Below are 60,948 nucleotides of genomic sequence, written 5' to 3' on the forward strand. Positions count from 1 at the left end.
GGAAGAGTTATCGTTCTAACCTGGGACCATAATGCTATAATCCTAGGGAACCCCAGTTTTCTAAGAGGGAGAGCTAATTAAATAGATGTGGAATACACACTACATCAAAACGCTTCTGAAATAACTGGAGGGATTTTCTGAGACTATTCCCAGAGGTTGATCTGTGCTTAACTGTGTTTGTGGTTCATTGTAGTTTATAGATAAGCGTCCCTTTGCATCAGCAAATGCTAGACATACTAGATTCCTGATCCCTTCTGCCGTAAAATGACTTGTGGTTTTCCAGGTCACTCCTGAGGATGATAGTTTCTATGGTGAATATCGATGTTTGGCTGAGAATAAGCACGGAAAGGCTGAACATTTGATTACATTGAAACAGGCCCATGTACCTCAGCCCCCTACTCAAGCTACCTTCCAAACTGTAACAGGTAAGAGCAACCCCTTAGGCATAATGCCTTAAAATTTCTTTTGAAATTCAAACTTCTCCGCATTTTTCCTCTTTAAAGATAATTTATGTTATTTTGCTGCTACGGATTGTGGGTGAATTCCACGTCAAAATATGTCTTACAGATCAGGCAGTTATATCATGTTTTTCCCCTTTTTATTTGTTATTTTTATCAAACCAAAGTGGTTCTAATTTTTTTGGGTGTAATTTATTATTATTATTATTATTTCATTTCGTATTATGTCATCTATCGCCATTTTACATTTAAAAAATATATTTAAAAGGGGGCATGAGTCCAAGCATTATTCTTGGTTGGATTTATTTCGGCGTGGCTGCTGTTTTATCGTGTCAAAATACAGATTAATGAGCTTGTATTGTAACGTCTATATTACATATATTACACAGAAGATGGAATGGATACTAAGCCAAAGCTTGCAAAAATTCTTTTTGAAACATTTTAAGTATGTCCAAAAGTTGTGTTTTCAAGTCTTTTTATTCTATAAGAATTTGTCTTTGATTGAGCCAAGTGATCAATTTGATAAATAAGATGACTTTATCGGGCTTTATTTGATGTGATAATTGTTTTTTTTTTTTTCTACTTTTGAATAGTGAATTTTGTTTGGATGACAGTTGTAATTTTAGAACATGAAAACCTTTTTTAGAGGACGGCTCAAAGAATATAGGTAACTTATAAGAGTGGGAACTGGGAACTGGGAACTTGGATGTGGGAACTGGAATGGGAACTAAGCCAAAGCTTGGAAAAATTATTTTAGAAATATTTTAATTATGTCCAAAAGATGTGTTTTTCAAAAGTATTTTTATTCTATAGCAATTTTTCTTTGATTGAGCCAAGTGATCAATTTGATAAATAAAATGAAGTAATCGGGTTTTATTTGATGAGATAATTGTGTTTTTTTTTCCTACTTTTGAACTGTGAATTTTGTTTGGATGACAGTTGTAATTTTAGAACACGAAAATTGTATTTAGAGGACTATCTAAAGAATATGGGTAACTTATAAGAGTAGGAACTGGCGCAGGTGTCCACAAAATTTTTTTTTGTAAATCCCATCTAGCGCTTGTTAGCATTTTTTTTAGTGTAATAATAGGATTAAACAATTTAATTCGTGTAATAAATAAGATAAAGGTAGTAATAGGTGTCTTATCTCAGTTCCTGACAGAGAAACGATTACAAAACTTCCAAAAATTTCAGTTATCGCCAAACCCTAGATGACGTTGAGGGTTTCTTTTTGCCGATACTTCTGTCATTTTCTACTCTGGTAAGCTACCCATTCTCTTTCGGACTAGATAATTCTAGTTTTGCAGCATGACGTCCGTCCTGCAACTCTTTATTAGGTATATTATAAGGTATTTTTTGTTTGAAAGTACTTGAAATTTCTTTTCTTTTCTCAGTATGATAGAGCCTCTATTTCTAGCGACGACGATAACTTTCAAGATTTTTGGTCCCCAAAACACTGGTGGCAGAGAGCTGACCTCCTACGCTGTCCAGTACAGAAAGCAGAATGAAGAATGGACCGATGAAAACCCATCCAAAGAATGGCCGATCGGTAAATCCCTGTTCTTATTTAAATATATGACTTATTTAATCTTTTTAAGTGAAAATCAAATCAATACATAGAATATGGAGCTTTTGTAAACAGTACACAGTAAACAGTACAGAATGATACTAACAATTTAGAGCCACAAATGCTTTTCTCTTTCTTTTTTTTCTTTTTTCTTTTTTTTTTTACAAACAATCAAGGCCGTACAATGACACTAATCTAGACAATTACCTCAGATTAATTGAAATATTAATTGAAATGCGTTCTTCAAAGTTTTGTGTTTTTCATTTACTTATTATTTTATCTTATTTACTGTGTATTTCATTATCATTCCTCTTAATCTACAGCTGTTGGTAAATAATTGGAGCCTCCAGGGGAAAACGTTCAAAGTCATACTTACCATAATATTTTCACAATTTGTGCTCACTGAAATCTAGATTACTTATACATTTGGCAAGTTTTTACCGAGCTTTTTGACTTAAAAGACTAAAATCCTGGAAATATTTTAGTGAGTGTCCTAAAAGTCCCAAGAGAAAGTAGAATCATTTTTGCTTAGTTTGTGTATACACTATTTTTTTTTTCTTCTTCAATCTTGAAAGTTAGTTTTTTGAGTTAAAAAAATACTTTTTCTTCTGATTCTGAAATTGTTGTCCCAGTTTCTAGAAAACAATGCAGAATAATTATTTTAGTTTTTCTTTTAAAAATATTTGATAACTTAAAAATCTCTTTGAGAATCGGGTCTTAGCCATTCTGTTAAAATGAATCGCAGTTAAATTCAACTTAGTAATGGGCTTTCTTGAAAGAAAATAAACAGGCTTGTTACTTTTAGTAATATATGAGGCAGCCTCAATATGAGGCTAACTACCATCATGACTGCGTTATAGAAGGACTGAATCAGGATAAAAAGGCCAAGTTAAATGGTTGCTTTTATGGTACATCGCAGAAAATTCAGAAAACAATGGTTTGAAGAGGTAAATCCCACGCCCCCCTCCCGTATCTACCCAGCGAATAAGGAAGTACTAAATAGAGTTTTCTAGTTTGATTTATCTATAAAACTATGGATCAGCGTGTCTATTTAAGGTTGTACCTATAAAATTACGATATCCTTAATAGTGTTTTTTTTTTCTAGAATCTCCGTACATCCTGGAAAATCTGGAACCACAGACCGCATATGTATTCCGCTTCTTCGCAAGGAATCCGGTTGGATTCTCTACATACGGAGCACAAACCCAATATATGATGCCAAAGAGAGCAGCTCCAGAGAAACCGAAAATCCTCGCGACTCCAACCGGAGGTATAGTCCATTCTGCATACTCTCAGAAGTACGATTTGGCCTGGAGAATCATGCCAGATAATGGACTGCCAATTGACAACTTCCAGATTGTATATTTTCCCGTGAGTAATCATATTTATGTGTGTTTCGATTTCTTTTGTAGTTGCAATATTTTTCTTATTTTAACATCTTATTAGAAACTAGTCAAAATAAAAATTCAGAAGACTAAAAATTATTATCTTGAGTTATCCATGTTATTATTATTATGGTTAATCGGTTTTCGACTGGCCGTCTTTACCATCCCCCTTTTTGGTTTATTTATGGTTATCTTTCTTCTTTTTTTGGTGTGGCGTGGGGTAAGTAGTAGCTGGATAGATAGATGAGTGGTGAATCTACTGTCTTCTGTTAGAGCTTTGTCTACACTCACTTTTGAAGAGTTATCAAAGGGGCACTGTTTAGCCCTAACCTTGCCCTTCTTTAGTCTCTCTATTTCTTTCTCTTAATTTTGTCTACTTAAAAAAAAAAAAAAAAAAAAAAAAAAAAAAAAAAAAAAAAAAAAAAAAAAAAAAAAAAAAAAAAAAACTCAGGTAAAAACCTAACTTGCTGGTGCAACAGACCACACAGATAAACAAAAAATACGTGTGTTCGCCTGCGAGTCCAAGCAAATGCAGTCCCAGCTTTTGCATACAAGTCCAGTGGACATTAGCCGTCACGCATTAATCCAAAATCAATTCAATCTTTCATCCCTTAGTTCTATGACTATTTAACTTAGTTCTGCCCTAGGAATGACGCATGGATGGATGGTATATAGACTTATCTATCAACAAATGAACTGACATTATTTTTATACAATCCTAATAAGGGCTTATGCTAGATTTGCCTCTCACTCACTCGGACTATCTGTCTTGGCTTATTCTAATATTAGCCATGGCTTGGTGCCCACAACTTCTTGATTTTAATTCAGTTTTTTTGAGAAGATTGATGTTTATTTGAGATTACCCTTATCAACAGGTACAAGGAAAGACAATCTATTTCTTTTCCAAAGGACCTCTTACCACCATATAGTACACTACTACTACTACTACCACTTACCATACACCATACTACTTACCACCTCTTACACCAGGTGTATCAAAAAGCTCCACTGTGTCCCTAGTCCTTTTTCTAAGCTGGATACGTTTGTTGAATCTTTTTTGAAGAAGTAAGAATGGTTTTGGTAGCCCCATGAAGATGACTGAATTGAACGAGTTTTAGGGTAATTTACCTTCTGGGGTATACGAATGATGGCTAGAGATGGCAATTTGTTTGTAGACGTTTCGAAATAAAGTTTCAAGGGGTAAATTTACACTATCAATTTAGTCATAGAATGTTGAGATGGTGCAAAATTTTATGTTTCTGCCTCGCTATCTGAAAAATCTCCGTGACATCCTTACTGTGAAGAGAATGGAAGTGCCAGTATAGATTGCTAGAAATGTTATAATGCTAGAAAAGATTTTTTGCGCTCCGCTACAAGAGCGGAGCGCAAAAAAAGGTATTAGACAAAACTACAAAAATATTAAAAAAATGTTTCATAAAACGCTGAACAAAGTTCATCATAATATCACGAGAAAAGCGCACATTCAATACCATTAAATGTTGGTAGTTGGAAACAATAATGTCTGATAATTTTCTGCTTGTCAGAGCAACTTTTGCTGAAACAAGACCTGCTCAAAATGCTACACCGAATTAGGATGTATCTAATACACATGCTCCACTGTGTCTGATGAGCTATATTGCGCAATATCAGTTAAATCGACTAGGCTGATGTTTGCTCCTCCAATTGCACTTTTAATCACATATATATTCCGAAGGGTCGCCGGCGATGTAGTCAATCTTGCCAGGTGAGAAATTTGGATAGGATTTACTAATAAGAGTCTTGAATGAGTAAGATTCACCATGACAAAATCAGAGAGAACATTGAATATCAAAACTAAGCTATGTCAAAACCATGCATATTTATAATGCATTTATAATGCATTATTTATAGAACATAAATACGTTGCTGGAATCTCACAGTTAAGAAAAATTACAGCTTTAACTCACACACATGGTAGGGAACTCATTTCTGAGTAAGAAGGCAACTTATAAACGGATCCCTGACAATAAAAATAAAGTAATAAAATATTCAGGTTTTCATAAATTTTTTTAGGGGCATCGGTCCGAATGCCTAACTATTTGAACTCTATGAAGTTAAACGGCCCCTAAAAAAAACCCTGACCAGCAAAAAGTGCGTCACAGAAACTTTTATGATGTTGTGCGATTACATAAGCAATTGGAAGAATGGCACAGTAGATGACCTAAAAGTGTTAGTAAACACAAACGTTTGAGTTGAAATTACTAAAAAATGCCAAATAGAGATTGTGCTGAAGCTTTTCTCAGATAGGGCTGCGCTCATCATTTTGAATATAATCGTTTTACTTATTGAAAAGTACTACAGAGAATGCCCACAACCAGATCTGTTCTGTGTAGAAATGTTCTGATATAATATTAAGAAAACTTATACAAGCAAATGGTAGAGGAAAGAAGGAGAGAGGTATTTAGGGAGTAAACACTGGGGCGGGAATCCAAAAAGTTATGGGGGAAACAAAGAATGACGTTTAAAATACTAGGCCTGAAACGATTAAAAGGAACAAAATGACAATTTTAAAAACAAAGAGACCGTTTCTGTATTTTATTAAATATTAATTATAGGGCTTATGAGGAATCGTCCCTTTCTTGTAGGGGATAAGCTTCCTCAGCCGTCCTTGTAGGATGGTTTTTATCACCAACCTTTGCCCTTCTGAACTTGGTATGTATTCATTCGCAAAAAGATTAATCATGGCCTTTTGGAAGTCTTTTTAATTGATAAGAAAAATAATCATTGGTATTCGTTTTAATTTGTTTCTTTCTTAGGCTAGAAACAGCACTGTTGGTTCTTATTGGACGGAAGCTGGACCCAGCATTCGAAAAGAAGTCGGACCGGGAGTCGTGAGCTTCGAAATAAAGAACTTGAAACCGGACACGTTTTATAAAGTCGAAATCAGAGCTCACAATGCCATTGGATTCAGTGAACCAACAGACATTATCGTTAAAACTGCCAAGGGTGAGTTTTTTTTTTTTTTTTTTTTTTTTTTTTTTTTTTTTTTTTTTTTTTTTTTTTTTTTTTTTTTTTTTTTTTTTTTTTTTTTTTTTTTTTTTAGAATAGTCTTTAAGGATTGTGGTATAGAAATAAATAAGAATAATTACTATGAAGCATGACACGAAATTTGGCAGGCTGTCTATCTAGTAATTTCCAAATTTTATGGCTACTGTTTTAATATATATATATATATATATAAATACAAGAAACAATACAATTTTCTTTCGTTACTCGCTTCATTATACCTTCAAGTTCTTTTGAATTATTTCTTATGATCTTTTCCCACTTCTTTTGGAAACGACCAGATAGATATCCCTTTGATCTCAGATTGATGGCTAGAAAGTAGATATTTCACAATCCTTCATCTTTCATCCCTAAAATTTGGCCTAGCCAGGTTAACGTGTTTTATAGAGCCTATACTTTGACTTAAGGTCTGTCAAGCGAGCTCCTATGGCAATTTGTAGACGATTCTTTTTCAAAATAACTAGTACGTCTTCCTCAACCTTTCAAAGTGCCCGCGTTTCTGAGCCCTGCTTAACTGTTATTAATATATTGGCTTTATTTTAATTATTATTGTGGTTGGAAAAGCTACTTTCCTACTCTTTCGAACCTTTTCGATATTTAGGGAATAAGGGAAGCTTATTAATGGCGATTAGAGGAATTGAGGAATCGATGTGTGGGGATCCTAACAATTGCCTGAAGATACATTATTTTATCAATCAAAAACTAGACATTACTCTTAAAATTATAACAATTATTAAATTTAATTACAATTATTGGATGCAAAATTCGACTCTCATGGACTTCCTTTTATAATAAGGTCTTAAAATGAAGAAAAAAGTTGGGATCATTGTTGAAACTTTCAAACAATCGTTGTGAATAACCAAGTTTGGACTTGACTGGATCAGACTTGTCTTAAAATTTTAACGTAGTGCGAAAATTTTCTATTTTTTCATAAGTTAAACTGTTTAAAATTTGTTTCTTTCATTTGCCATGTTACCATAAAGCTTTTTGTGATTTTGCTTGCATCGATAAATGGGAAAAAATAGCCCGGGAGAAAAAAAAACATTGCCAGGGAGAAAAAAAACTTGCTTGGGAGAAAAAAACATAGCCTGGGAGAAAAAAAAATAGCCAGGGAGAAAAAAAAAATGGCCAAGGAGAAAAAAATATAGCCAGGGAGAAAAAAACAAACAAAAAACATAGCCAACGTCTGCTGAGTCTAATAAGATTTTGAAATTTAAATTAAAAAAAATCTACAAATAATGTTGAAAGTCCGTATATTTCGGTTTTATATACGGAAGCTTTTGTAAAAAGGGAGAGGAGATAGGAAATAACTAGCTTAAATAAATTAATATGTATTATAAAAATGATTAAACTAAACACTACAATAAAAAAACGAAAGATATTCAAACAACTATAGTTGTTGTCATCTAAAACCAGTCCAATAGGATAAGAGCAAAAGATAATGCAGAGTGACTGCTATATACTGTTGCGTATGTCCATGTTTATCTTCCGATATTCTTAAGGTGTGCTTGATCACATGAAGTCCATACGCAAGGTGTTTTTTGCACATTTTCAACAAATATCTTAAAACGATTTTGTAAATTTTGGCTGTTCATTGAGCTATGTATTTACTATCTACTGGTATATAGTCAATGAAAGCTATTTTTTCTCCATTTATCGATGCATCCAGGGTTGAAGAAAACAATATAGTTACTCGGCAAATCCATGGAAAGACTGTGTAAAATGAGCATAAGTCATGGTACCTAATATGGTACCTAGTTGTACCATGGTACCTAATTATGTAGCCACTGGCTACGTAATTTTTACCTTGTTCGAGTAGTTGAATACCATGAGTAGGTGAAACGTAATAAAAATAAACACGTAAGCTCTACTTTAATTTGTTCTGGGTGGGAGAGATAAGGGGTATAAGTTGAAAGACGCAATAAATAGACGAAATAAGAGTAAAATGAAAGAAACTATAAGAAACATCAAGCAAAGTATTGTGGCAGTGGAGGGAGGAGGTATCAAATCTGGTTTATTCAGTTTTAAGGATCATAATAAATATATTCGCACTTTTAGTTTTTATTAAATATCGTTTATTCATCAACAAATTCTATTCACAGACAATTTGTTTATTGTTTAAAATCATTATTTACCGTTTAGCTTAAAAATAGAAATTATTCTTGAAAAAGAAATTAATGGGATAATTTGGATTTTTGGATTCCAAACTGAAATAAAAAACAAACATCTACCATCCATCACTGTTGAAAGAAGCTGAATTTGTAGTTGCAAATAAAGAACAAGAAAGCTAACATAATCAAGAGTTATTGAATCCAAAAAGAGAAAATAATAAAATTTGTGTTAGTTACGTTTCTGAGATCGTCACGTCCGCGCTGGTTTTGTGTTACCTTTCGAAAGTGATTTGATTGCTTATTGTAAGTTCTGGGGCATAATGTGCAAAGAGTGAGTTCTTCTCCCACTGTTTTCTTTTTGCCTTTGCGCGTTATTTTTTTTTTTATCTTTATTGAGTCTTTATTTAATAGGTCAGGTTTCAAAATATATTTAAAACTACTGGTAAAAAAACAACAACATATAAATATATTTATATCTAATGTCCTTTAAATCATAACACATTTGTTATTTGTATATTCAGTGACGGCTCAAGAGGAGGGCCACAGAAGGTCTTTTGACCATGAAACTTCGATATTCCCACACAAAAATTATGCTTTTTTGTGGGTGCTGTTGTGTTTTATTTTGCTTTGTACTCTTTTTTGCGTCCCTAGCCGAGTTCCTCCCATTGCTGCCCCAAGCAGCAACATTTTGTTTCTCCTCTCGATCTATCTATTTCAATTCGTACATGAAAATCTAAGATTTATCTTTTAGTTTTTTTTTTAAATGTAAAGTTTTTAGGGTAGTAACACATCGTCACTGTTGCCACCTTGACAACGCTTTTCTTCCTTAAAAATTAAATTTACACAGTTTGTTGACTGCCAAATATAACCACTCCTTCAAAGAAAAGCTAAAGCTTCTTATGATGTTTGTTGCGATGTGTTTCTTGCTTATTATGTTCCAGATTTTAACCCGCATTTATTTTTTTTTTATTTGGCACCCCAACAATCAAAGCTGCGTTGTCGCATATGGATGTCTTTATCATTAAAAATGTATTCCGGATTTATCCTATTTTTTATGATATATACGGCTGTTCAAGTTTCTACTTCCTAACGATCTGATTTCAGTGTCCTAACGATCTGATTTCATGAATCAGTATCTGAATCAGTATCCTAACGATCTGATTTCATGAATTAGTATCTGAATCAGTATCCTAAAGATCTTTTCCCTAACGATCAGTATTCCTAACGATCAGTACCCATTTCTGAATCAGTATCCTAACGATCTGATTTCATTTTCATTGTCATTGGTGCTCCAATTTAGCAAAATATATCTCAACTTTAGCTCTCCAATGAAACAAAATTCATCCCCACCGATCTTATAAATAACCCCAAAAACTGAAAGCATCATACCTTGTCCCTCAGCGGACAGCATAAAAACAAGACTAGTTCCATGAAGAAATGTTAAAGAAAGCTACATAGACGTCAAACAGAGATGTCTCTCATATATATGAGATCACAAACAGTTCCACATTCACAACATCACAAAAACATCCAATAAGAGGGTCAGAATATCCATACGAAGCTGTTCAAGATTTCATCAACAACAAAAAAGCTTTTTATAAAGAAGTACCGTACCAATTGCAAAGTTAAAATGTGAACAGGCATCGGCTTGTTAGACTTCTATAATCTGTTGTTTAATTCAACAGTAAGCTTTTATCCGTTAAAAGCAAAATTACTTTCCCCCTAGCTGGGCGAAATCTCTACCACCTCATCATGTGAATAAATGGGTATATTGAATGCAGCCAATAAGTATACAAACCAGACAGCTTGTATATATATACATAGAAGATACTTGTACTCAATCTTGTAATCGACCAAAAAGTGATACTTTACCTAAGTTTTGACTAGATAAAAACTATATGATATGGGTATGTCTCTACACAGGGGAAGGGGGGGGGTATTCCCACCAATATATATCCAAGCGATACCACAGGCAAATGGGGGCGTAGGAGGATTTTTATGTTTGCCCCCTCCCCCTTGTAATGGCCAAACCTGTGTACTGCTATCGTTTAAAGTATTCTTAATAACTAATCATGTTTCATGTTGCCAGAATGTCAAATAGGTTCTCCTTTTTATCTTTTTTTGTGCCCTTGAAGAAGTTGTCCTTTTTATTAAGCCTGTATTCTGTTCTATCGCTTCCAAGGCCGAGTTTGGCTATAGCTTAATCAAAAGTAAATTCCAAATTCAGTTTACTTTCTGTTTGGCAAAAAGTTGCTCGCTAAAAATTTGATGCTTGGCAAGCTAGTCTTTTGAGTTGCGTCACGTTGATAAAAATCGTACACGAAATATTATTTTGATACAAATGCTTATACGGATGATTTCTTAGATCCAAGTCGCAAAACTACAAAATCATCAGCGATTTCGACGACGAGTGCCACAACAGTTGGAACAATTGGTCTGTTTTTATTCGTTTTGAGTGCTTTTAGAGCATGATTTGGGGATATAGACTAATCCATTTAGAAAGGAATTCTTTTATGATAATACATTCCGGTGTTGAGTTGTGTGAATGTGACATTATAAAGGGCATATCGCTTTGTGTTTTTTGCTTTGATTTGACAACGCTGCTGGTGCATGACATTTGGGTCGACGCTTTTTGGGTTGCCGAATTTCTATGGATCATATAAGTGTTATAAGTTTAGTGCCACGTTTAAAGTTGAATTTTATTTGATGATTTTGGATTGCTTTTGTGTCTCCAAAAATTAAAGTGCTTTTCATCTAGAGATACGATATTGTACCTTAGCTATATCTTTAATAGCCAGTGCAATGACTACGAAGTAAAAATTCTAGATCTTTTTCTACTTGATGTATCTATATTTTATGTATTGGTTCAAAAACCCTGTTTGGCTAGATTCCAAGTGCTTTTAAGATCGTATAGAGAAAAATGAGATGTATTAGATTTTCCATGGACAGAATATGTTCGATTGGTTGGCTTTACTGGCAATATAATCTATATGAATATACCAGTGCCTAAAAATAAAGTAGTTTATAGCCGATATAAAGGCTAATTAATGTTGACTAGGGAAGATGCCCTCTGCTCACATGTTTTCCAGGCATTCACTAAACAAACAAGCAAAAATATTCAAATAGAGTCAACAGTGAGGTGCGCTCGAATTGAAACCCACCTATTGACGAAAAAATTATGAACTGCCAAAAAAATACATATGATAAATCAAGGAAAAAAATGAAAGCTCAGAAAAAAACAACCCCAAAATATAGCTACTCCTAACCTAATAGGGACAAAAAGTCAATAGAGGCTACCCTGGCTAGTCGAATTCCCAATTCTACGTTACGAAAACATTAAATAATTTGAGAAGACCCTGTCATCAACGGTAAATCCTATGTTTTGTTATGTTTTCTTTAAAACAGACTGGAAACTCAAATTTTCATATTTAGTGTTTAGTTTAAGCTTATTTGCTATTAAATGAATTTAAAATCTCATTGAAGATCTGGCTCTGTTTTTACTATTGACTCTAGTGAATACACCATCGACCATTGACTGTCTATGTTCCAAAATGAACCAAAGAAGAAGCGAGTGATTAAGGGTGGGTGGGGGTTGGGCTACAACAATTAGTGAATCATAAAATAATTCGCCCGAGACTGAGTATCATAATGCAGAAGTGTTTTTTTTTTTTTTTAAACCTTAACGCCATTCGTTCGCAAACAAACTTTTTGTTTGCTTTTGTCAAGATTTTGCTTTTCATTAAATTGAAATAATCGTTTTTACGGAACAACCGGTTCTAACTCTACCAATTTTGTTCATGTCAGAGGAAAGTGTGTGTCTCGGTTTCGTTTGTTAAAAATAGTCATAGGGGCAGACAGTGGCCAAATTTTACTTCCTTGATTTTAGTTTGTTTTATTATTTTGTAACTGATTTCGTGGTTACAATCTTCGTCAGACAACCAGGTTATACCTTTTTTTCGAAGTGAGTTGAGCTTATTTTGAGATCTAACAGTAAATATAGAGAATTGCTTTTGTACAAGTTTTAAACGCCTTAAGATATGTCCTATTTTAAGTTACAGTCAGTTATTTGAATTGTATGTCGTTTTTTCTTTCTTTTTTTTTGTAAAATTGTATATAGGTTAATGATTAGGGTTAAAACGTAAAGTATGGTGTATACCTCTTTTCTAAGACCAACAAATGCTATTTTAGTTATAGGGCAAATCCTAATTTAAAAATTCCGTACGTTCTGTAGAATGACGTTAATTTTCTCTGACAAAGCAGTCAGGTTTTGGCCGGCCTTACAAAGACCCTTGTTAAATATCCGCATTGTTACGCCTATAGGGGGCATCTGACATTTTTACACTTTTGAGATAAATGTCGGAAAATGCTGCTTGGCATGTTCTTTTTAGTAGCTGAGCAATATAGATTAAAAAGATGAAATTGTGATTGAAAATAAATTGCCCCATTGATCCTCCCCATGAAAACAGCTTAGCCAACGGTTTATTGTACTTACATCAAAAGGGAAACTTTCAGATACGACCTTTAGACGTGACAATGACAATATAAGGGTGTCGCTAGATCCTGGGCTCCTACGTAGAACATTTTATTTTTTCAAGCTGAAGGTTTTGCCCTAGCCTTGTATTTACAACAGCCTTTTTTGAAAGCATTCATAATTCAAAGGTGACTTGTAATATTAAGCAAGATCTTTTTCAAAGAGGAATTAAATTTAATTTCTGATAATGAGGGTTGGGGGTATTTTCCTTGTTGAACTTTAGGGGCACTCTGATTAAGAGGTTTAATCAGCTTATTGGGGTATTGAACTTCCCAATGTTAATAACTAGAAGTTTTTCCCTGATACCAAGACTTGAAGTGGGATGTGAAGAATTCCTTAAAGCCCCGTTCTCATATGTGTCTAGCTAGACATCCATCATTGTGGACCAATAAGACTTATAAAAGAGAAACAAAATATGATTGGTTGACAATAATTATACCTAAATATTGATTTTCTAGCTAAGTACTCATGGGAATTGGACTTTAAGAAAATGTGTCCTATTTTGAAAATTTATAATTTTTTTTTAGTTTCTGTATTTGAATTGAAGCTTATATTATTTAGATTTTTACAGCTCATTTTTGTTGTACAATCTAATTAGAGTTTAATTTTTTACCATTCCAATTCTTGGATAACTGCCCCCCCCCGCCACCTCCCGCAGCATGACTGAAGGACAAGTAATCTACAGAAAAGTTTATTTTGAACAGTTGCGGTGATAATTTGACTTGGGAAGTACAATTATGGATGCTTTCTATAATTCTCAACTAGCTATATTGTGGGACAGGTGTAGAATCCGTTTTCCTTCTATGTTAATTAGTGGATCTCCTGTTTAATTTGTAGTGTGACTACTTTGATTGAATTCATGAAAATCTTATTGGAAAAATAAAAGAACTATTTGTAAAAAACAAAAAAAAACTCTTACACCTACTCTTAGGCCTTTTTAGACCAGGTTAACAGAAGATAAAAGTCAAAATGGATGAAAATGCAAGGACACACTTCCAGTGAATTGCGAGAGCTTAAAGGAGTGAAACAAGGCTCTTTTTCAGAGGCATCAAACGCGTTTTGGGGGAATACCAACTATTGGAGAAATTTCGTTGAACGGAATAAAGGTTCATTCAGTCATCCAAATCCGAAGCTTTATCAATATTTTTGGGGGGTTTGGAGTAGAGAGCGAAGTTAATTTTTATCATTCGTATTGTTTGATTCAAATGGTACTCGCTTCCCTCCTCAAATTGAGGATATTGAGCTCAACCCTATTCAATCACGTATTGATGGATGATTTATTTTCGCTTCACTTAACTGGTACCACCGAAAAAAGTCCTGCCATAAATTAGTGCCTAGTAAATTATCTTTGGGTACTGAACTCAGCAGTTCCAATATTTTACACACAGTTGGTACGAAAAAGTCCGCTTGTAGCAACTGTGCTAAGTTCTGGGAATCTTTTGTGTTCTTGAAAAAAAAAAAAAAAAAATCAGAATCCATGGAAGCTTTGTTGGGTTATGTTTAGTGTTACGCATCTTAGAATGAGCTTTAAACTCGGTAAAGAGTGTTTTCATATTATCAATAAAAAGAAAACTACGAAGAAAAAAAATACTGGGTAGTCTTGTAAGTACTCGAATTTTGTCTTGGGGGTACAAAACTTTGGGAAAAACGAATACACGATCCAAGATAAGTCATCGCTTCCCTGCGTGTGTGTCTATAGTTGATACTCTCAAAGCAAAAAGCTCGAGTAAGAACCACTGAAAGGGGTTAATTTAGTTATAGTATATGAGTCAACTGGTGAATAATAAACGCGAGTATTATTTTTTTTTAAAGGAATAAGATCTTGTTCAAAGGCTATTGCTCAACTTTTACAAAGTATTTAAATGTCTGTTCGTGCGTCATTCCTAGGATAGAACTAAGATAGTCATTGAAACTATAGTTTTCGAAGTGTTTGGTTAAATGGCACGGGTAAGCGGCGGGATTAAATATGACTCTCTTATTGGACCAATGCTTGTTTGTTAGCTGTTTAGAAAGGCACGTCCACCTAGAGTCTCTTGCAGGTTGACAAAGAATGTGCTGTGACAAAGAAGTTCTTAAATTTATTAGTTGTTCAAATTTCTTGTTGTTTTAGTTTGACTCCTTAAATGAGCTAATTATTCGTCATTTTTAGTTATACTGTTCCTCTTTGATTTTTGTTGTAGAACTTTATTTTTAATATTGTTTTACTGAAGGATCTAGTGCATGTCCTTGGGGACACGTCATGTACTTTCATAAACACACAAAGTGAACCACTGAACTACCAAATTCAAGACAAACATTGAAAATACAAATATACTCTCTTTACACTTGCACAAAGAAGGAGAGGGAATGAGATTTTCTCTCTCCCCACCCTCTCCTGACACAAATCAAAAGATAGTAATATAAAAAATGGCATGTTGCTTTTTATGGTTGACCCATCGTCCAAAGTTATTGACTGGCCGTGTAGATTGGCGGTGCATCTGAACTTTTTGTTGTTCAAAACCAAACTTGCGCCTTGATTATTCTGCATTGATCCACTAAGATAAATCTGAAAATGATATATATATATATATATATATATATATATATATATATATATATATATATATATGTATATATATATATATATATATATATATGTATACATATATATATATATATATATATATATATATATATATATATATATATATATATATATATATATATATACATATACATATATATACAAGTATATTTACAAAAAGTGGGCAGATTTGGTTTGCATTTCAAATCAAACTTTAAAAGGAAAAAATTATATTGTGGTTAAGTCTTGTGCCTCCGCAACAAATCAAAAAAGTAAATATAGCTCAATGAACTCTTTACAATCCTATTAGCCTAGCTTGATATATTGAACTATATTTGCTGGTCGGAGACTTATACAACTGAACCAGAAAGCCTAGTCGTAATCAAGAATGTTTCGTTAACACAACAACACTGATTGACTTGTTCTTAATTACTGCTTACTTTTAGATCGAAAATTTTCACAATGCTACAGTGATATCTTATATTTTACTCTACAAGCTATCCGAAGAGATGCTGTTTTTTTTTAAATGGACACGACGGTGCATTAAAAAACTGTAGTGGCAACTATTTTTGATATTATCCATTATTTTTTTTTTAAACTTTTCTATACAGTAGTATCTTACCAAACACTATCTTGATAAACTTAAAGCTATTTCCCTTTGTATGAGATATTAAAAAAGTAAAAAAAGATATCTTTTTGTTAATGAGAGTAAGCCAGACTTCTTCACATCGGATTTTAAGCTTTTGGAGAATTTTAGTTATTGACTCATTAGCACTAGTTTTTAAATCAAAAAGTATATGAGATCCAACATATGTATTGAAAAAATTTCTCAACTTCCAAACGATAGAAGAAGGTAAATTCAAATAAATTGCTCCTTTCATGAACTTCTCGTTTCCGTTGGACCTCACTTTAACTGAAACTGGACCTACTACCTATTACTGAACATAACAATTGAACCTTTGTTCCGAAGAAAGAAAAGCGATTCAACTGCAGTTACATCACAAGGTAAGGCCCTGATGCCTGTTTGTTTGTGGTCGTGGTAACCTCATTTTATAAAAACATCGCTTAATAGCTAGATAGACTTTAAATGCTTTTTTAGCCGAACGGATTCTGCCCTTCAAACCCTTGGTGTTGTGGCCTGTAACTAATGACCCCTACAACAGTGTTGCCACTTCTTTTGCTAACCTTTTTAACTTGTTGTGTTTTGTAAAGTGTTGTTATAATACAGTTGTCGTTTCATATTTTCTTTTTTCTATTGAGATAATGTAAATTTGTACCTGCTGTTATGACACCTTGCAAATGTCTCAGGAAATGCCGAAATATTGGTGACAATAGATTTCTATTTTTGTTTTTGCTGTAGTATTACTTCGTCCCTTGATTCTTATTTATGCAATAAAAAAGTAAATATAACTATATTTTTGAAAAGGCTACCCTTCAAGTTGATAAAGATAATAAAAAAGCTAAAAATAACAATTGGAAATAGCATTCAGTTAAACTGTCGTGATGCATAGAGATGTCACAATTGAAGAGGAGTTCCATGCTAATTTGGTGTTTTAGACTAACTTAACACAGCACGTACCAATGCTTTTCTCAGTGGCTCATAGGGTTTAATAAATGTACCCGAGGTTGATGAAAAATTTAGGGAAAGAATTTATTTGAAAGAGCTATCATTTGAAAAACTTAACACAGCACGTACCAATGCTTTTCTCAGTGGCTCATAGGGTTTAATAAATGTACCCGAGGTTGATGAAAAATTTAGGGAAAGAATTTATTTGAAAGGGCTATCATTTGAAAAATTCTTTTTGCTTTAGACTTCGAGAATGAAAGATTGTTGTCCTGACAAGGCTAAATATTTTAGCTGATTATATAATGTCTAGTTACAATACCTAGTTGCCATATTTCCAGCATGCATGGAGAGTTTGAAGATACGCTTCTAGCATGGTAAAGATTGTTCACTGTTTTGAGTTTTAGCTGTAGGAATTTTTGTTCGTAACTCAATAAATCCTTTGATGCAAGAAACATCATAGGCTGGTCTTCTTATAGAAAATTATAATCTCTCTCTCTCTCTCTCTCTCTCTCTCTCTCTCTCTCTCTCTCTCTCTCTCTCTCTCTCTCTCTCTCTCTCTCTCTCTCATTATCTATCCTACCTCTCTCCCGTCCGTATCTCATGTAATATTAAAGACGCTCCTCTTAATTACCTGTGAAATCCTTTGGTAATTGTTACTGTTTCTTACATAGTTATTGAAATTTCATATTTACAGAATAAAAGGATCTTTAGTAATATACTTATTTACTTCTGTTTTTATATCACATCCTAGAAATGATTAAGCTATTTTATCATTCGTCTAACAATGGAGTTTTTTATACGCTCTCGATTCGTCCCGTTTTGAAATAACTTAATGAAAAGCATTAAACGGAGAAAAACGAGTAAAACTTTCGGCCAGTGATAAAAACAGGACAAAACGCCAATATTTTGGAGCATAATTAGTTCAAAAAAAAAACTTTAAAGAAGGTAACAAAATGACCTTAACCTCCTGGTCAAAAAATGACCTGAAGAGCCAATCGTCTTAACAAAAGAAATATATATATATATATATATATATATATATATATATATATATATATATATATATATATATATATATATATATATATTCTAAAAAAAATTAATTTCAATCATTTTATAATTGAAACAAATCAAGGTGTATAAAGAAGTGAAAGAAAGATTAGCAGAAGGACGTTAAAAACCCATTGAAGATTAAATTCAGCAATTCTGTTTTTACATGTGAAATCGATTGACACCGCAGTTTTCGTGGGATTTAAGTTATCTGAATTGAAATAGTAACTGGGGCTTACGGAGTTAATTTTTTTGCTGGGCATTTAATTTCAGACCTGCAGCTGCATAGTTTGTATTGACGGCATTGAATGTACTCCGTTTGGCTGAAGGCAATAAAATCGTACATTGCCGTATAAGGTAGAATTTTGCTACAAATACAATATCATTAAAATAGAATTATTTCATTAGGTTCAATTGAGGCTACTGAGCAACAATCGATGGATTATTTGAGTGGGTCAAATATTGTAGCACTTGCTGTTGTCCTTGCAGTTCTCATCATTTCTATCATTGTTGATACTGCTTGCTGTCTCACGAAACGTGTCGGTAAGATTAATTCTTTGTTTGTTTGTTGTTTTGTGTGTTTTTGGCAGCTAGCTATTTTAAAAAAGGAAACAATAATAGTGGACTTCAGGTGTGGCGAGGAGTCAGACATTGCCAGAACGAAATTACGAAAGTGATTTTTGGTAAGATGGATAAATCTTGATGAAAAAATTGACGGAGCAAACGTATTTCAAGAATTGTTGTTTTGGTCCATGTCAAGAGGCTTTTTAGGTAACTTTATTTTTGGACATCCAAAAAACCCCAATCGTATTAAAAATGAATTGTTGGTTTCATGAACGTTTTCTATTGGCAGATGAGGGTTATAGTCATGATCCTTATGGCGCTATTATTAATGCTGTCTAGCATCAAAGCAAATGAAGATTAAAAAAAAAAAAAAATGAAAGAAAATATCTGTTTCCTGTGTAGATCGACAGTTTAATCTAATTAATCTTTGATAAATGTACACAATATCGTGTGTTCCTGTACTGGGATATTTTGGCTTCTTTTTAAAATAAAAACCCTTAAACTAAGTCACCTAAAAAAAAAACGATAAGAGCAGGAAGTAGTAATTAAATAACATAATATTAACTATAATTTGTTAAGTCTGTTAAAACTATAAAGTGAAGGAGCTGTTTCTTTCCGAATTGATTAACAGCGTAAAGTAAGCATCAAGATAAAGTTGTAAAGAAGACAGATTGTTGGCCACGACAACGTTTTTCTGTTCGAATTATAAATTAAAGTTAATAGTTTTGTTAGTGTACCGTTGATTCTGATGGCAATGTTTATTTATCATTTATTGTTTATTTATACATAGCTTGTGAAAAATAAACATTATTTAATAACCATGTATGAAATTTATAGGTATACAACTGCATCTCGACACCCCCTCCCCAAAAAAAAAATTCTGTAGAAATTTTTCTATAATTAAAATTTTTTTTCTATAGGGTATAAGAAAAAACTTGAAGATTAAATAAATTAGAGAAGACTTCTTTTTTTTATAGCAGCTTCACAAAGAAGAACGTCATAATTACGATATGTTTTTCAGAGGAAATGTATAAGATTAGTTTAAGGTATTCATTGGACTGAATGTATGTAAAAAAAAAAGGCTGTACAGAAACTGTGTTTCAGCCCTTCTTTCTAGGGCTATAATGAAAGAGAGGTTAAAGCGGTTAGGCCATGTCATGCATATGAAGGATGGCAGATCTTCTTTTTCCAGGGATAAATAAGCAGGGTTTCATAGTTTGGGAACGAACCCAATGCACGAGGATAAGCCTGGTATAGGCTACAGTTCCAGGTAACTGAGCTTTGCTGGTTAAAGCTGATTGTATCACTGAATACTTAGTCTTGTGTATCTCCCCTCGTGGAAAATCACCCCATAGAAATACAGTTCCCCCATAGTCTGATTCACACAAGACAAAATTTTCTGTGTGTTTTTTTTTTTTTTTTTTTTTTTATCTCTGTTGACATCCTTTTTTTTGCTTAGTAAGTTCATGAATTTGGTTCCCTGGAATTGTACAAAATAAGAATAAGCTAACTTAACTAAAAAATCTAGTCCAAAATAAAAAAATTTTTTGATGGATATTTTTCCAAGATCACGCTCAAAATAAAATTGATCTGTTGTGATAACCTGCAAGGTTCCATTGACTTGCAAGGTGGGTAATTAATTAAGCAATCACCACATTCATATCTAATACAAATAGGAGATCAAACAGAACGCTAAACTAACCAAGGACATAACGTTTAAGAACAGTAATGGCGTGGTCGATATTCCCTCATCCTTGTCAAACTGTCAATCTTCAGGTTGACAGTTTTTCCTGTTGTTGGATCTCTAATTTCAGGCAGCATATGATTTAAGAAAAAAATATTAAGGGCGCTGAGGGAAGCAATTGAATTTTTCCAACGATAGTCCCAAAGACTTATTTAGATGGTTTTTTCACAATGGAAAATGGGCGAAGCAATCTGCAAAGCCGATCCTGTGCATACTTGCTAAGTTCTGGATTGAGTTGTAGCCTTTTTATATGATACTGCCGACACTCAGCCTAAATGAGTACTAATTCGAAAATGCTACGCCTAGTATTGTTGTAGGGGAGGCAGTGGGGAATACCACTCTGGGATCATCATACCCTGCTTGAGTGGATTCAATAGTAAAACATCTGATTTCTGCTCCTTCACTTACAGGCTATTTGAATGACACTGGATAATGATGTATGCTCGAAAGTCCTAACTCGACTCGTAACATGGAAACTTACAGGCTTTCGAGGTTGACATCTCTGTCGCTTACTTGTCTCACAGCTACAGAAATTAGAAACTCATTTGCTATAATTTAACCATTAAATAATTCTAGAACCATACTGATTTATACGATATGTTCTCAATGTTTGAAGAAATCCACTTATATCCTCAATTTCTTTCAAATCAGATAGCAGTTTACTCGTGGTTTTGTATACTGAGCAGAGTGCAAAGCCTTGGGTTTACTGGGGTTTGGATCTAAATAAAATTAGCATCGTGTGTAGCAACTTTGTGAGGAATCAATCCAGTAATTATAAAAATAAGCTAGCGATTAACCTTCAAAACGCTTAGACATAGACAGACCAACGGAAGTTCAACCAACCCGAAAAGCGGCAAACATCTATTATAAACGTTGTCAATCGGCTCCTAAAGATATATTTAGTTTTCAGTGGTCTTAAATTAAAAATGGCTTTAGGCATAAAATCAATGATAAGTTTGTAAATAAAAAAACTTTCTTCCAGGTGCTATCGCATGGATATATACTCGTACTTGTGGCAAGTCAAATCATGAGAAAATATCTGAAGAAAATAATGGTACTGACAAATCACCTCTTCAAAATGAATTGGAAGAGAGAGAGACTGCCCCAATGATAAACGGGTAAGTCTTTAACCTGTACCTCCATTTTTTAGTAGGTATCCTAAACTGTGGGTCATCTGACCTCCAAAGACCACTTCAGCATCCCTAATTTGTCTGTTTTCATATTTCCCCTTTTATCATACGAGGGGTTACAATTGAAGAAAGAATAAACTGTTGCCAGTGCTAGAATCAAATTCGACATCGCAATAAGTTTTGTGATAGATATGTTGATCCTTTTGCCTTAGTTTTTTTTTGCGAATTAAATAAATTCAGAAGAAATAATTGTGACTATGTTGCAGCATTAGGCTTAGTCAAAGCCAAAAGAGTGTCAAGAATTACAAATGCTTAGGGTCGGGCTACGGTATATTTATTTGTTTAATCTGGATTTCAAGGCGTGTTGTATTTACGTAATTGGCAATTCAATATTTTTATCTAGAGCTGTCTTCAATGTACACTTGAAACTAATATATAGTTTTCATTTTACCGATAAGAGTATAGTGGCGAGCAATGAAAGTGTAAGGCTGCGTGTGTAAGGGCGAAAGGGCCTAGTTATCGGCTGGAGCAGGCAGACAGAGTCGAGTATGCATGTAACCTTTTCATAACTATAGAAGAATTTGGTAATTCTAATTCCACCTCATAACCTCCTTCTTAGCCTAAATTTCATTTTTGCTTTATTCTTTTCTGTATTTTTTTTTTTATTTTTCTTGTCAGCAACTCATAATGTCATAAAGTTTAAATCGAAGAGCATAAATACCTACAGACGACACGATATCATGAAAAGCTCTGTAAAACGAAAACAACCCTATTCACTTACAGGATTGCCAACCCCTATTGATTTATCAGATTTCATAATAATTTTCTTTATTGTGTAGTGTTTTTTTTTCAAAACTGGTGATGTTTTCCTAAATCTAGTGTTTTTTTTAGGATATATATTCAAATGAAAAATCCCTATAAGAAGTCAATTATTTAAAACGAAAGGGATGTTTTGATAAAAACTTGTTCTGATAGCCTAGGTTAACAAAACTACTCTTTTCCTTCTCTTTCAGAAACCATAAAAAAAGGATAAAGATTCTCCTTAGCCATTGTTGACGCATAGGGGGTCGAATTGACGTTTCTGTTGCTGGGATTTTTTTTTACTGTGACAAGTAGCAAGCTTGTCGCCTGACCTTGCTGTGACGGGGATCAAACCCCAGGCTAAACTGTAATTAATCAAAATTAGGTTTATCAAACGTGAAAAAGACTGGGTTGATAAAATTTGTTCGTATCAGTTTACATAAAGGGGTACTGCCTTATCGGGAAGTGTTATGGCGGTAATTCAGCATATCAAGGCAGCTAATTAGCCATTTTTTATGGAACCTTTATTTGAATATTGTATTGAAAAATATGTATTTGTTGTTCTTTGTCGGTTTGTTTTTATTAGTAATATCTTCATGAAAGTTTTCCTACAAACTTTACGATTAGGATTCATTTCAATTGGATTCAAAGGTTGTTTCCTATTAATTCAAGTGGGGAGACCGAAAATGACATCAGAATTGGAAAATTACATAATTTATTACCCCATTTTCAACCTAAGCGAGATGAGAGGGGGGGGGGCAAATTAAGATTCTAATTTTTCATCTCCCACTGGCCTCGCTCTGGGTGGAAATGGATAATAAGTTATGTAATTTCCCAATTCTGATGTCATTATCGGTCTCCCTGGTCTTGAATTCATACTATGTTATTGTTATACAAACGTCATTTTTATCCCTTCTTATCTAGGCTGGCATGTCTGGTTGAAAGAAAAATTTTCTGAAAGCCTTCCTAAAAATATGCATGTCTACAAAACTAGGTATTTTAGATTTCTATTTAAAAATGAGCACCGTTGCCATTTTTTTACCAAAGCCATGAAACCTGGCCATCGAAGTGAAATGACTCCTAATCGTGGCCGTATGTTATAATCATGCCAATCTAGGCCATTGCCCAATGGTGCCATGATTTAGAGGGCCATAAAAATTTAGTAAGTTAATTTGGCTCGTATAGCAAGATGTCCCAGAGATGTTTCAGATGCCTAACTTAAAATAAAAATAATAGAGGGAAACATCAGCAAAAAATAAGCCACGAACATGTGGTACCAAGCACCTTAAGAATGGGTAGTGGTGTAGGTGCAGGTGTAGTGGTCCTGGGGATTTAGTGGACTGTTGAAGGTTGGTATTTAAGGAGGGAAAAAACGTTGTAAAATTTAAAGAATTAGTTTCGCTTGTTTATTTTCTGGGTTCAACATGGCAGTACTTACTTAAATGTGATAATTCCCGAAAAACCTCATAATTTTGCAACAACCAAAAGATCCATCTTAAAAATTGTTGTTTTCAGGTATTAACAGAAACGAAATGGGTCTGGAGTTTAATATATATTTTTTTACGTCCTTAGTACCCTAATTTCCACTTTCCTTTTTTTCAGAAACAACGAAAAGAAGGCTCCAGTGTCAAATTCAGTGGAAAGCTTACCCGACATGAAGAAGTCTGCATCTAAAACCAGTGTTGCGAAGGACTCAATCGTTTAATCTAGTCTGACCCTATTAAAAATTACTGAGATATTTTTATGATTGCCAAATGTATAATTTGTGACAGCGGGAACTCAGTTTTCTGTGAATTGATCTTTTTACTTTGTCTTAATTTTATTCTCCTTTTTATACCACTGCAGAGTTGATTCTCTTTTTTTCAGTCGTTGTATATATATTTGAGCTTAGTTGATTTGAACATATTTTATAACCATCCCGTGTATATATTTAGAAGTTTACCGTATAAAGTTAAGTCTAGTAAAGACCCTTTCCCTAAGTGCAGCCTTTTTGTTTCTTTTTTTTCGTGTACGTACAGCTAGAGACCTCTATTTTAGAAAAGAAAACATCTGGGAAAGTTCTTGTGACAAAAATATATTTATAATGAAACTCAGCGCTTTATGTGCTATTATATATGTTTTGTGAGTAGCAAGTTTTTTTTCTCTTTCTTTTTGATCAAAAGTAAAATATATTAGTTTTTACTAAAATATTTTAACAAATAAATTTATACTTTAAAATTAAACAAAACATACAGTATTATATATTATTACTGGTTGTTTTCTAAACAGCAAGTATTTTGTCAACGAATAGTTTTTTTTTGTCTATAAAAGAAATTTGAAACAGTACAATTGCTCTTTATGTATGTACAGTCTAATGAAAGTTTACCTATGAAGGTTTCAGATGAATAAATTTAGTAACAAATACGTGGTGGGTGAATATATAACACAGATTAAATGCGATTATGTAGAATAAATTAAAAACGAAACAACTTTCATTACTGAAATTACTTGAAATTACTTGAAATTTATTACTTGAAACTACTGAAATTAAAGATAATACAGATAGAACCCAATTGATTAAAAGCAAGACGACATGCAGGGCTGCCATTTGGGAGAGGGGGTATTTATTTCGGAGACGGGTGGGGGGTGAAAAACAAAACTGAATGCTCAAACTCTAATTGATGATTTATCATTCTTTCATTTTCACTTTTATTTCACTTTAGCTATGTCTACACAAACAAAACAAACGGCTTTACGCGTAGATTCTTAAGATCGAAAGATATCACCTTCTTTTTTCTGAACTTTCACTCGTAAGAGGAAGAAATCCCGCCATTAGCTTCATCGAAAGTCACCTACAGAAATGAATAAATACCTTTTTATTTTGGAACAGCCGCTTGTTGAAAATTTATCAAAATTTTAACAATAGGATATGCTGAAATATTTGTAATTTTCTGCCAATTTTACTTGCTTTTTCATGCTAGTAGAATTAATATAACAATTTAAAAACTATGAAGAAAAGTGGGGGACTATATTTGAAATCAAATTTAGAATTATAGTTTTGCGAAGAATTTGGTAGCTTGAGTCAGGCTACCAATGCAGTATCCAGAGGGGGTGGGGATACTGATTTTAACCACCCCTCCCTCGTACCCGAAGTAATGTCCAACTCGCACCAATGTAAACAATAATGCATGTAAACAAATTTTTCATCCGTTTTTTTAGTAGTCTCTCCTTTCCCAAAAGAATGACCCCTCCCCCATGAAAAAATCCTGGATACGTTCTTGAGCCTGATCCATATCGCATTTCTAATGTCTTTGGTTTCCTAATAACAACAACATTTGTAGTAACAGTGTTTTGTTATTCAACCTTTCTATAAAATTGAGAATTACAACTTCGTACTTCTCAGTAAGCAGCTGTGAAATACTTCCCATTAGAAAAATATCATATCAAGCTTAGAACTCTTTATTCTTGTAGACATTAGAAAATAACCAGACTCTGCCCATAAATATGCAGCTTTTATTTGAATACTCTTTTATCCCCTCCAGCCATCTCCCCCTCCTTTTTTTCTTCGGTACTTTTCGGTGGAAATGTACCGAATTTCGAAGAATTTATTTGGATACCCTCTCATCTTTGATTCAAATTTCTGGGTGTTTGGCAAGGCTGGAAGTTTCGTTGAACACAATTACCCACTGACTATGGACACGGGAACATTTGATCATCATTCCATTTTTATGTTCTTTTTTAAGTTTGTATGATTATTTAGTTATTGCTTTTGTGGCATAGTTATCAATAAATAAACATGATTTTGCTTATCTGTGTAGTACTTTCATATTTTATCAAAAGATGGCCAGCCTTATCGGAATTTTTTTTTTTACTTGCTAAAAACCTATTCAAAATCAGATATTTCTAATACCGAGTTTTAGCTAACGCTAATTTGAGCCAACATTTTTCAAAAGGATTGTCTGGAAAATTCTGATTGGCTCAACCTAGCGCTAGCTAAATTTCGGAACCAGTAAAATATCATTATAAATTGATGTTGAAATAGTATATGGTTCGTGATTTGGAACTTCAACCGTTTCTATACTGCATCGAAATCCTACACCTTGATTGTTTCTGCTTCTTCTGTTTATGGAAATCGTCTTCAGAGCCGTATAGTTTTTTAGCTATTTACTTTTTGTTTTTACAACACTGCTGATAAGCTACCTTACTCTAAGAGCCAAAAGTATATATTCTTTTGCAATACGGAGATGGTTATTTTTGCTTTGTGCAAGAAATGCGCATATAATTCAGAAGATGTATCAAAACGTGAGAATAACCTCTCTTATTGGTCTTCATCTACTTATTAAATTTTAGACACTAGTAGTTTAATTCTGTAGCTGTTCGGGATCATGCACTACTTCTTTGCTGAAGAAGTAGGCCTGTGTAAGCCTTTCCAACATATCCATTCTTACTTGAAATCACATAATTCTTTCTCGCCTGTCCGATAACGATTTTTTCTTTTACCGCTTTCATTCGTCGCTATCATTTGTCGTCGGATATTTTTCATTTATCGATTTATCTTTATTTCCTCTCTCTCTCTCTCTTGCTATTTTGCACATTAGAAAAGCTTCAATATTCAAGCTGTTTTAGAAACTCTCCATTTACACATTTGATTAATCACAGCTTACATTACGTTTATTGACAAGTTTGGAAGTAAAATCAGAATAATTTCTTACTTTTCTTAAGATGAAAGAATAGGAATTACTTCACCAGTATGCAAACTTGTATGCTTCACGAAACAAGCAAAGTAATATATTCCGCTGCATTGTCTCCCCACTTTCCAGCCCTAGTGACGAGGGTCGCAAGAGTATGCCCGGTCCGCTGCGTTAAACCGAAACCTACTATTCACTTCTCTATAAAACTGAATTATTGCGGTAGACAAAACTTAATGCAGAAAACTCAACTTGAAAATTTGGTCGAGGTCCTGAAGTAAAGAGAACCCCAGCCTCGAAGAAGATGGTGTAGTATTTCGTTTTGGGTAAAGATACCCACACCATTTTTTGTCAATACGAAGGCAATCCGAAAAGTAAAATCCTTAGTAAATGTTCTCATCAATCTTTCCAGTAATAACTTTCCAGCGGCTGCTAAGGTAATCAATTCACCCTATCTCTAATTAGTAATCAGTATATCTACGAATTATTTTGAGTACCCAACTGACTGACCTTATCTAAGATAGTAAACTGTGCTTTATAGTCACGCTTTATAGCGCTATAATGAGAGAAAGGTTGAGATGGTTTGGACACGTTTAGCGGATGAATGATGACAGATTGCCAAATACCGTCCTAACCATTACTGTATGTAAGCGCTGGTCAAAGTTTCTATCTTGTAGCCCCTCCCACGGGGACTGTGGGAGAGTAAGTCGTCCCCAAAGACATAGTTACAAGGTTTTCGACTACGCTAAATAAAATGGCTATCTAAGAATTTTCATCCGTTGACTTTGGGAAAACAATTAGCGTGGGAGGGGGCCTATGTGCCCTACAATTTTTTGGGTCACTCAAAAAGGGCACTAGAACTTTTTATTTCCGTTAGAATGAGCCCTCTTGCAACATTCTAGGATGCCGGGGTCAATACGATCACCCCTTGGAAAACAAACAAACAAACAAATAAACACGCATCCGCGATCTGCCTTCTGGCAAAAAAATACGAAATTCCACATTTTTGTAGATAGGAGCTTGAAACTTCTACAATCGCGTTCTCTGATACGCTGAATCTAATGGTGTGATTTTAATTAAGATTCTACGTTTTTAGGGAGTGTATTTTCCCTATTTTCTAAAATAAGGTAAATTTTGTCAGGCTCGTAACTTTTGATGGGTAAGACTAAACTTGATGAAACTTATATATTTAAAATCAGCATTAAAATACGATTTTTCTGATGTAGCTATTGGTATCAAAATTCCATTTTTAGAGTTTTGGTTACTATTGAACCGGGTCACTCCTTATTACAGTTCGTTACCACGAACTGTCTGACAATGAGAGAAAGGTTGATGTGGCTAGGACAGTCTGTTCGGGTAAAGGTTGACAGATTGCCAAAGACCATGATTGCTGGTCAACCATCTTAGGGTCAAACGAAAAGCATGTTTTTTCCTGAATTTGATGGGAGGATGTCGTAACGGAAAATTTAAGGGAAACAAGAAATACTTGAGAGAGTGTAAAGAAGAATGCTTTGAATAGATCGGGATAGAAGAAAAGCCTTCGAAACTGTGCTAGTCTCAAGTGGCTCGGTGGTGCAGTAAGTTGTTAGTAGCAGTGGCCGTATGTCTAAAATCTGTTGCCTCAGAGGCGGAAGTATCTTAACTGCTTTGATGGCATCTACAAATGTAGATGCCATCACGTGTAGATGCAACTTTTCTTGCTAAAGTACTCATTCCTCAAATTTATAGACTGCGACTCTCTCTTTATTCTCATACTCGGTGTCTGCATACCCAATGGGCTCTTTAATCAATTAAGAAATAAGAAAATTGTGAGTTGTTCAGCAAAAGAATCTGACATAACTTGATCAAGTGGCTTTGATTTGCGGCATCGTAAGTTAGGTTCAGTCAAATTTTAAAAGCAGCCCTATCATTCCTCAGCGGTGTAATAGTGTTTACTCAGTGTTGTTGGGTAAAATAGTTTTGTTTTTAAGTTTTAATCTTTAAAAATACAAAAAAAAAATCTAAAGCAACATCTTAATTAATAAGTTCATCTTTCAGTAAAAGAGGCTCCTTCCGTTTTGTTATCTGCCAAAATGGGATGACAATCAACAGGAACACTGTATCTAAAGCTAAGAAAAAAGGATTCTATTAATATGAAAAATAAAAACGGAAAAATGAAGTAATACTAATTTTGTCAATTTTTAGTAATTCAATTTTAAATTACTAATTTAATTTTACCAACTTTGAGTAAGACATTATGGTGCTACGACCTTTTTAATGCTTCATGGGTTTGGCAAATTTAAAAGTTTTTTTTACAGACATAATGCTCAACAAGCTATTACTGAAACTGTAATAAGCTGGTACATGCGGCCAATATAAAGTTCGTCACGTGAAATACCACCATTAAAATCGTGTCATATTTTTTGGAATTCTGAAAATGTTTTAGGGATTTTGGGAATTTAAAGTAATCTCTAATGTTATGTTTTTAAGAAGTTATTTTTTCCAGTTTTTCACTCACAATTCGCTTATAGTATTTTTAGATTTTGAACATCATTTGACTGTCTCTTTTTTTATTAATAAAAGACCACCAAAATTTATCTTATTATCTCATAGCTCGTGAATAAATTTGTGTGTATTTTCAAAGATAGTCAAAATAACTTTAAGCTTTTATTTCATGCATTGAATATCGCTCACAAGCCCACCCAAAAACAGAAAACCAATCAAAAAGTCTGGATTATGGATATGTTCAACAAATAAACTGATGAAAATTGAAGAAATTTTGCTTCTTAAAATTTTCTGTTGAAAAGTACTCATAGGTTGACAATAATATACGCTTCGTGAACGTAGCTGTTCGAAAAAGAAGTGAGAGCCAGTATGAGTCTTGTTGCTTCAATTATTTGATATACCTATTGTGAAATTTCTCTTAGAATAAAAGGTTCTCAATAAGTTAAGGTAGATGTATCAAGGTACATCATTTTGCCCCCCCCCCTGCAGTTTTTATAAAATAAAACATATATTATTACTCTTATAAAATTTATTCATACAAACTAGTGGCAAACGGTATTTCATTATTGTTTTTAATGAGATGGATGTGTTTGTCTATTAACACAAAGTTTATCAAATCTTTGTTGTTGGTTACGATATAGCTACTCGTAGACTCTTTTTTTAGAACTAAGCGGATTCAATATTTGGATTTCATTTAAGCTAAATCAGAAAATCCCGTTTTGCATAAATATGATGTTGCGAACGGTAGCAGTACTTTCAAAGCTTTGTTTGACAAAGTATTATATTCTGTGTGAAGATTCAACCAGAATAAAATCAGAGATACAGTCTAAAATCTAAGTTTTAAAGTAGTATCACAGATTAATTCAATCATTTTTTTTTCAATACTTGTCAATCCAAATTAATAAATTTTGTGTCAATAAATGGATTTTGTATCCACGTATACTTTGTAAAACAAAGATCACTGAAAATTGAATCACCGAATTCGAAATTTGAAGCAACAAGCCATTCAAGTGTTCTACAGAGATTTTGTTTGTTTTTATGTTATCTTGGGTGCATATATTCAAACGTGGAAACATGTCAGTCTTTTTTTTTTTTTTTGGAAAGACGATTTCCATAGCTCCACAATTTTAATAGATGCTTTCAGTTTATCTTTTTGCATCAGCAAATGCATTTACGGTCCTTGCATTGATTTATTAAGAACACTCAATTTTTCAAAAATACCAACCAAATATATAAGTTTAACAACAAAATTATCATCCCTAAGTATACTGCCGTCTTCTTTATGATTCCCCCAAAAAATAGCGATTTCTTCTTTGAGTCAGGTACTTTTTGAATCACCTTTGCACAATATAGACAGCGTACTTCACAATAGTACAGAAGTAACGTGTAATTAGCTCGCAATGCGAGCTATGCGATATAAGATATAATGAAATAAGAAATTACCAATGCAACAGCACAAACACATAAAAAAAGACAGAAGGAGAAAAGGAAGACTGTTTTCCTACATTAGTAATTAATGTAGATCAATACTTGAATGAGGCCTTAACCCTACTCATCCATACAATTACATAGGTCAAACAGCATAGCCGTACACAATCAACCATAAAGAATAATCCATGGACAGGCAGTCGTGTCGTATTAATGTAAAAATAAGATATGCGAGCTTCGCATATCTTCACATAGTTTTGCGAACAGCCTTGCTTTTACTGGACTGTTTTCAATGCAATTTATAACTTTCGTTACTTTTACAAAACATTGTTAAGTTGCTCGCTTATAGTTTTGGATACGAGAGCTGCTCTGTGGAGCTTGCAGTTTGTCCAGTAGCTACATCTAATCGTATCAAAAATTTTGAAGAACGCATCCAAGAAACTAATTGGTCACAAAGATTTTCAGATATATCATCAATTCTTCTGCCAACTGTATTATCATCAAGCGGTATTTTTCGAAGCTGATTCGAATAAGATTGGCCAAACGTTTTCTTGACTATACCAATAGTTGCTGGAAAAACTAAGGTATCTCCTATTGTGTGGTTGTTTTTTACCTTGCGCGATTCTGTACAACACTAGGTATGATACTAGTAAGGTACTTGATGGAATATAAACAGTTTTTTTTTGAAATTTTGCTTGTTTTTTCATATCTCGTTTTTTTTTCATAAATTTTGGAACGCAACAAACACATTGGTTTTTTTTTTTCAAATTATCGCAACAATATTTATAAACCCGAACGATAACAAGGTAAGCCGTATTCCCTTGTCTTGAGAAATGTAATGAAAGAAAGAGGTGATATCGAAGTCCCAGATGGCATTTTTGGGATATGTCCACTAGTTTATAAGTGAAATGACTTTATTGAATATAAACACACAAATAAAACACAACTCCAGGGACTGGTCAATGATACCTAGGGCTTAAATGTAGCCCCTGGAGAACGTCAAGTATTCATATAAATATCACTGAACATTGACAGAACAATAAAGTGTTAAACATCTAAATGACGAAACTGAAACAGAATATCTTATTTCCAGTTCCATAAATTCACTCCAACGTATTCTAAGATCAGAGTTTCCAAGATCATCAAAGGTCAGTGTTATTTGGAGAGGGACTGTGTGGAAGTACATAATTGTGAAGAGCCAGGAATGTCCCTTTACATAACAAAGTTCCAAATCTCCGACATAGGAGCATATTTATTATTTATATAGTTGCCATACACGATTTCATAGGTTTTATTACTTTCAACAGCCTCAGCCCAGAAGAAATATCACTGTAATAATTTTTCCCAGACACCCCAACCCAATGAACTTCTCTGTGTACAGTCACAATTAGGCTAAATTACCCTTTCTTAATTTATGTCCGACTGCAAGACCCATCTTCTTGATTGAACTTATCGAGCCAACAAAATTCAGTCTGTCTGCTTGGCTACTTTTGTTGTGATTCCACAACATAAGCAAAGCTTCATTATATTTTTCGTTAACTTTTCAATCTGAGTTTGTAATAAAGATGTGATGTCCTCCGGCTGGCTTTTAGAAGCCGGAAGGGGATGCTCACAAAAAAGATTTCAGCGTATTGTGCGTATATTTTTATCTTTATTGGGACGGTAAACTTTTATTTCAAAGGAATGATGATCAAGATACGGGGTGGGGTGCTAAGTTACAAAACGTTTAGTTGCCCTATGCGCTATAAAGCACGATATTATTATTTTTGCTCATTTTTTACGTACAAAACTTCAGCAATTATTCGAAAATTGTTCACCCTTACTAATTTTTGCGGCTCTTTAGACTTGTCCACGCTTCCCTAGGGAGGTGTACCTCCCAGTTTGGAAAACGCTGCTATAAGTACCGATTATACTTATGAATATCGATGAAGCATTTTGAACAAAATGTGGCGCACTGGTTGCAAATTGAGGAGCCTACATAAGAAACAAACAATGCCAAGAATTGGAATCAAGTTTTGACCTATCTATTTCAGCAAGCAATGTTTACCACTTTAGTTTAGTTTATATTTAAAAGTAATAAAATCAAGTAAATGCTTCTTTAATAATTCTTAAGTGTAATACCAAAGAGTACAAAAAAGCGGTCAGAGATTAATTTTTTGCATTTTAAAGCGATTTTAACGAAGATTTAAAATTATGTTCTGAATTATTGGTGACTAACTCGAAGACTGAGAGATTTACCATGATTTTTATTTAGTTAAACAAAAACTTACACAGCCATATATATCTTAAAAAAAAAAAAAAAAACAGGAATTCAGTTTTCAATGAAAAAATTTTAAGGCAGTTTTGTAGTTTTTAGTAGAAACGGGTGCAATATTAAAAAAAAAAGTGGGTTAAAATCAGAGCAAATTCAGCTAAAACACATGGCACCAAACAGCTCAATAGAGTCTAGGTTTCTTCGGAGGTTTAGTTGCTTTTGGAAATTAACAGATTGAGTTTTTACGGACAAAAAGCGTTGTCAAATAACTGAGTATTTCTGCTTATCTAGTTTCATGGTTCGACGTGGCGACATTGACAAAAATGTGGTGTTATTGCTGTAAATACTTCCCAGTTTTGAAACAAGCAAAGGAAAATCTTCACAAATCATGGCTTTTAGATATAAATAGACCTATATTGGGACCAAGGGAGAGAAAATGCTTTCATTTTGAAGTCCCTGGTGCTTTGAATGCTAGGTTAGTATATGTAACACAGGGTAGCTAAAAAAAAAAAATTAAAAAAGTCCGGCTTCACAGTAAAACAAACGAAAACAGTTAAAAAATTAACACAACAAAATTTTGTGCATAATTCTTTGATTAAACTTATGATTTTACTGTGCTACGCTAAAGGGCCTTGATCTCTATTGTTTTTTTAAAGGACCTAAAATTTCTTCTCTGAGTAGTTTCTCGTTCTTTTTTAGCTACTTACTAAGGAAAATAGAATGACCTCCAACGTAGTAAGCTGTATTTTTAATTGCTTCTCTGTTCCCTGGATGGACTGCAAATCCTCTAGTAAGCAATGCTGTTGCCAGATATATCTCAACAAGCGACAGGAGAACCATTGGAACTTGACCATATACCCAAATTGCTATTAGGATTTGATTTCGCTAGAAAGAAAAATTTTTGGGGGTCGTTACTGTGAAAACCTTTTATTTGTTCCCAATTGTTGATTTCATAAAATAAATGAAAAAGCATTTGAATTTTTTTCTTTTATCTCAATGTGAAATAAAAAAAAATGATTTCAATTTATCTTTGCTGCAAAAAGAACATACTAATTTTTAATTTTTGGTGCGTTAAGATGTATTTCGTCTTTTTTTTTGTTATATTTTTTTTCAGTGTTTGGTAATTCTTGTCATCAATTTTCACCCTTAATGCTCACAAAATTTTTTACACAATAAGCTGAACAAAGATAAGATTTTGAATTCTTTTTCCTTTTTTCCACTCAGTGATAAAAACCTATCAAACAGTTCGTGGTAACGAACTGTAAGTAAGGAGCGACGCGGCTCAATAGTAACCGAAACTTTAAAAAACAGAGTTTTGATGACAATTGATACATCAACAGAATCGAATTTTTATGTTAATTCAAAATATTCAAAGTTTTTAAAGTTTCATATTACCGATCAAAAGTCAAGAGCCTGAGAAAATTATTTTTCTGCATAACTGATACAAATTAGTGCAATATGTTAGCTGTAAGGGTTAGCTTTATTAGTTCAGGACTTCAGTCTTTACCTCCTCTCATGAAGGTTTTATTTCTTTTATATCCTTTCTTTTGACCTAGTCTCACATCATTTGAGAATGCTCTGCTCTTTGTTTGGCCCTAGCTAGATAACGAGGGGGCTTGAGTTTTGGTAGCCTACTATCCCATACCCATCTAAACCTTTCTATGATTAAAGCTCCAAAAATCAGAACTGAGTCAAATTTTTCACGCAGTTCATTGTTTAATGTTTGGTTATTTAAACAGTTTCAGTCAATTAAAAATTGGTAAGAAAAATGACAACGGTAATGGAAAGCAAAAGGAATGCACCACTCAAAGTAAGATACACTTATAAAGGTAGAAAGTGAAGTATGAAGAAAAATACTACAGAGAAACAAGAGGATAAAGGAACAGGACTGAAGAAGAAAGCAGGAAGAAAAGTAATATTGAGTATACATTCTTCGCAATTGTTTTTCGCAATTTTTCGCAATTGTTTCAAAAAATTAACAAATTTAAAATTAAAATTTAAAATTTAAAATAAAATTAAAAAGTAATAAATTAAAAAAAATTCACAATTTTCGCAATTGTAAAAAAAAAACATTCTTAACAAAACACCTGTCATAACGTGAAATCAAACAGTTCATGGTAACGAACTGTAGTAAGGAGTGACCCGGCTCAATAGTAACCGAAACTCTAAAAAAATGAAATTTTGATATCAGTATTTATATCAAGAGAATTGCAGTTTAATGCTGATTTTAATTGTACAAGTTTCATTAAGTTTAGTCCAAACCATCAAAAGCTACGAGCCTGAGAAAATTTATTTTATTTTAGAAAATCTGGGGAAACACACCCTAAAAGTCATAGAGTCTTAACGAAACTCACACTATCAGGTTCAGCGTATCCGAGAACCCTAATGCAGAAGTTTCAAGCTCCTTTCTACAAAAATGTGGAATTTTTGTATATTTTGGCAGAAGACAGATCACGAATTATTTATTTGTTTATGTTACAGAATTACGTTTATTTGTTTGTTTGTTTGTTGTTTTTTTCCAGGGGTGATCGTATCGACCCAGAGGTCCTAGAATGTTGTGAGAGGGCTCATTCTTACAAAAATTTAAAGTTCTAGAGCCTTTTCTAAGTGATCAAGAAATGGAGGGCACCAAGGCACCCTCCCACGCTCATTTTTTCCGAAGTCACCAGATAAAATTTCTGAGATAGATATTTTATTCAACATAGTCGAAAAAGGTAATAAGTATGTCTTTGGGGACGACTTACTCTCCCATGATCCCCAAGGGAAGGGTTACAAGTTACAAACTTTGACCATTGTTTACGTATAGTAATGGTTATTGGGAAGTGTACAGATGTTTTCAGTGGGATTTTTTTTTAGCTGGGCTTGAGGGATTGAGGGGAGTGGATTACGTGGGGGAATCTTTCCATGGAGGAATGTTTCATGGGGGAAGATAATTTCCATGAAGGGAGCGCAGGATTTTCTAATATTGTTTTAAGAAACAATGAAAAATTAAATATGAAAAAGTTTTTTTTCAACTGAAAGTAAAAAGCAGCATTAAAACTTAAAACGAACAGAAATGATTACGCATATGAGGCGTTCACTTCCTTCTAATACCTCCCTCTTTATGCTAAAGTAGTTTCTGTAATTTCAACTATTTATTCTACAGCTTTGGGATTCAGGGGTCATACTTAAGGAATAGAGAAAAAATTTAAGCTTTAGTGTAAAAGTGCGAAGTATTGACGAGGGGGCAAACCACTTCATATATGTAGTAAAAACATATGAATATAGAAGTTTGTTACGTAAGTTAATTTGCAAGATATGAATATTTTTTACTAATAAAAACAATCGTAAAAAAATTAATAAGTTTTAGTTGCGTTTTTAAGCAACCAAACATTGAAGGGCAACTAGGCCTCCTCCCCGTTCCTTTTGAGGGGGCTGTTCCTTCTTATCGCCCCACTCTTTACGCTAAAGTCTTTTACTGTTTTGAAAAATAGAGTTGAGAGAAAGAGCAAAACTTTAGTGTAAAGGGCGGGGCTTTGAGGAGGGAACAGCCACTTTCATATACAGAGTAATTTCTGTTCGTTTTAAGTTTTAATGTCGCTTCTTACTTTCAGTTAAAAAACTTTTTTTTTTATTTAATAACCTACTAACGGTGAATCTAAAAATAAATTTTCATTATGGCAAGCTTTGCACATCTGTGCTTGCTATTCCAAATAACTGGCAAGCTCTCCGCATGTTCTACTAAATAATAGTATACCTTGAGGATCGAAGGTAAATTTCTGATTGCAATTCCGATTCTACAAGAGCTTCACTCGTGTAATCATGTGATTTTTTTCCAAGAAAACTTGCTATCGAGGCATAACTTGGGGATATTGTGTACCGACGACGGCATTATATCTGACAGACTGTAATCTTAAACATATGTATAATCATCAGCGTCGGTAACACTTCAATCAAAGGCTAATCTGAAAAATATGTCGTCATGCCAACATGTGACCGTAAAAACGGGATAGCAGTTTTTTCTAAGAATGGCTTCCACTATCCCTGGATTTTCAGGGATTTCCCCAAAAATCTCTGTGTCTCTCAGAAAAAAATTTCGTTCACCGAATGCCCAAAATTTCCCCGAAAATAACCCAATCATGTTGCCACCATAATGATTCATCACTAACGACTTTCCACCTCTTTAAATATTACTTTACTTGCCATAAATTTTTCAATACTCTTTTTTCGGTAATTTCCGTTTCTTAAGCGACTACGCATAAAAACTTGGCAGATATAATTGAAAACTAGATCTTTAATGATGCAAAAAACAAACATATTTTTCAAATGAAAATAAGGAGCAGCATTAGAACTTAAAACGCGCAGAAGGGGGTTTTGCCCCTCCTCAATACCTTGCTCTTTACGCTAACGTTTGACTCTTTGTTCCCATTATTTAAGAATGACTCCTAAAACATAAAGGCCGTCTAACTAGAATGTAAAGCTTTTTAACTGTCCTTGAAAAACTTCAGTGTAAAGAGTGAGGTATTGAAGAGGGAAAAATTTCCTTATATACATAATATTTCTGTTTGTTTAATTCCGCTGGTCTGTACATTTAGCTGAAAAAATTTGTTTTTGTATTTAATTTCTGATTGTTTTTTTCTTAATAAAACTGGAGAACCCAGCTCCCCCTCAACAAAATATTTCCTTCCTTCTACAAAAAAACTCCTCCATAGACAGATCATCACACATACCCCCCCCCCCCCCGAAAGGACCCGCCCCCTCCTACAAAAAGTCTGTAGGCCTTTACTTCCCAATAACCAATGTTATATGTAAACAGTATGCAAGTATGTATGAATAAAATGGAAATTGAGCGCAAATGTTTCAGGTGCGGGGAGAGGATTGAATTTTTAAGCTGGAGCAATTTTCCACGGGGATAATTTGTTATGGGGAGGGAGGTTTTTGGGGAATTAACTTCAGGGGTGATTTTACACTAGTGGGACTTTCCAAACAGATTTTTTTTTTAAGTTTTCTTAACTTTTTCTTTGCTCTTTCTCTTTACCGACTCGATTTTATATGGGAATGTTAAGGGTAACCGTCCAGGGTAAATTTTCACCAGGATTGAATTTTTCAGACTATTCTTTCCTTTGAGAGAGGGAGTTTTGCCATGAAGTTGCAGCCGAATATTCTGACATTATTTAAAACATAATCAGAAATTCAAAAAGAAAAAAATATCCCAATTGAAAGTAAGGAGTACATTTCAACGAAAAGAAATTATTACATATATGAGGGATGTTCACCGCTCTAGAATATCTCGCTCTTTGCTATTTTCAAAGGCTCAAAACCACTATTTATCCAATAGGTTTAAAATAAAATAGTGCTTCCTCGAAAATAAAAAACTGACCAATTTCCTCTGACACTATGCAATCCAAACTTACAGATCTGGTCCCATAAAGCAAATGTCCACTTAAAACAAGACTACCAAGTGATGAAACGATTGAGAGGACACCCATTGCAATGCACAGATCATCTGAAACAGAATTTATTTATTCTTTTGCTCTTACGAAATTGAAAGGTCATTAAAATGTCTAATAAAATTTAAAAGTACGGGAATAAGTAAGCAAACTAAAAAGTGTGAAGGGCTTTCAATAAAGTTGGTCCTTCGGTACCAAGCTGCTGCTCTTGGGTTAAAAAAAAAAAAAAAAAAAAAAAAACAAAAAAAAAAAAAAAAAAACAGAGGACTAGCTTAGCTAAGACAATTTATGATCCCTTTGTTTAAAGTCGAAGTAGTGGTGAACAGCCCATCTTTCAAATGCATTTGGTGATAGGAGCAAAAGTGTTAGAATCGTAAAATGTAGGTTAATTAGATGGAAAATAAAAAGATTGTGGAAGCATTGTGTGCTTCTTCTAGAAAAATTTGTCTTCTTCAGAAAGTTGAAACAGCTCTGGACACCCTTTGGCTGAAGGCTATAATTCTGGAGACTTTGATTTTGATTCTTAGAGGTTATCCCTTTAATAGCTTAGCTTTGGTTAGACCTGCATTGAATACTTTATTATTAAAACAATTCTAAACATTGATGAACTAGATTCGAAGTTCTAAGGAAGAGGGGGGGGGATCCTCAATGAAATTTGCTCCCCTTCGATCTTGGACCCTCTTTTACTCCTGCTTCTGTATTGAAAGCTATACTACTTGAATAATTGTTCAGTTTTAATAACTTCAGAAATTTCGTTCTTATGGCCCTTCCTTCCTACGCTAGACTCTTTCTGAATGCTATTTAGCTAAATAAGGTTTTAAATATGAAGATTTTAGGCTTGCAGTCCTTGGAAAGGAATAGGTCTGAAAGAGGTGTATTTTTAAATATTTGCACCCAATTTTTTACACGCAAATTTTTAATTGTAGATTTTTCTAGGGTGCCAGTTTTAGCGAGTAAGCATCACAGAGTTTCTCTATAAACACAGATAGATAATATATACAGATAGATAGATACATAAAGATAGACAGACATAGATATTAGTAAGTTATCTGTATCATGGTACTTATTTGCTTTGGGGGATAGAATTATATGAGGTTTTACTCAAATTTTAAACTCCTTTGAGTTTATTGGACATCAAAATTAACAAGTTGCTATACCAGCTTTTCATCCAAGAGGCTGCCGACCCAATGACCTAATTTATTTTTATTGAGTTTGAATCTATTTCAGTCCGTACTTTTTTTTAACAAGAACATGTATAGCTTTGAATAAACCTCAAATTAGTGTAATATCAAAAATCTGCAGAGCTGTTGTTGTATTATTAATCCTCATACTCTCCGATGGTGAAAACACGAGTGGTACAGTTTTCATCAAAATTACTTCAAATGTCAATTTTTTGTGGTTTTTGAAATTGAATTCTCATTGTGTGTTAGGAAATGGGCTTACCAGGTATGTTCATTCCAGTTCTAAAACAGTTCTATGAAATCACTTCTGTAAAAAAACTGTCTTGTTCTTTATATCTAGAGCCATCTGTTGGTACTAAAATAATAAAATCTACAATTACAGTAATAAAATCTACAGACAGAGGTCACTGTTTTTTTTTTCAAAATCCATTCTTGTATGAGGACATGGTGACCCGTCCTCAACGTTTCATTTAATTTTGACAGTTATTGGTCATGCTATTTTTAGTGGATTCTTCTTTGTGTTTTGCTGTTCTCTGAGCTAGTTTTTTCACTGTCTTAGTACATACTTTTTTTTATTTTTTTTTTTACGGATTTGTTTGGTGTGTTGCCAATAAGAAGAGTCTGGTATGCGGATACTGTCAACGTCTTGGACGAGATAGATCCCTATTTGTCTGTTCTTTCTGGCTTGCCAAACTCGTATGATGACGAGGAAGATTGAAAGCCACCGAAAGTGCGAAACCAGAGTGATGACATTGAAACGTCATCTGAAAGTGTTGACAAAGAAGATGGTATACCAACTGCCATGGCAGCAGCAAGTCGAAAGCAACGTCAACTGATCTTGAATGGTACATTTAAAAGGAAGTCCACGGTTGTAGACTAAGTTCACAGCCAGTTGGACGAAAAGGACCTGTGAAATATTTCAATAAGTATTTAGATTGGAACTTTTAAGAACTTCAAGCAGAACAAATAAATCTATGCTCTGTACCAGAAACAGGAACGAGTATCGGTAATACTGCTACAGAAACAAAGAAGTTCATTGGAATATACATTGCTTTGAGTTCCTTTAAGCATCCTGGACATCACATGTACTATAGCAGTTGAACTCGCGTGCCGCTTATAGTCGACATCTTAAATTTCAACAGATTTTGTCGTGTTCAGAACTTCTTTCACTTGGTTGACAAAAATGCCAAGGATCATGAATGAGAACCCGAATTGGTTGTGAAAGGTGCAGCCTTTCACAAGCTGCAGCAAAAAAGGCACAAGCTGCAAAGGAAAGCTGCAGCCTGTCGTCTACTAATTCTTGCAAAAACTGGGAATATCACACCTTTGAACACATTTCATTTGATGAGAAAACGGGTCCTCAAAATGGATCTTTAAATATAAAGCAGCACATACATGGCAAACAAATCTCATGAGGTACAAAGTTCTTCATGGTCTGGAAAAGCAAAGGCGTAATCCTGACCTTCAGGGGATGAAGAGTATCCTTACTGACAAACAGAAGGAGGTTGGTTTCAGCGCTTTACTGAAAACAGAATACGTTTGAAATGTTTTCACCTTTCTTACTTTTATAAATGAAAAATTACAAAAACTCTAACGAGGAAATGTCAGTATATGTTAATTTGACTAACAAACCACGGTCATTTGTTTGTTCATTTTTTTCAGAAAAGCACAAGTTGTGTTCTGGTCTCGATACACCATAAGGATTATTAGCCCTACTCTTGTTAATTTCTGCTCATTTTAAGTTTGACCCGGATATTTATTGTAATTTCTGTTCGTTTTAGATTCAATTTATTTATTTATAGCGATTTGTGGTAGTTTTACACTTGGAAGATTATTTGACTTTATTTTTGCTCATTCTTAGAGCTCTTTACCTTTATTTTAGAAACTTATTTTGTGGAAAAAGTTTTTTAAATTAACCATTAGATAACATGGACTCTGTCAAGCTTTGTTTTTGGAAAATAGCCTCTAAAAGATGCCTTTTTAAATTTTTTAGACTATCGTCATACCTTTTGGTGAAGATTTTAACTCATTCATTTATTTATTTTATAATTTTCGCTTGGAATAGAAAATCCCAATTTAAGCTGAGCTTGAAACCTTTATATAACAGGGAATCTAAATTGTTGTACTCTTTTTCCTTTATATATCTGTCTCTATTTTTCTCACTATCTTTTGCTCTCACCCCCTCCTTCTCTCTCTCTTCCTCTCAATGTATGTCTCTCTCTTGCGTTGTAAATGCAGCACATAGGTGTAACGAATAAAGTAGAGATAATCATAATACCTTCCACTCCAGCAAACGATGCCCATGCTCCAAAGAATATACTGTAAAGCTGAAAGAAAGACATGATTGACTACAAATAAGCTATTTTACTAACATACTACAGTAAAGCAGTTTAATTTGCACATTATAGATTTAAGAAAAAAAATAACCTTTTGGATTTTTTTTCCTAAAAATCTCTGACATCCCCATCTCAAATTTCAAAAATTTTCTTTTCGGTATCTTCTTTTTTTCAAATAATTTCCTCCTAATATTTTGGTAAATTGGAGCCAAAATTCAGAACCAAATAAAAAAGAAAGTTGAAACACAAATTTAATGTGTTTGATTCCCTAGGGGAGCAAGCTGCTGTCCTGAGGCAAGATACCTTTGGATCCCAAATTTAGCAAAATACTGCCCTGACTTAGACCCTAAGAAGCACTAGACACGGTATTGAAGACCTGATTTTATTTAGAGCCGGTTTTTAGGTTACTGACGACAATTCTGACACAAAATTACAACGTGTCTGTAATAACGCAAAAAACAGTATGGTATATTTTAACAAATTTTAGTGTTTCAGGTTTTTATTAGATTTGCAATTATAGTAATGAGAAATACAAAATTACAAAAATACGGAAGGTATTCCAGTAGTAACTTCAAACAGGCATCAGCTTGTTTTGAAAAATTGCGGAATTTGTTAATCGTCATAATTAGAATAAAATTGAAATACAGAACCTCAAGAGCAAACACAGTTTTCACCAGACTACTACTACTACTACTACTACTACTGCTGCTGCTACTACTACTACTACTACTACTACTACTACTACTACTACTACTACTACTACTACTACTACTACTACTACTACTACTACTACTACTACTACTACTACTACTACTACTACTACTACTACTACTACTACTACTACTACTACTACTACTACTACTACTACTACTGCTACTACTGCTACTACTACTACTACTACTACTACTACTACTACTACTACTACTACACTGTGTTGGCCTAAGGCCAACACAGCTATACACGCTCCTCATCAATCCCAAACTATTCAAAGCCTCCCTCTTTACACCCTACCAAGAAGTTCTATTTCCTTTAAATCTTTCTTTATGACTTCCTCCAGCCCCAGACGAGGACGACCTCATTTCTGTTTAGCCCTATATGGTTAGCTGAAAAGGACAATATTCGGCAATCTGTCATGCTTCCTCCGCAGAAGCTGCCCTAGCCATCTCAACCTTTCTTTCATTATAGCCCTAGAGTGAGGGATTGAACCATATTTTTCGTAGAGCCTCCTGTTTGAAATACGATCAGTCAGCCGGGCACCTAGAACAATCCTTAGGAAATTCCTCTGGAAAACATCTTTCAAATCTTCATCTGCTTGTCGGAGCGCCCATTCTTTAGAGCCATATTTGGCAGCTGTCATCACTGTGCCTTCCAATATTCAAATCTTGGTTACCAGACCTATCTTTCTATTCTTCCAAACTTTTTGTAGCTGTGAAAAAAAAACTTGAGCCTTGGCTATTCTACTTTTAACATCTTCACTGAACACACCGTCTTTACTAATAATACTACCAAGGTAAGCAGAGCTGCTCACCCGATGAATCTTTTCGTTACCCAACTTCATCGTTTCATCTTCATTTATTCCTAGCCTTAGTGACTTAGTCTTCTTAACATAAATTTACAAACGTATTCTAGCATCCTGAACTCACAAAACCGCAAAGAGTTGATTCATTTTGCTCAACCTTTTATATAGGATACTTTAATCATCACCATGATATAAGTCCAGGAGACTTTTTCCTCCCCAATGGATTCCGTGGTCTCCCATTGTCTTTCATGTGCTCTTTAAGACAAAGTCCATCAAAATGATCCATATAAAGGGGGATAAAACAAACACTGTTTAACTCCTGATTTAATACAAAACCAGCTTCTAACCTCATTTTCTACTTTAACCGCAGCAATATTATTCTCGTACATAGCGCTCATCACTTTAATGTATTGGTCTGGTATACCATATAAGGATAATAAGACCTTTGCTAAAGCTTTTCCATCGACAGAATTAAGCACTTGCTCGTAATCTATAAAACTAAGGTCCAAAGGTGTTTGAAAACTAAGGCACTTCTCAATTATTAACCGAAGAGTAATAAATTGGTCGACACATCCTCTCCCTTCTCTAAAACCGCTCTGTCCTTATCTTAAAACTTTGTCTGCAGCATCTTTCAGTCTAAAAAGTATCATGTTATTAAGTGATTTTCTACCTACAGAGACCAGACTAATGCCTCGATGATTACGACATTCACTCTTATCACCTTTCTCATACAGTGGTTTAATTACGGTTTTTCTGAAATCCTTAGGTACTTCCCCTTTTCCAAAATCATATTCATAATCTTCAGTAACTTATGTCTAACCTCGGAGCCACGATATTTAAGAAACTCATTTACCACACTATCAGCACTTGGATCCCAAAGCTGATAGTGAATTTGGCATTTTCACCTGGATTTTCACCAAAGCAGGCATTAAGGGACTTATTACAAATATGGGCTTTGATTGTAATTTCGTGTTATGAAATAAAACATTATATACGGAATAAATAATTCGCAAATGGATTACTATTTCTAAGACAGTTACATCGAAGCATTCAGAGATTGTTGATAAGACAAGTCCAAAAGCAAAATACAGCAAGTACATGTTTAATAAAGGATTTCTAATATGTATCATAGCTGGCAATTTAAGGAGTTTAGAGCTGAAGAAAAAATGCAACAAATAGGTAAATTATATTTAAATACAGGATAAAATAATTCCAATCACAACATTTCCTGGGGGAGGCTTTCACCCACTATATATTCAGCTAACTCGTTTTTTTTATTCAGCTAATTCGTTTTCATTTGAACGAAAAGTCATTTGAAATAAAAGAATCAAACGGAAGGACAAATTAATGAGAAATGATGTCATTTGAACTGATTGCATCGAAATAATCGTCATATAAATCGTCATATAATCGTCAATAAACTGGAAGCTTTAGAGTTATAATACAAAATGGAAAATAATGATGAGGAAACTTCCCCGTTATCTAACAAATAAAAATAGGTAAATGTTAAAAATTTGTTTAATTTGCAAGAAAATGTAAAACACATTCTTGCTTTTTGATAGGTTTAAAGGTAGTGGTAACTCCAGGGTAGGGTACTTACTGCCATTTAAACTTGTTTGATGTTTATCATAATTGCTGGGTTCAATTTCTTCCAAAGTAATTTTCGTTTGTGTCAAACTTGACTTCAAATTAACTCTCTCGATAACTTTTTCTTTCAAATACAATAAAAAAAAACCTAGAGCAAGAAAAAATCAAAATTTTCTTATTTTCATAGCCTTACTTGGTATGGAAGGGATAGACATTACAAAAGATTTCTGCCAGTCTTAGTATTTCAATTTCAGGAAAAGGTATTACCATTCCCCAAATGGCGGTACCATAAACCCACACTTCTGGATTGATCTTTGACTTCTTGCTTTTCATTGGATTTCCTGTAGAAAGAAAGTGTTTTATTGTCACAATACGAAAATGTGATATTTTTCATTTTCTTATTCCAAATATTACTTCAGTCACTTGGTAAAATTGTGCTCACAGACTATCACAGACATGATAGATCTAGATCTATATTCTATATGTATATATATTATACTTTAATTTTCTTTTTTAAGATTTTTGAATTCTTGTAATCCCTTGATTATTAATTTTAATTTTTTTTTATGTTTTTTTAAATTTTTTTCTTTTTGTTTTTTCTTAGTTGTTTACCTTTTTTTAGTTTTTTTTTAAGCTTTTTTCTTCTTTTTATATTTTATTTTTCTTCCTGTTTTTTAGTGTTTTTTATTTCCAGAACGTACCCCAGCAACACGTGTACAAGGCGCTAATTTTTAACTGCGTAAAACTTGCGGATATACAACTGGTAATTCCTCTGATATACTCTGGTAATTCCTCGACACGCATTCTTTTTTTTACTTTCTCTTTCAGCCGCAAGCCAGGTTTGGCGTTCTCTTGTAATACATCGACACTATTTCTTTTGGTAATTTCTTTCTGAACCGCAAGCCTAAGCCACCCCCTCTAAAGCAATACGTATGCAAGGTGCTAATTTTTAACTGTGTAAAACTTGTGGATATACAACATTCTTCGCTGTCTCATTGTCTGTGCATATAAATAGATTGTCCGGTTTACTGACTCTAGAACATGCAACATATAATTGTCCATGGGAATAACAATCCGCATTAAGATATATACCGCATTTTTATAATGATTGCCCTTGAGCTTTGTTGATGGTGATTGCTAATGCAAATCGAATTGGAAATTGCAATCTTTTAAATTGAAAAGGCAAATTCGTTGGAATCATGGGAATGCGAGGAATAAGGACAGCCTCACCCTCGGAAGGCCCCGTCAAGATTGTTGCCTCTATCACGTTTTCCAATGTTGTTTTTTTTACGGTAAGTTGCGTGCCATTGCAAAGCTTTGGTGGGTTAATATTTCACAACAGTATTATTGGAACGCCTATTTTTAGTTGTAGCACGTGGGGTGGAAACCTTGGGAGATCCAGGGAATTTAAAAATTCTGATTGATAGTTAACCGCTTCATTTGATTCAAGAACTATGTCGACTGACTCGTAAATGACTACCTGGTCTCGAATCTTGGTCAAAATAATATTGTTGATTTCGTGGACGTCTTTGTTCTTGGCTACCAGAATCGCTCGTTCCCTTAACCATTTATGATTTTTATAATGAGTTAGAATATTCGGAAATACCTCTTCAACCAAATCATTTTTACGTCACTAAATTACAGAATTCAAAAGGCAGTTGTATACGTCCTGAAATTGAGTCAACTGGGAACATTACGTTTCCAATTGCCAGGAATTGATCTGAAAATGTTTCACCAGAGTGATCGTTTTGCAATCGGACACGCATATTTATAGTTAATTCATTGCGCTGCATTTCTTATCCATTTCTTTGTTAGTGGCTTGATTTATCAATTTGATATTAAAGTGATAGCCTTCGGCTCCATCCCAAAAATGATAGGATATTGTAGGGCATCATAGCAACGATGAGTTTCAGCTATTCTTGTCAGCTGATTGTTTCGCCCATAAAGAATAAATATCTCGAGGTAAGAACTGATCACCGACCATAACGATTGCCACTTCGTTGATATTGAAGCATTGTATCTACGCACATGTTCAGCAATAGCCGTTTTGTCAGCGGAGATAACAATTTTATGCGTATCAGTAGGCATCAAGTCGATTGCTGTTTTGAACAGACACACTAAATTATTATTATTGTGGAAAAGATTTTGGAACTAGAAAACAATAGTCCTTTCAACGCCGGGAAAAATTTCGTAACGTGCATTCAATTCAGCATTGCTATCACTGATGAAATACAGTTGCAAAAATTTGTGATGCTCACCTGATAATGGTAGAAGAGATCCTTCTCTATGATAAATTTGCCCTTGAAATTATCCGATAATGTCACCTAAAAGGGAACACCAGGAGGAAACACCAGAGCAATGCAAAACCAGGCTTGTGGATCAAAGAGAAAGGGCCAGATTACGAATGTTCAATTTAAGTCAACGAAGGCGTGTCGAGAAACAGCCAGAACAACGCGAAGCCAGGCTTCTAGCTGACAGAGATAGTAAAAAAAAGAAGGCGTGTCGAGGAATCACCAGAACAACCAGAAACCAGGCTTGTGGCTGACAGAGAAAGTAGAACCAGAAGCAGTGTCGATATATTACAAAAGCAACGCGTGTATAATGGCCTGGCATTCAAGCACTGCCTTTCCGATGATTATAGCTTGAGTCGAGTGGAATAGCCGCAACGTTGCTGCCTGGTGAGAGAACTGCTCATTCCACTTTGAAATTGCTTCTGAATATACAATCTACAGAAATTCCCAAGTACAACATTTCCAAGTCATCTGGGATGGTAAAGTATTACAGCAATGTAAACTTATAGTTTGGGACGCGTGTACAATTGCGCACAAAAAATCGCTCGAGATTCTCGAGCAATCATTGCAAGATTTGTGAGGAAATTCTAAACCCTTTGGCATCATATTAATAATGCTTGCGAGAAATTTCAGGCATAACAATATAGGCGTAACAATAAGTGTTGCGACATATTTAACCACCAAAGCTTTGCAACGGCACGCGACTCGCCGTAAAAAAATAAAATGGAAAACCTAATAGAGGCAACAATCTTGACAGGGCCTTCCGAGGGCGATGATGCTCTTATTCCTCGCATACCCAAGATTCCAACTGATCTGCCTTTTCAGTTAAAAGATTGCAATTCCCAATTCGATTAGCATTTGCAATCACCATCAACAAAGCTCAATGGCATTCATTAGAGAAATGCGGTATAGATCTTAATACGCATTGAATTTTCCATGGACAATTCTATGTAGCATGTTCTAGAGTCCGTAAACTAGACAATCTACTTATATGCACAGACAATGGGACTATGAAGAATGTTGTATATCCACAAGTTTTAAAAAGTTAAAAATTAGAACCTTGCACATGTGTTGCTGGGGCCCGTTGCGGAAAAAATCTAAAAAAAATAAAGAAGAACAAGAAAATAAAAAAAGGAAGAAAAAAAACTAAAAAAACTGAAATGGTAAACAACTAAAAAAAAACTAAAGAGAAAAAAAGAGAAAAAACTAAAAAAAAAAAATAATAAAAAACAAAGGATTTCAAGAATACAAAAACCTTAAAAAAGAAAACCAAAACTTTGAAGTTTAGTAGATATCATTGTTAGAAATTGGACTTGATTAAATAATCAGATATCTTTGAAAAAATTGCAATAGACCACAAGGGAGAATGAGAATCAATATATAGAAGCCTGACGCGTGCCATGCTGGGGCACGGTGGCGAAGCCGCCAAGCCCGAGCTAGTTGAAAATAAATCTCTTTTTTTTTACCCGGCGTACATTTACTATCAAAAAATAAAAAAGAATCCAATAAAATAGTAATGGTATAGTGAAAGATAATCTTTATAGTTAGTTTCATGGTTTTGAAGCTAGAACTGAAGTTGAGGAATTTCAAATAGAGTACTTGAGACATTAGAACAGTTAGGAACTTACACAGAGGGGGTCAAGCACCTGATATTTTTTAGGGAGGGGGAGGGTAAGCCAACTTTAGACGTATTTTGATGTGAATTTGAGAAGAAAATAATGCTTTACGTTAGTCATTCGAAGTGTTTTTATGGCACTTGGTATTAACCAAGTGACATATAGCAATCGCCAATTCTGTAGGTCTGTCTGTCGGTCTGTCTGTCTGTCCGTCTGTCGGTCCCGGTTTTGCTACTTTAGGCACTTCCAGGTAAGCTAGGACGATGAAATTTGGCAGGCGTATCAGGGACGGGACCAGCTTAAATTAGAAATGGAAATCGTTTTTTTTCAATTTGACCATCTGGGGGGAGTGGGGGGCCGGTGAATTCGGAAAAAATAGAAAAAATGAGGTATTTTTAACTTATGAATGGGTGATGGGATCTTAGTGAAACTTGATGTTTGGAATGATATTGTGTCTCACAGCTTTTATTTTAAATCCTGACCGGATCTGATGACATTGGGGGGAGTTGGAGGGGAGGAAACCTAAAATCTTGGAAAACACTTAGAGTGGAGGGATCGGGATGAAACTTGATGGGAAAAATAAGCCCAAGTCCCAGATACGGATCCGCTCTCTTTGGAGTAGTTGGGGTGGGGGGGGGGTATAATTCTGAAAAATTAGAAAAAATGAGGTATTTTTAACTTACGAACGGGTGATCGGATCTCAATGAAATTTGATATTTAGAAGGATATCGTGGCTCAGAGCTCTTATTTTAAACCCGACCAGATCTGGTGACATTGGGGGGGGGGGTGGAGTTGGGAGGGGGAAACCTAAAACTTGAAAAAACACTTAGAGTGGAGGGATCGGGATGAAACTTGGTAGAAAAAATAATCACGAGTCCTAGATACATGATTGACATAACCGGAACGGATCCACTCTCTTTAAAGTAGTTGGGGGAGGGGTTAATTCTGAAAAATTAGAAAAAATTAGGTATTTTTAACTTACGAACGGGTTATCGGATCTCAACGAAATTTGATATTTAGAAGGATATCGTGTCTCAAAGCTCTTGTTTTAAATCCTGACTGGATCTGGTGACGTTGGGGGAAGTTTGGGGTGGGGGAACCTAAAATCATGGAAAACGCTTAGATTGGAGGGATTGGGATGAAAATTGGTGGGAAAAATAAGCAGAAGTCTTACATGCGTGATTTAAATAATTGGAACGGATCCGATCTATTGGGGGGGGGGGGGGTAATTCTGAAAAATAAGAAAAAATGACATATTTTTAACTCACGAAGGAGTAATCGGATCTTCATGAAACTTCATATTTAGAAGGACCTCGTAACTCAGATCTCTTATTTTAAATCTCAACCGGATCAAGCGTAATTGGGGGGGGGACAATTGCGGGGGGACCGGAAATCTTATAAAATACTTAAAGCGGTGAGATCAGGATGAAACTGGATGGGAAGAATAAAAACCTGTCTAATATACGTGACTGACATAACCGGACCGGATCTGCTCTCTTTGGTGGAATTGGAGGGGGGGGGGGTAATTTTGAAAATTGAGGTATTTGTAACTTACGAAAGGGTGACCATATCTTAATGAAATTTGATATTTAGAAGGATCTTGTGCTTTAAAGTTCTTATTTTAAGTTCTGACCAGATCCTGTGACATTGGGGGGAGTTGGAGGGTGAACCAGAATTCTTTGAAACCGAAAATTGGGGTATTTTTATCTTACGAATAGATGATCAGATCTTAATGAAATTTGATTTTTAGAAAGAATTCATGTCTCAGAGGTCTTATTTCAAATCCCGACCGGATCGTTTGACATTGGGGGGAGTTGGAGGGGGAAATATTGGAAAAACACTTGGAGTGGAGGAATCGGGATGAAGCTTGGTGGATAGAATAAGCAAATGTCCTTGATACGTCATTGACAGAATCGTACTGGATTCGCTCTGGACGTGCTAGGACGATGAAAATTGATAGGCGTGTCAGGGAGCTGCACAATTTGACTTGGTCGTTTTCCCAGATTCGACTATCTGGGGGGTTAAAGGGAGAGGAAAAATTAGAAAAATTAGGTATTTATAGCTTAAGAGTGGTTGATTGGATCTTAATGAATTTTGATATTTAGAAGGACATCGTGACTCAGAGCTCTTATTTTAAATCCTGACCGGCATTAAGCCTCTTATTTTCCTTTTTAAATCAATCTATTGATCCATAGAATTTTGTTAGAGCCCATACCATATGATCTCTTGGCTCTTAGCTCTTCTTGCCTCGTCACAAGTGCCATATGAGCTCTTAGCTCTTGTTTTCTTTTTGAATAGAACATGACACCCTATCCCACTCCTTAGTATGGATGGTTCGTGAATAGATACAGGTTTATTATAAAGGTTGCCTTATCAATCAGATAATTTGGCTTCCTTAAGGTTGACGATATGCAATGACATTACGAGGGCAAAATGTTATCCAATCTAATACAAGGGTGGCCGAAGCGCTATCCAACCCAATCCATTGACTTTACGTGACATTAAACGGGGGGGGGGACTGGTTTTGTCAGACAACTAATGTAATCAAGGGAAACTTTGGGTCATTGTTTTCTGATAGGAGTGAGATATCTGATGAAATCGAATAAACAATTCGTGATTTAAGTCTTCTTCAATTGACAATCTAGGTTATAACTTTGGATTGTGGGATCGTGAAAAGAAAAGCAGATTTTTCAATCCGAATGGTGAAAAAAAAATCTTCGCAATTAGATAGTGTAAAGAAACCAAATTTTGGCGTAATATTTGAAAAGGAGAAAATCATTACCCATTTTATTATATAATCTTTTATATTATCAGTTTATTTATCCGAAATTTCTCACACTTTTGTATTTCTACCTGACATTCTCCCCCTCACCAATAAGGCAATCGCACTTCAAACGTGTTTGGGGCTTACGAGGAAAATGACATAATATATTGAAGAAAGACTTAGACAAAACAAAGATACTAGCTGTTTAATTCCTTAGAAAAGGGGATTCCATCATCCTGCTGTAAGTTTTTTAAGTTTTTTTTTTGCAAATTGACAATCCAAACTTCATAATCCTCAACTGAAATGGGGGTTGTCGATGTTATAATCCAAACGAAGATTTGTTTGTATGCTTGTGAACCAAAATCGAAGTCCTCTAACAGATTGTGAATAGAAAACAAATTGAGAATTCGATTGTCAATTGATAGGCCTGATGTTTATTAAACAGCCAGAATCCCCTTCCAGAGGAAATCAAGATCTAAGAGCTCATATGGCACTTGTGGTAAGGTCAGAAGAGCCAAGAGTTCATATGGTATGGGCTCTAGTAAAATTCTAAGAATCAATAGATTGCTTTAAAAGGAAAATCATTTGCTTAATGCCGGTCGGGATTTAAAATAAGAGCTCTGAGTCACGAGGTCCTTTTAAATATCAAAATTCATTAAGATCCGATCACCCACTCGTATGTTAAAAATACCTCAATTTTTTCAAAATTTTCCTCTCCATCCAGTCCCCAAAATGGTCGAGTCGGGGAAAACGACTTTATCAAGTCTATTTGTGCAGCTCCCTGACACGCCTACCAATTTTCATCGTCCTAACACGTCCAGAAGCCCCACCCCCAGCCCAAAAGTTACCTAAAATTCACAATATTAGTAATCTTTGAGATAAATACTACAATTTTCAGATGGTACATTAAGTCTAAGCCCTCTCCCTCCTTGACTTTTCTTTATTTTCCATTCACCCACCCTCTAGAAAAATATTTTGGGCATTTTTGAAAATGGCTCAAGACGTTTGAGCGGAAACTGCTAGGGTACGAAATAAGAGCGTAATTTTGTACGGGCCAGGGAAGAGCTCCCACCAGTCCCCCAACCCACCTCCAGTTAAAAAATCTACCGTCTTTTAAAATCTTGTCAATTTTGTCAAAACTATGATAGGCCCATATAATTCAAGCATTCAGAGAACCAGATTATTTTCTTTAGTATAACTTTGCCTGTATGGTACTATATTTAACTCAAAAAACAAAGTTTTTCTAAGGAAAGTATGGAGCTAAGCTGAAACCTAAAACGAACAAAAACAATCACTTCATAGTTTATCGAACATATATCAATAAAACTAGTACAAATACACCAACTAATTATATTTTCCAATGTTTCCAGGATTATTGAAAACTAGTGCTTTACTGAAAACACAAAAACCAAATTTAAAAAACGAGAACACTGACTTAGGAGTCAAAAGTGAGTGCACAGCCTGCAACAAAAAACAAATCTATGAAGCTTATCATAATCTTACACCAGCTGGGATATCAGTAACTTTCAATATATAAGTAAAATTATCTTAAAACCATAAGCATAAAAATTAACAGATTTTTATAACCACAAAGTCATTGAACAGCATACAGAAATAATGGACTGATTTATCTAGTAACATTTTGGACTTACCAACCATAACAATAACAGTGAGTAAAATACAATTTCAAATTGGAAGAAAAATACTTTAGCATTACTCAAAATGAAGATCAAATACGCAATAATAACTCTGGATATCCGGCTGTTTCTCTCTATATAACGGCAAATTTAAAGTTGGCACACATTCTAAGGCTAGTTTATAGTCCTAATACTATTAAGATGGCTTCACTCCGGGCTTGTCAACTGTCATCATATAATATCCCATCCAGATCCAAAGCTAGAGCCAACCATTTGACTGAGACATTGTGCAAAAGTGATACCAAATTAAACGAGAGAAAACAACCAGCCAAGGACGTGTCCATGGGAAGTTAAGGAATTTGCGCCCCCTCCGTTCAAATATTTGTCTGACTCGTAAAAACGATAAAATTAATATAAATAAATTTTGATGCGTTTTTAGAAATTTTTACTCCCCCTGAAAAAATTATTTTCTAAGCCCCCCCCCCCCGGAGAGAAATACAGAATATGGCCCTTCCAGCAACAATCTTAAAATGCTTTATTTTTATGCTGTAAAAATATCCTTAATCAGTTTAATTTTGCCGTAATAAAACTCCTAATATGGAAGCCTAAAGAGTCATGTTGATGAAATAATTAAGAGAGGTAGAGTGGCCATGTCAGCAATATTTAGAGACCCGACGATAATGGGGATTAAAAACCTAAAAATGCATAAAAGAATATTTATCACAAAAATGTTACCCGTGATAGAATATGGAGCAGAGATATGGGGTGGAGAAACGGTGCTGCAACTGGAGTCCCTTCAGCTCCAGTATTATAAAAGAGTGTTTGGTCTACATCAGACAACCCATTCACAGATTCTGAAAGGTGATATGGGCCTGCTTTCTTTAAAGCTACGCAGGTATATTTTAATGCTTAGATTCTAGACTAGTAAGAGAGGCATATGAACAGATGTTGAAATGTGGTTTAAAAACCTCGTGGCCATCCCAAATTACATCATTACTAGAAAAAGTAGGAATACCTTATTTATGGAATAATGGTCTTTGTTCTAGTGATTTACCAGCATATTTAGAAAGCCAGATACGATTTATATTAGAGAGTCAGGAAATTCAGCATTGGCAAGGCTAGTTTTGGAGAGGAAGTTTATTTTAAATTTAATTTACCGGCTATGATTCTACATCGTTGGATTCAGCTTTGGGCGAATTGTCTTCCAATCCAGAACAGGCAAAAACTTCCGGGTATTCTGCAAAATAGTAACCCAACCAAAATATTTCGAGTGGGAGTGTATATAGATAAATCCTTAATAAGAAGAAAAAGTTTTATATGACTAATTTCTTTTGTTGTTTGATTAGGCACTTTTTGCGTTGAATTCTGTTTTTTGTGCGTGTTTGTAATTCGTACTGTTGTTAATTTCCTTGCTTGTTTGATATTTATTTATATTTTTGTGTGTATATGGCCCATGGGTTTTTGAAATACACTTATCTATCTATCTATCCATCTATTGTTTTGAGTTTTCAGCAAAGCGCTAGTTTTCTATAATCCCACGAACATTGGGAAATATAATTAGTTGGTTTATTTTTACTAGTTTTATTAATATATGTTTGATAGACTCTGAAGCAATTATTTTCGTTTTTGTTTTAGGTTTCAACTTCGCTCTTTACTTCCCTCAGAAAAACTTTGTTTTTTTAAATTAATCTTTGCCCGTTTTGATTTGTGATTTTTAGAAAAAACACTGCAAGCAGATTTTCAGGGTTTTCAAAGCCTAAGCCAAATGTTTGTATCTCTAAATTATTTCACTGAACATCCCCCTCCCCTGATAAACACCAAAACACTTTAGACACATAGGTGTAAGCTGACAACTAGATAAATACCACAGAAAATATATAAATAGGCTTTTTATAATATGATTTCTCTTTGTAAATTACAAGTAGTTTTATCATGTTTATTAAACATTAAAAAAGAGTAAATAATTTTAATAGGTAAATATAATATTCTTTTAATATACAACTTTGAGTTTTTCCAGAACTGAATGCCTACACTTCTTCTACCCCTAAGGAGTAAAGAGCTGGGGGGGTGGATTCAGTACCACTAGGATTTCGTTGCAAAATTTAAGTGAAAAATTTGCAATAAATGTTGCAAATAGGCTTTTTAAAAGGCGTTTTGAAAATAGGCGTTTGTAAAAAGCTTGCAAATACGCTTTATGTAATATGATTTCTCTATGTAAATTACAAATAGTTTTATCATGTCTGTTGAACGGTAAATCTAAGTAAATAAGCTGAAAAAGTAAATATAATCATAAGTGAAACTTCTACTAATAAACAACTTTAGGTTTTTCCAGAACCACATGCCTACACTTCTTCAACCCCTAAGTAGTAAAGGGCCGGGGTATGGGTTTAGTGATCTACTAGAATTGTAGTTGCAAACCATAAAACTGGATGTTTCCATTATTTTTTTAAGGAAAATAGTTTTACAAGTTTGAAAAGAGGTGCATCATCCATCACATTTAGAAAAATGGGGAATTATAAAAAAAAAAGAAAAAAGAAAAAAAAAAAAATCGAGCTCAGAATCACTCAAAATCAATTCTGCAAAAGGACTAGTTAACATTCAATTCTATGAAATCTAACAGATGGTAGAATTTGTAAAAAAAAAAAAAAAAAAAAAAAAAAAAAAACAGTAGATATGATCAATAGCTTATAAATGAGCCATTGAATATCTCTCTGTAATGGTGTGTTAGCTTGCTAGCCCTCCTAATGTTGTACCCTGCTGGTGAGCAGACAATTTATGAAACTTATGGGGACTTGGAAAGGAGTATACGGTAGGGCTTCTTGTAAGCCTGCAGATAAGGGTTTTGAACTACAGTTATTACGATGGTATCTTTTGGTATTAAATAAAAAAAAAACAAGTTTTTTAACTGAAAGTAAGGAGCGACATTAAAACTTAAAACGAACAGAAATTACTTCGTATATGAAAGAGGCTGCTTCCTCGTCAACGCCCCGCTCTTTACGCTAAAGTTTGACTCTGTCTATCAATTCTTCTTTTTAAAACAGTAAAAAACTTTAACGTAAAGAGCGGGGCGTTGATGAGGAAGCAGCTTCTTTCATATACGAAGTAATTTCTGTTCGTTTTAAGTTTTAATGTCGCTACTTACTTTCAGTTAAAAAAACTTTTGAAAAACATCGAATGATTTTGAGAAAAAAAAAGAACGGGAGAGGAAGCCTAGTTGCCCTCCGATTTTTTTGGTTAATTAAAAAGGCAACTAGAACTTTTAATTTTTTACGAATATTTTTATTAGTAAGAGATTTACGTAACTTATAAATTAGCTTACGTAAAGAACTTTTGTATTCTCATATTTTTATTACATATATGAGGGGGTTCGCCCCCTTGTCAGATCCTCGCTCTTTACACTAAAGCTTAAATTTTGTCCCAATTCATTAAGAATGACCCCAGAATCACAAAAGCCGTAGAATAAATAGTTGAAATTACTAAAAATACTTTAACGTAAAGAGCGAGGTATTAGGAGGAGGTGAGCCCCTCAAATGGGTAATAATTTCTGCTTGTTTTAAGTTTTAATGCTGTTCCTTACTTCCAGCTGAAAGTACTTTTTCATATTTATTTTTTCATTGTGTTTTTAAATAATGCTAGTAAATCCTGCGCTCCCTTCATGGAGATTTTTATCCCCCATGACAAATTATCGATGGAAAGTTCCCCCAGAATATCCCCTCTTCTCAACCCCTCCCCCAACCAAAAAAATCCTCCTGAAAACGCCTGTACACTTTCCAATAACCATTACTATATGTAAGCATTGGTCAAAGTTTGTAACTTGTTGCCCCTCCCATGGGGACTGTGGGGGAGTAAGTCGTCCCTAAAGACATAGTTATAAGGTTTTTCGACTACGTTGAATAAAATGGCTATCTCAGAATTTTGATCCGTTGACTTTGGTAAAAATAATTAGCGTGGGAGGGGGCTTAGGTGCCCTCCAATTTTTTTGGTCACTTATAAAGGGCACTAGAACTTTTCATTTCCGTTATAATGAGCCCTCTTGCAACATTCTAGGACAACTGGGTCGATACGATCACCCCTGGGAAAAAGAAAAAAAAAAAACAAACAAAAAAACTAAAAAACAAATAAACACGCATCCGTGATCTGCCTTCTGGCAAAAAATACAAAATTCCACATTTTTGTAGATAGGAGCTTGAAACTTCTACAGTAGGGTTCTCTGATACGCTGAATCTGATAGTGTGATTTTCGTTAAGATTCTATGACTTCTAGGGGGCGTTTCCCCCTATTTTCTAAAATAACGCAAATTTTCTCAGGCTCGTAACTTTTGATGGGTAAGACTAAACTTGATGAAACTTATATATTTAAAATCAGCATTAAAATGCGATTCTTTTGATGTAAATATTGGTATCAAAATTCCATTTCTTAGAGTTTCTGTTACTATTGAGCCGGGTCGCTCCTTACTACAGTTCGTTACCACGAACTGTTTGACTTCCAAGCCTTTCCACTAAAAAAGAGGCACCAAAATTTCCGTTTTTAGAACTCTTATAGATGGTTAAAAAGCACGTAGATATGAGTAGTGCCTTTCAAATGAGCCATTAAAAATCTTTCTAAGAAGTTTTAGTTGCCCACTAGGCCCAGCTTTTCCACTTGAGACATGGCAGCAAACTTCCCGTTTTTTGTGTCATTTGATACTTGCAGAGGAAATAACTTATAGAAAGCACGTACATATGAGCAATAGCTTTTATATGAGCTATTAAACATCAATCTTTGATGTTCTGGTAACCCACTGACCACGCCCCTTGAGAAATGGCACAAAAAACACTTTTAGTGCCACATAACACTTTTAGATCTGACCTAATTTTTGTGTAGTTTCATTTTTTTTAGAGAACATCATAAATTTCTTTTCGCAAATAACTTTTACTGTTAAGAAAAACCGAAATAATATTTGCCATTCCCGAATCAGAGCCAGATGGTGAATTTGTTCTCACAAGGTAGTTTTTTTTCAAATCATGTTTTTAGTGTTTGGTTACTATGGCCTGAGGTTTCCTTTTTACTAAGTTGCAGCTACTATTGTAACCATGACGGCGATTTTTACTGTAACTTTCACTTGACTTGAAACAATCGTCTAAAACATTGCCAACACCGGCATTTTGACGAAATTACGCTTCTTGTAAAAACCTTTTTGAAAAAGATTTCCCAATGTTTTCAAACATATTGAACTCTTCTACTGTTAAATGGCAGCTTTTTATTCAGTTTGTTTCGTGGGTGTGAAGCAATAAAACTCCGCTGGACACTGGATAAGTGCCTAATCTAAGGGGTGGTGAACTCGCAAAAAAGATACGCTATATGGTACCTACCAAAGGTGATTAGAGCGTATCACAGTGGCACAAAGAGACGTAGCCTGGTGGAAATCTGTCAAAGTGTGGAGCAAAGTGTAAGAAGTATAGCAGATCAAGATTTCTGTCGCAACGCCCATCAAGTGATGGAGAGCGATCAACTCTTCATTCTACGCCAATTTGAAAATAAAGAGGCTTTCTATTGACAACCAGATTCCTCCTACGAGCTAGAGTATGATCAATGGAAGAAAGAGCTATATAAAACTGGATTTTCAAATTTCAAACTATGGAACAATAACACTTATAAATAAAACTCACGACCCGGCAAAATAAAAAAAAAATTCAGACGGAGTTGTCAAATTAAAAAACAAGATTAGGACTCGTGATCTTGATTGTCAATGTTACAGCATTTCTAGGATCTAGATTTTCGGTAGAATGGCAAATTTTCAATCCAAATCATAAATGTCCATCCGGCAATAATGCCCAGGTCTTGTTTGACTATGAGCTAAACCCATATATCAAAGGGTTTGATTGAGCTTGAGACTACAAGTAGATTGAGTGAAAACAATTGACGAACACAGTCTCGGCACCGATATTCAGAGAGAAGAGATATGCCAGCAGTTACAGAAATAAATTTTGTATAAAACTTTATGAAATTGTCCTTTTTCTGTTAAAATTAATTATTTCGTCATTAAATAATTAAATCTTCGGATTGTTTGCAGTTACAATTGTAAATTGGAATTATTCTAACATAATATTCATGAGGTCTTTTTTTTGGCCTGGCGTTTTTGTCTTTAAACCAAAGCTTTCGAAGAAAGGAGAATTCTCACTTGCGTCTTATGCATCCTGAGCTGCACAAAAGATATTAAGGTCTGTGGTAAGGTATCCTAAACAAATAACTGTTCATTTGTATGTCATCTTGAAAACATGGTGCGAGACAAGAGAATCAAAAACAACTGGACGGAAAGGAAAACACAAATATGCTGAGAAATCTAAATTATTGCTATATTTACGACATTAATAAATCATCATTTAAGTTCTATTTTTTGTATCATTATTCAATTACTAAATTGAATCATTTCCGTTTGAACAATTTCCTGTTTATTCGTTTAGGATTTTCAGCTAGAGGGTGCAACTGTCTTAAATTTTCCAGTCCTAAAACAAAAATTAAATAATAAGAACAGGATTTTTCAGGTGAAACTAAAGACCGACATCAAAACTTAAAACGAACAATAATTATTACGTATGTGAGGGGGTTACCCCTTCTTGATGTCTCCCTCTCTACGCTAAAGTGTGACTATTTGTCCCATTTCTTTACAGACAACAAATGAAACACAAGGAACGTTCAATTAGAACATTAAGTCTTTTTAGAAGCTCTAAAAAATAACATTAGCATAATGAGTGAGGAATTAAGAAGGGAGCGAGCCCCCTCGTCTGAAACAAAAATAACTCCCAGCACAACACCACACAATAAGTACCTTGCTCTTTGCTTAATTCCTTGTCAAAAATTTTAGAGTAAATCTAGTTTTAGCTCTTTCTTGAAAAATCAAGGCCTGTAGACCACAAAACCACTCGTCTAGGAACTAAAATTAGTTACTAGTCTCATCGACAAGGAATTTTGGCTGCAGTATCGGATAACCGGTGATAAGATATGGATTCATTATTGATTAGTCATCTCTCTAGCCATATCTTTGAAGTTTTGCCGAAACATAATGAATTGCAAACATTCAAATATGTTTCAGCTTCATTTTGTTTCAACGTGATCCGGGAAGTGTATTGCAGTAGTGCTTTATAGCAGCCTTCGTGCCAGAAAAATCTAAATTATGCCATTTTTTCCAACAATAGTGTCAATGGAATCAAGTCACGGAAATTTAGGGAAGGAGGCAAATGAGTTTTTAAAAATATGAGG

The 60,948-nt window shown here is 34.3% G+C and overlaps 2 protein-coding genes across 3 annotated transcripts in view; one reads left to right on the forward strand and one right to left on the reverse strand.

Annotated features, from left to right (window-relative positions):
- LOC136029646 (fasciclin-2-like) overlaps positions 1-26,304 on the forward strand; it is an 83,369-nt gene extending 57,065 nt beyond the window's left edge. Inside the window, exons 11-18 of the mRNA XM_065708147.1 lie at positions 284-425; positions 1,876-2,007; positions 3,131-3,396; positions 6,206-6,395; positions 10,932-11,000; positions 18,686-18,820; positions 21,568-21,703; positions 24,119-26,304. Of these exons, the coding sequence (XP_065564219.1) occupies positions 284-425; positions 1,876-2,007; positions 3,131-3,396; positions 6,206-6,395; positions 10,932-11,000; positions 18,686-18,820; positions 21,568-21,703; positions 24,119-24,221 (1,173 nt within the window). The 3' untranslated portion in view covers positions 24,222-26,304. The remainder of the gene's footprint in view (positions 1-283; positions 426-1,875; positions 2,008-3,130; positions 3,397-6,205; positions 6,396-10,931; positions 11,001-18,685; positions 18,821-21,567; positions 21,704-24,118) is intronic.
- A 2,820-nt stretch (positions 26,305-29,124) lies between these two features.
- On the reverse strand, positions 29,125-60,628 carry LOC136029067 (uncharacterized). Of its 2 annotated transcripts, XM_065707106.1 has the most exons (7): positions 60,518-60,620; positions 54,867-54,946; positions 45,669-45,742; positions 42,238-42,286; positions 38,743-38,834; positions 34,057-34,234; positions 29,125-29,291 (listed from the first exon to the last, which is right to left on the reverse strand). In XM_065707106.1, the coding sequence occupies exons 3-7, from the start codon at positions 45,732-45,734 to the stop codon at positions 29,197-29,199; spliced, it is 480 nt and encodes a 159-aa protein (XP_065563178.1). In that variant the 5' UTR covers positions 45,735-45,742; positions 54,867-54,946; positions 60,518-60,620; the 3' UTR covers positions 29,125-29,196. The 2 variants fall into 2 exon arrangements, with proteins under 2 accessions (XP_065563178.1, XP_065563177.1); XM_065707105.1 differs by lacking the exon at positions 54,867-54,946 and having other exon boundaries at positions 60,518-60,628.
- Between the last annotated feature and the right edge of the window lie 320 nt (positions 60,629-60,948).

This window comes from Artemia franciscana, chromosome 7, assembly GCF_032884065.1.
Source record: "Artemia franciscana chromosome 7, ASM3288406v1, whole genome shotgun sequence".
In the NCBI taxonomy this organism is placed as follows: Eukaryota; Metazoa; Arthropoda; class Branchiopoda; order Anostraca; family Artemiidae; genus Artemia; species Artemia franciscana.

What these genes read in the sequence shown, in the direction of transcription:
- LOC136029067 (XM_065707105.1), bottom strand. Translation starts at nt 45,734, where the DNA reads ATGAAAAGCAAGAAGTCAAAGATCAATCCAGAAGTGTGGGTTTATGGT. An exon ending in GTACCGCCATTTGGGGAATG is followed by an intron (nt 42,287 to 45,668) that starts GTAATACCTTTT and finishes TCTTTCTTTCAG; the next exon opens with CTTTACAGTATATTCTTTGG. An exon ending in TGCTTTATGGGACCAGATCT is followed by an intron (nt 34,235 to 38,742) that starts GTAAGTTTGGAT and finishes TTTTCTTTCTAG; the next exon opens with CGAAATCAAATCCTAATAGC.